Source organism: Arachis stenosperma, chromosome 10 (genome assembly GCF_014773155.1).
Source record: "Arachis stenosperma cultivar V10309 chromosome 10, arast.V10309.gnm1.PFL2, whole genome shotgun sequence".
NCBI lineage: Eukaryota > Viridiplantae > Streptophyta > Magnoliopsida > Fabales > Fabaceae > Arachis > Arachis stenosperma.
Window position 1 is genome coordinate 12,585,039 of NC_080386.1, and position 72,089 is coordinate 12,657,127.

The 72,089-nt window shown below is 28.9% G+C and overlaps 2 protein-coding genes across 3 annotated transcripts; both read left to right on the top strand.

The window, feature by feature from the left end:
• The first annotated feature begins 3,474 nt into the window (after positions 1-3,474).
• LOC130954228 (lanC-like protein GCL1) lies at positions 3,475-12,415 on the top strand. The gene is made up of 5 exons (XM_057880959.1): positions 3,475-3,742; positions 3,978-4,153; positions 8,760-8,871; positions 10,614-11,084; positions 11,908-12,415. The coding sequence occupies exons 1-5, from the start codon at positions 3,590-3,592 to the stop codon at positions 12,238-12,240; spliced, it is 1,245 nt and encodes a 414-aa protein (XP_057736942.1). The 5' UTR covers positions 3,475-3,589; the 3' UTR covers positions 12,241-12,415.
• Positions 12,416-15,724: 3,309 nt separating this feature from the next.
• Positions 15,725-38,733, top strand: LOC130955816 (serine/threonine-protein kinase SAPK2-like). Of its 2 annotated transcripts, XM_057882792.1 has the most exons (9): positions 15,725-15,915; positions 16,025-16,099; positions 22,732-22,833; positions 28,184-28,237; positions 28,335-28,427; positions 28,939-29,031; positions 29,537-29,641; positions 38,096-38,194; positions 38,324-38,733. In XM_057882792.1, exons 1-9 carry the CDS (start codon positions 15,793-15,795, stop codon positions 38,609-38,611), a joined length of 1,032 nt encoding a protein of 343 aa, XP_057738775.1. In that variant the 5' UTR covers positions 15,725-15,792; the 3' UTR covers positions 38,612-38,733. The 2 variants fall into 2 exon arrangements, with proteins under 2 accessions (XP_057738775.1, XP_057738776.1); XM_057882793.1 differs by lacking the exon at positions 28,184-28,237.
• The last annotated feature ends 33,356 nt before the right edge of the window (positions 38,734-72,089 follow it).

Here is a 72,089-nt window from a genome sequence, read left to right on the forward strand (position 1 = left end):
AAATTAGGATAAACTCAATATTTCCGACGAAAAATTTTAAATTATAGACAGATTTTTCGTCTGTAATAATTTAATAAAACGCAGCATTTTTGTCCATTTAATTATAAACGGATTTTCCATCTGTAACCATTTTCCACGAAAAAATTTTAATTTTTTTGACAGAATTATCAACGGATTCTCTTTTCCGTCTGTAATTTATGTTAATTCATTTTTTTGTTTTCCAACAAAAAATTCTTTTGAAATTCCGTCTATATTTTCGTGGGATAAAATCTATCGAAAATATCCGTCTGTAATAACTAGTTTTCTAGTAGTGGGTGTAATTTTCAGTAACATCTTTTGAAACAAAATTGGTCTTCTTTTCTTTGTCATATTTTTTCGAAAATGCTTGATAAAGATCACTTGTTGCCTTGGGGTACGACAGGAACGTGACCAATGGCCATTTTTACCACAACCGAAATATTTATCTTCTGTTGATTTATTTTGTCTATTATTTTTTTTTATCCCACTTCTGGTGAGATTTTTTTTGTGAAAATAATTTTTCTTTCTTTCATAATTTTTATTGTTACCAAAGCCTTCCTATTTACCTCTTCTGGGATTATAATTTGTCGCATTTATTTCAGGAAATGAGACGGCACTAGTTGGGCAATTCATAATTTTTTAAAAATAATTCATTGTTATGTTCAGTAACAAAAAGACAAAAAAATAATTTAAAATATTTTTTATTTTTTTATATTACTATTACAGAAACACACTCGAAGCATAAAAAATAAAAATTTTTTTCTAATATATTATTATCAGTTATTTTTTTATATAATTTTATTTGTGAAATAATTTAAATATTACTAAATTATATTTATTTATAAATTTATAAATTTAAAATTTGATATACACAAATATATCTATTCATATTGGACTTGAAAAATTATCACTGTTATATGATAGATGATTATATTAAAATTTTGAGATCGTTGTTCTTTGTTTGTTTAGAAGGGAATTATCAAATCATTTTGATGGAAAATTAAAATCTTTTACAAATCTATTACAAGTGAACACCTCTAAAGAATTACAAAAGCGAAAGAGCCCTTTCAATAGGAGAAGGATTTTGATTACTTCAAAATAAATAAAATCTTTTGCGAAGTGCCAAATTCCTTTCTCGCACAATGCAAGATACATTTTCGCAAATAAAAAGAAATTCCTTTCTCCTTCTCACGTGATGCGAGTTGACTTTTTCTTAAAAAAAAATAAACTATTTATTTATTTATTTAAAGAAAATCGAATTATTAAAATTATTGATAAGCTTGCGTCTCGCTTGTGCGAGAAGATCCTAGGCCCATAATATTGCATATTTACATTAAGCCCTGTTTTGGACATTATTCTAATAAATACTCCATTACTAAATGTTTTGCCACAAGATTAACTTAAATATATGCCAAACCTTTTTCAACTTTCTATCATAATGACACAAATTAAACACGATTACAGGCTTGGTAATGTCTAACTCAAGTTGAATGGACATTGGAATAACATATACCAGCGGCTACATAGGACAAACCGAACAAATCACTCTCTAGAATGTGGACAAGAATTAAAATATACATGCGGCTACGAAGCAAAAACAGACTGAACAAATCCATTACCCAGCATAGTGAGTATACTATAATCTCACGTTTTCCTCTTCCTAATTAAGATATAATTTTATATAAAAAAAATAAAAATAAAAATCTTGGCTATTAGCAACTAACATGGTATTGGTATCTATTCTATTCTTTGTGCCCCACAATGATAACACTTAGCAGGGGGAAAAAATCTTATCTTGAATAGCATGTGATTCGCATGATATTCTTGTTACCGTTCTATACTTCTATCCTAATACTGTGAACACGTGTCTCGTAGGCGTACGGTGTCCCCAAACACCGCCACTCCACAGAACAATAGCTCGACACGTTTTCACCTTTAATTTCCCCAAAGCTGAAGAATCAGAATCAGATATGAATATTATACATTAAGGCTATGTTTGATGGAAAGAAAAGAAATAAAAAGAAAAAAAATTGAGTGAATTTTTATTTTTTTTAGATGTAGTTGGATAAAAAGAAAATAAAAAAAAAAATGTTATAAAAAAATAATTTTATTTTTGTATTATAAAATACATTAAAAAAAGTGAAAGGATAATATTAAAAGTTGTATGAGAGAAAATAAATTTTTCTTTTTTTTTTCTTTTCAACATTGAAGAGAAAAAAAATTGATAAATTCCACTAGTTTTTTTTTCACCTATTTTTTTTCTTTTTCAATTTCTCTTCGTAATCAAACAATAAAAAATGATCATTTTCCTTCCTCTTTTCTTTCCTTCCTTTTATTTCTTTTCTTTTTTTTTCTTTTATTTTCTCTTCAAACAAACATAGTATAAAAGTCATTGAAAAAATTTTAAAAATAATTTTTTTAAGTTTTTGAATTATAAAAAGTAATAATATTAATATTTGATGTAATTTTAAAATTAAATTGTAATTTTTAAAAAATTATTTAAAAATTTATAAAAAATAATTTCTCTCATAATATTATTTTTTATTATATTTTTATAAAATAAATATTTTTATAATTAAAAACTTAAATATAAAATAATTTATTTATAAATTATTTTTAATATAGTTATTTATTATTTAAGTTATTTTTAAAAAAAATTTAATTAAACCGTTTATTCGATCCAAATTAAACCTAAGTTAGGTTGTCATATTCATATTTTAATTTTTATGTTGTAAAAATTTAGATATAGGTATCATAAAGTTGATAATTAAAAATTATTAAATAATTATTTAATTAAATTTATTAAATTATTTAATAATTTTTAAATATTAATTTTACATAAAAATAATTACATATAAATTTTTATTTTTTACATATCATATTTATTTGATAATTATTTAATATATATATTTTTTATGTTTAATTATATTTTAATAATAAATAAAAATAATTTTTTAATATGTTCATACATATTTAAATATTATCAACGGTCAATCTATTTAATTTTATTATTAATTTATATTTTTAAATAAATTCAAAAATAATTTATATTTTTAAATAAATTCAAAAATAATTTATATTATTAATTTATTACTATTAAAATAAAAACTAATTTTAAATGTTAATTAAAAATATTTAAAATATTAATTTATATTTTAATATTAATAAAATATTTTAATATATCTACTAATAAATTTTAATTCAAATGATATAATCTTTTTATACTTAATTAAAAAATAACATATTTGAGTTTTTTTTATCTTCCCTAAAAAAATATATTATAATATTTTATTTAAAAATATTTTTTATATATATTATGTGCTGCTCTCTGTATTTTATAAAAAAAATAAATAAATATTATGTCATGTTTTGTATTTGTGTCCTTGATAACTACCTATAGTTTTATTATTTATTTATTTGTTATTATATAAAGTTCGTGGTATTTCATATGTTCTCATGGTTGCAATTTTACTTTGAGTTGCCACGAACTACTACTACTTTACCCTCTTATATACACTCTGTCTCACTATTTTCACTCTTATTATTATTACTAGCCCCATTTGCAGAAGCAATGACATCTTGGGTGTTTGAGGATAATGGACACGACGAGGGAAAACAACAACCCTCCGATTTGATCATCACGGAAAACACGAATCTGACGGCCACAAATCTCTCACTTCCAACTGAAACCTTTCTCAGAGCCGCGGTTTCACTCAAGGACCAGGCATGTCATGATAATTTAATTATTTCTTAATTTTTCATTAATTTCTTGTTTTAGTAGTGTCTGAGAGTTCTTTTACAGATAGCATGGAGACATAATTTTTTTTCAAAATTTTTTTTAAAAAGAAAATTTAGATAAGTAGTTTCTTTTTTTAAATAAATCTTCTTCTCGAGATCTTAATTATGAATTTGATAAAGTAATAAAAGAAAAATGATTGTTGTGGGTAAAATACATATAGGTGGTGGAGGAGACGTGGAAGCGGAGGGAAATGGTTGATCCAACGGTGTATAAGGGTTTGCTGGGCACAGCTTTCACTTGCTTGAGGTCGTACGAGGTCACCGGTAACCACACCGACTTGCAATTATGTGCAGAGATTGTCGACACGTGCGCCACCGTTGCACGTGACTCCCTCAGGTACCGTACAACCTTGTGAAGGCTTTCATTAGATATTACTTACGTCGACTGTTTTATCAGCTATTAAAGTGAGGATAAAATACACCTTAAAATATAAATATACGTTAAAAATAAATTAAATTATATATATTTATATATAAATATATTTGTAATTAATTTTAATATATACATACTATTTTATATTTATATTTAAGTAAATTGAAAATTATTTTGCTTTGGAATAGTTATATATGTATTTGTTATTTATAGTGGCATGCGTTTTTTTGGTGATACATAAGTATAAAAATAATGTAGTTTTGGATATAAAATATTAATTATTTTTTAAATTTTTATATAACAGTTAATTCATCATAAATCTTATCAAAATACATAAAATTTCGCTCCAAATTAAAAACTGTTTTCTACATGAAAAATCTTTTATAAATAAATACATCAAAATAGTTAATAGTATATATAACCATCACTGTTATCACAAAAGCATATGACATGTCTACCATTTATTATCATAGAGGATCAAATTTTTTTTAGAACCAATTAATGTGAAATAAAAATTTTCAAGTATCTAATTGCCACTTTATTTTTTATATTTTATTATTAGATAATAATAATAATAATAATTGGTAAAATGAAAAATTAATTAAGGCAATAATTATTTTTTATTTGATGTTAAATTTTATTGTCAACTAGTATATTTAGTCACGTCGTGCACAAAATAATATACAAAAATATATAAAATACTTTTTTTTGAATTTTTTAAATAAAAATACGCATAGTAATTTTTGTTATAAAAATTTTCTAAAGTTAACTAAATTTAAACTTTATATTATTTTTAACATTAAAAATAGTTAAACTTTAAAGTATACGAATTTCGCCCATTCATAGTAATATATAGTTTGTGATTAAAGTAAAATATTTATATTAAAATTTTAATTTTTTCAAAGATTTCTCTTTAAATAATATTGATAATATTAGTGGTTGAATTTGTAGACTCTTTTTATAATTCATGAGAAAAGTTTTCAAATTCTCTTATTCTTATGTTAAAATCGATTTGAGTAAGCATAATTTAATATGAGATAAAATTTGTCTTTAAATTTACTTTCTTTATCATCATAACAAAAGAAACTATTATAGAAAATTATTTTTGTTAAAATCTACTTAAAACTAATTTATATTCTAGTAACATATTCATTTTTGTAATTAAAGTAATGTGATCAATATTATTATATGCTGGAACTTATTAATATATTTTGTCTATTTTTAAGTTGAAATAGTTGTATTTATATTTAAAAATAGTTTTATGTTTTTTTATTAATTCAAACACTTGTCAATGCTGCTAAAGATAAGATAAATGCATAATTTAATGTACAATATCTTGTATTAATTCTTATGAAAAGATAGGATTTGTGGGTAAAGTAATTTGTGTCAAAGGTATTAATTTGTCTATACGTAAAATAATCATTATTGATACAATTTTTTTTTAAAAAAATCTTTTATTACAATGAAAATAAATGTGATATTGATTATTCAAAGATCAAAGTTGATTTGGATACAATTATATTTTTTCGAAAGGTAAATCTTTGTTATGTGTAAAAAAAATTAAGATATCATACAAGCAGTTATCAAGTGCTTCGTAAGTGGACTTACTAACTAAGGAGGGTTTTTTCCCAAATCATGCGTTTGGTTCTCATTAATATTGCTCAAGGGCAATTGAGTTTGAACTTGAATATAGAATTTTCAATTATATTTTTGGTATTATTTTGAATCTTAAGAGTACTACGTTTTATTATTATAAAGCCAATATTGTATAAAGCCAATATTGTTAGAATCGAACTGATGATTGAACCAGTCAGACACTAAATTATTGGTTCAATCAATGACTTATTAGTTGAACTGGTTGATTTGGTCCTATATAAATAAAAAATAGTTAAAAATTTAAAATACATATTTTTATTAATATTTTAAAAAGATCAAACTATTTTAAAATAATATAAAACAGAAACAATAAATATCTTATTATTTTTATTCTATCATAAATATTTTTATTTTATTTTTATATTAAAATAACTATTGTTTTTAAATTTTAATAATTTATTAATTAGTTTATATTTATTATATTATTATATACTACAAATATTTATTAAAAATAATATTAATAAATATTATATAATTATAAAAAAATAAATAAGTTTATAATTAAAATTAAAATAAATTAAATAAAAATAATATATATATATAATTTGTATATATATTAATGAAGAGCACAGCAGCTTAGTGCCTATAAATGGCGCCTTCATATATGAAGGAACCCTGCCTCTAGCACCGGATAAATATATGTGTTTGAAGTTATTTGTTTTATAGCTCATCTCTTTCAAAGTTTAGTTCTTTTATATTTATTCTTTTAGCTAACAAAAAGCTATCTATCTCGGTTGCTAGAGGCATAAAAAGATAATCTTTTAAAATTTTGTCATAAAATTATAAAATTTCACCTAAGTCAAATAAGTATAATTGCTTAATCTCGTTATCTCACATGATTAATTTCACACGTAATATATAATAGTGTTAAAATTCAATCAACTTAAAGTGACCAACAATTAAAATATTTATATTGTTAATAAAATTAGATCATCAAATGAAAATATTTTATATTTATAAATTATTATATTTTTTTTTCATAGTATCTTCAAAACACATTAAGTTAGCTTTGTTTAAGAGTTTGTTATTGGTCAATAGGTTGATGTATGTATAAGTTGGGGTTTGAACTTTCCACATTAGTTTAAGTAAATTGTAAATTAATCACTAAATCAATCTAAATTGTTTAATTATTTAAAGATTTTATTTTATTTTAATTTTTTTTCAAATTTTTTTATTTGCATCAAATATACTTAACTTAGAACTAATTCAATAATAATTTTACAAGAACAATCATCAACACAAGTAAATAAAAAATAGTTGTCATGGTTATTGCTGGATTAGTCTTAAATTTATTAAAAATTTAGTTATCAAGATGTATATTTGATACAAATAAAAAATTTTAAGATAAAATTAAATAAAATAAAAGTTAGGAATATTTTTAAAATTTTGTCAGATTTTAAGGATAAAAATATATTTTATCCTTTATTATATTAACAAAAACGTTAATTATTTGAATATTTTATTAACTTTGCTTATATATTTTGTTCACTAAAAATTGACAATTCGTTTATAATTTTTTTTAGTAGTAAATGGACTTATGTTTTTATTGTCTGAAAAATAGGTGTAAATAATTAACCCAACATTAATGTAGAAATTGATTAACACAAGACATGGTATAGTATGGGATGCATTGTCGTTTTCAGGTTGTGCTACAGCTAAGTCATTTCGGGATTACCTAGTTTTTTTTTTTTTTTTTTTGTGGGTGCGTTTTATTTTTTATGGTGCGTATCTAGTATCTATTTTGGTGCTATCTTTCTAGGGGTTAATGGTCACTTTCATCTTTATAGAGACACGGATGATGTTGGAAGAATTATTTTAGATTTTTAGTTGTAATATATTTTGCTAGGAGAAAAATTAGAAATATAATTAGAGAAATGTTAGAGATCATCAGATTTTATTATTTTCAGTTATCAACTTAATTGTTTTAGTCTAATTTTTTTAGTCTAGTAATTCAACATCATATTTTATCCTATATTTTTGAACATTGATAGTTATCTGATTGTCAAAAATAATAAATTTTGATGATTTTTTAATATTTTTTATATAATTATTATGTACTTCTTTTTATTAGTTTAAAGTTTTTTTTAAAAAAAATTTATAATATGATAAAATTTTATAACCTAAAGAAGAAAAAAATTTTTGAAAAATTTTACGCAAATTCAAAAAAAAAAACTTATTTTGTACAAACAAGTCTATTAGAAATGAGAAAGTACATGAAACATTGTTAATATTAGTCAACCTTGATATTTAATTTTACAATTTAAGATTTAAAATTAAGAATTTATGATTTAGGATCTTATAAAGTTCACTCATTTTAGCTGAAAAAAAATTAGTTCTCTAATATTATTCTTTAAAAATATAATCATCCATGAATCTTCTGTCATTAACTTAAATTTTTTAGCAAAATGATTTCTATAACATACTCAGCAAATGAGAGCCAAATAAACTCCGTGTGTGGATATATATAAACCGACAAACTGGAGTAATACCATACAAAAAAGTATAGGTAGACAATGAAAATACTAAACAATGTGAACAATATATATATTAAATGTTTAATTTACTAGGTGTGCGAATGATTATCTTAATATTAAGATTTAGGTAGATAATTTAGAAGTGTAGTGTGTTTTTACTTTATTGTGTCAATTTTAGAACTTATTTGTTCACATTGTTCATAAAAATCATTGTTTACCTAGTAAAATTTCATACCATATATATAGTTCAATTTTTGTCCGCACTTAAAACATGCACAAGTTAATTAAACAGGAACTTATGCTAGCATAATTGATTACTAAATTAAGATAAGTAATTGTATGCAACGTTAGTTAAAATTAAGTGAAGTTGACACGTTTTTTTAAGGAAAAAAAAAAAACAACTGATTTCAGAGAGATATAATATAACATACTGGTAACAGGCACGTGACGTTTTTATGTGGAAGAGGAGGAGCTTATGCGCTTGGTGCGGTTGTCGCTAATTACATGGGGGACTCTCGGAAGCGTGACCTGTTTTTGGGTCTATTCATTGAGGTAACAATTCCGCCACGTTTTAAACTTTTTATGATATCATTTTTTTATATTTTCGCCTTTTGTTTTTTGAACGATGATAGTTAATTTATTTTTTTTCAGTCAATATTTATTAATTTTTTAAATTATTTTATTTATATTAAAATTTTAGATTTTAAATTAAATTTTTTAATTATAAATCTAATATTAAAGTTTGCTAATGTAAATTAATTAAAAGTTGGTTTCTTATATTTTCTGTTATGAAAAATGATATCGATGACTGATACTCTAATTAATTGATAATGTTTTTTTTTTTTCAATGTAGCATAATTTATTTATTTGTTTATTTTTTGTGTATGAATAATAGTCGATATCTTTATTCTTTCCACATTCATTATTAGCAAACTTTCCATTGTTGGTACACTTGTTGAGCCTTCTCTGTTTTCTGGATACTGGGGCCTACTCTTTAAGTGAGTGTTGTCCGTTGCTCGACTTAGAGAAGATATGTGGAGGACCATATAAGATTTCATAGTAGAGCAGGTAGGTCGAAAGCATGGTCCACAATCGTAATTTTCATTTTCTTGGCATCATGCATGCTCTAAGTAAATTGAATTAGACAATTTGTTCGCATAACATGTAATTTATTGAGTCTTTTTTAGTTAGTTGTTTATTTTGGATTTAATAATATCAAGAGTTATAGTTGCGCGTAATTTTAGAGATATGTTTGGTTCGGAAATTTTATGCATGAATTTGGTATATATATAGAATTCATCATGATAATTCTCTTCCCATCATATCGCGCTATCTTCCAAATACATCGTTATGAAATTATCTTTGAAGATCCAAACTAGTGTTTTCTAACTCTGCATTCACTTTACCACCTTTGAATTTTAACGTGGCTTTAATGTCAACACAGTTTCTTGTCTTTATACTTGGATCTTCTTCGGTTACATTAGACACACTTTGTATCCCGATTTGTGCACACAGCAATTCATTGACCAGTGACAAACTTTTAAATAAAGCTCCAATTCGTGACGAATTAGTTCTTGCCCTGTTGGGTTGGGGAATACCGTATAAAATAAAAAAAAATCAAAACAAAACATTAGACACACTTCTGAATATCCGGAAAATATTTTTGTTGACTAGCTTTGCAATCACATCATTAAAAGTCATATTATACATGAATTCTATGGGGACTATTATTATAGTGAATATGGTGACTATGAAATTTTAACAATACTTAATAAATGTGGTTAAAATTAATGTTACATTTTTTTTAACTATTTAGTAACACTTTTAATTTCATTACATTTTTTTACCTTTTTTTATTTCTTTTTATTTTTAAGTTAAGAAGGTTCTTTCAAATAAAAGAAAGTGTGATTTTAATTTTAGATATACTAGTTATCAAAATTTTATAATCACCATATATACTAGACATAATAGAATTGTTATATATATAGTACATATTAAGTATACAGATCATTCTAGTATGACTATATTACTATAACTATGGTGTTTTAAAAAGTGTGGCTAAACGTTTTCTAAAAAGTGTTACTAAAAAAAAATACCAAAATGTAAGAAATGTGTGACTTTAATTTTAACAATACTTGCATAGTTACTGTAGTCACTTAAACATAGACATATTAGAATCTACCTTACCTTACTGTATATGTAAATAAGTTAGTGAAATTTTATGCTATGCACAATAATTTGTTATTTACTTGTTCTATATTCATGTGCATGGTATACATACGTTCAATTCATAGGTTGCAAAAGAGAGAGCCCTGCCTGTTGGACCTGAGGAAGGTGGTTTTGGAATGTCATACGATCTTCTATACGGCCGTGCCGGATTCTTATGGGCCGCGCTATTCATAAACAAGTACCTAGGAGACGAGGCAGTTCCAAGCGATATTCTAATGCCAATTATCGATGCAATGTTGGCCGGAGGTAGGGCAGGAGCCTCCGACATTAAGGACTGTCCATTGATGTATCGATGGCATGGGACGAGGTACCTTGGCGCAGCGAACGGCCTAGCCGGAATCCTGCATGTGCTGCTCCATTTTCCGCTTCCCGGCGAGGATGCCGAAGATGTGAAGGGAGCTTTAAGGTACTTGATGAGTAAACGGTTCCCTCATAGTGGCAACTACCCGTCAAGCGAAGGGAATCCAAGGGATAAGTTGGTGCAATGGGGTCATGGCGCAACCGGCATGGCCATTACTCTGTCCAAAGCTGCAGAGGTAATAGGATTTCATTTCATTTGATTTAACCTTTTCTAAGAGAGTTACTCCTACTTGGTATAAAATTTGTGTGATATGAGTAGTTGTTGGAACTTGTAAAAGTAATTAAGCAAAGACAGGAATCATGCTTGAGTAATAATCTGTTACTCTAGAAAACTTTTACTATGCCCGAAAATGATTTCCTATATGAGATTTAGCTTCCTCAACTTAAAATTTGTGTTGATCCTGTGAATTTTTTATAGGTTCTTTCTAGTACAACATTCAATCAATTTTAAACAAGTGGTGTGGTACTCTTTTTTTTGGGTAAATGTTTCAAATTCTTGTGAATGAAAAATAATTGTGTTTTTTGAATTCAAAAATGTTTCGGGAGAATAAAAATCAGTCCAATTTTTTTTTCTTTTGTATTTTTTAATTATTGTCGAAATAAATAATTTATATGTAATAAGTATGTAACTACAAATGTTACATATATGAAATTACAGATGTTTAATTAAATAAATTAATTTTGGATTATGGTCCCCCTATCATTATTATTTTGAATTCAACCATTTTAGATAATATAATTCATTTTTGATTTCTTTATTGTTGCTATTGAATACACATAACTGCATCTGAAATTCAAAAGTGCTACGGGAGAAAAAAAAATCATAGACTATGTATTGGTATATAAATATATGTAATTTAACTTATTTTAATGTATATTTTTTATTTCAATAATATGTATATTGCTAATTTTGATTTACACTAGCACAGTTGTCTGAAATTAACCTTAGTAAAAGAAATGTCAAAATGGATAGTAAGTTATGTGCTCGAGTGTGTGCAGGTTTTTCCAAATGACAGAGAACTCCGAGACGCGGCAATCGAAGCGGGTGAGGTAGTGTGGAAGAGTGGCCTGGTGAAGAAGGTAGGACTTGCGGATGGCGTGGCCGGAAACGCCTACGGCTTCCTTTCGCTCTTCAGACTAACCAAAGAACAGATCTACGAAGAGAGAGCAAAAGTCTTCTCATGTTTCTTGTACCGCAATGGAAGTTCTCTTATTGCGGGTGCTGATGGTGGAAATGCTTATTCCCTCTTCCAAGGTATTGCTGGAACTGCATGCCTCTGGTTTGATCTTGTTGCACCTCATAACTCTAGATTTCCGTGTTATGAATTATAGAATGAAGCTAAGATTCGTTTTATGTTATTATTATTATTAATCTGTAATGTACATGGTGTGGGGTTAAACTATGCTATAAGTTTAGATCATGCTATATGTTAAAAAAGATTGGAGTCGCTTACAAATTCGGTTATTTTCATAGTTGATAATTCCGGTAGGAAGCATGTGAAATACGTATATGTAAATAATTATAATTTATTTAATAATTGAATTTTAGTTCTTATTTTTTTGGTAGAAAATTATAAGTATAATAATCAGGGTGTTCTGTTCTAATAAAAAAGTTAAAAAAATAAAATAATGAAAAGAAAAATTAGGATAATGTAGGGTGGAATTGTCTTTTTCAAGTTATCTTTATAGAACAGAACAAGAATATGTTAGTGTAATTAGATATTTTTTAAATATTATTTTTTATTTAATTTTTAAAAAAGAGAAAAAATAAAAAGTAAGTAATTTTTTTAGATTTTTTGAATAATTGGCACCTGAAAGTGAGTATTTAAATTAAGGTGAAAATTCAGGTGCGTTAAGTTGATAATTGAAAGCCATTAAATAAAATTATCAAATTATTTAAATTATTTAATAATTTTCAACTATTAATTTTATATAAAATTAATTGTACTTAAATTTTTATCTTAAATTAATTAAATAATAATAAAATTTTAAAAAGGGTGATTAATAAAGACTGAATTTTAAAGAATAAATAATATTTTTCGAATATTACATCAACGACAATTTTTAGTACACAATAAAAATATTAAATCGAATTTATTGGGAACAAAAAAGATTTTGAACCGAGTTAGAATGAAGAACGTATAACCAAAACAATATTTTTAGTAATTAAGTAGCAGTCATTTGACACAAAGTTAGTTAAGATGGTTATAGTTGTTAGGTTTAGTTTTTATATTTATATATGGTAGTTAATTTATTAACTAATTTTTAATATATATATATATAATATTTTTGATAGATTATTTTTTTTGGCATGATATTTTATAAAAGATAATTTTCAAATAAAATTTACTATGTATAAACTTAGACAATTTAAGAACGAATTCTGCTAGAGAGTCAAATAGAGTATTTTGTACAATGTGTACAATGAGTTATTTATTTGGTTCAATATGAGTTAAAAAATGAATATTCATGATAAAATGTTACTAATTTCTCAAACACAATACGCTCATACTATTTAGAATAACCATCTGGGTACTAGGGATAATAAACATATGATATTCTACTGAATCGAACATTCTAAACTCTATTGTACACATTGTACAAATACTCTATTCTCCTATACTTCCTCTTCAAAATATCATTGAAGTCTATCACAAGGACCTTTAGCCTTGTAGAGAATAATAGAGTAACCACCTAAAACATATTCTTTTAAAATATGTTAGTTGTTAACAGTAGCTTGTTACCCAAACTAACTGATTCTTGGTTCCTGTATCTAGTTTCCTGGCGTCTATGTGATCCATATAAGGCTTGTATCATCCATCTCTAATAACCAATAAGCATACTATTCAGTTTGCATGTACTCTCTAAATTTCTCATTCTCTTCTCTTCTTACATTCTGCAGCACTAGTGTGACTGGATAATCTCATCACATTCAAACTCTACAAGCCTCAAATTATGTTTTCAAGATGAAATAAGTCACTAATTTATTGGCTATTCTTGGTAGTCTCCTCTCTCTAGAAACAGGCTGAATCCTTGCTTGAAAGTCTTAATGAGGTTTATCAAATGTTACTATCCACTATCAAACTGTTTTACACTGTCTAGGTTGAGACATTTTGCAAACCTAAAAATGTCATTTTTTTGACTTATTTTTTACTCAATTTTATTTTTATTAAAATTTTAAAGTAAACTATATAGAGTAGTGATACACATACAAGTTATTTGGTTTACAAGTCATACAAGTTGGGAAAAACTTAACAAAAAGCACCCTGGCCTATATACGATTTTCATGGCGTGCTTCGCGTTCCTCCTTCTCTTTCTCCTCTTCCTTCTTCTTCTCCTTCTTCTCCTACTCTTCTTTTTCCTCCTGAAAACGAGTTTCTTGTCAAATTTGTTCGATCTCCTTGGTGTGTTCCCTCTTTGCCTTTTCATTCGTTGTTTTATCTGCGTTTATCATTGGTATTCTTGCTTCGTTTTTTTTTTTCGATTTTCATGGTTTTTGAAATCAAGCTTTGAAATCGTTTTGAAGATAATGGAACTTTAGAAATACACCCAAACGATTACAGAAATACACCCAAACGGTGACAGGAATTTACCCAAACGATTATAGAAATACACCCAAAGAATTATAAAAATACACCCAAATGATTTAAAAAATACACCCAAAATTCGTTGAAGTACACCTTATGCATAATTCAGAACTCTTCCTCTTTCTTCTCCTCATCTTCTGCTGCTTCTTCTTCTTATTCATTTTCTTATTTCATATTTTTATCATTTTTTTGGAAGAAAAAATTAAACAAAAAAAGAAAAACATACATAATGTTACAAAATCAAAAGAAGAACGAGAAAAAACACGACGATGAAGATAAAACACTTCAAAAACGAAGAAGAAGAGGCACGAAAAAAAAAAAGGAGACATGGAGGAAAAAAAAAGAAAAAATAAATAACTTGTATGACTTATATAGAAAAACACTTGTACGTGGAGAATTCCTCAATTATATAATACTTTTCATTCTCTTCATACAAAAACCTCTTCATTATAGAATTGTTCAAAACTTAATTAGTGTTTTCAAATTTATCGAAGATAGTAAATCTTTTTTTTTTATATTATAAACGTTTAATTTGGGCCATGCTTCTGTCTGTAAAACTGCAAAAGTTGTTCTATCACAATGTAATATTTCCTTTTTCTTAACAAAGAACAAGATTCTATTTCCAAGCAAATGATTTAAAATGGAAAAATATAAGAAAACAATGAATTTAGTGGATAATACAATTATTATACAATAATTTCTCTTTTTCACTTATAATTTCTGTGATTTTTACAGGGTGTAATATATTTTTATTTTATTGGATCAATTTTAAAATTTATTATTCACATTATTTATAAAAATCATTATCTACCTAGCAAAATTATCTTAAAATATATAACAAAGCAAAGGATCTTAATTAAGTTGAATTGTTAGACATATGAATTTGGACTTCAATAGCGATGTACACAAGTCCTTAACGCGTAGACGGTTATTCAGCTGCCACGTCAGACCAACGTGTTCTTGGCTTGTCCCATGTATAAACGGAGCCACGTCTTAGAATGACTATATTGCCCTTCTTTCAATATGCCTCATTATGGGGGCAAGGTTGACTCACCAGTTGTAATTTTTAATGTTATTTCCTTCAATTCCAAAGCAAAACCCATCACATCAAACTCCTTCAAGTTGCAACTGTTCTCATCGCTTTGCATTGTTACGTGGATGGCATAATAAAAGATGATATATGCTCCCACTTATATATATATATATAAGTGTTAGTTAGTTCACTCATCACGCGCAATACAATACAGTAGAATAATCTTTGTTGTTGTTAGATCAAAGCTTTGAAAAGTGTATTAGAATGGAAGAACGGTATGAGATTATCAAAGATATTGGGTCTGGCAACTATGGCGTTGCAAAGCTTGTTAAGGATAAACGCAGCGGTGCTCTCTATGCTGTTAAGTTCATTCACAGAGGCCATAAGGTACTTTTATTCTTTCTCTAATGTCACATACATTTTCAAAATTTATAATTGGAGAAATAATATACACTTATACGTATTCTTCAATTTATTTGTTGATGATGATTTGCAGATTGATGAGCATGTGCAAAGAGAGATTATAAATCATAGGTCCTTAAAACATCCCAATATCATTAGATTTAAGGAGGTAATATATATAATAACAGCCATCTCTTTTTTCTTTCTTTATTGGTCACAAAGGGTATCTTTTTTTTGGGTGGTATTATAGTATTATTTAGTTATTACTTTCTTAGAAGAAGCACATATTATAGGAAACATTTCAAGTACTCAGAAAAATATTAGTGTATGAGTTATTTTAATCGTTGATTTTAATTAATATATATTATATATATTTTTTATAATTCACACTGATATTTTTGATGCACTTGAAATGCTTCTCATTTTTTTATAGTATATAGAAAACACTCAACAAAGAATATATATCAATAAAAGGACTCTTCTTCACTTTCTTTGACTTCTCTTCCAATTAAAGAAGTGAATTATTTATTATATATTAATAATGTTTAAGAAACAATAAAAATTCAGTTCAATCTATTTAAATTTATCTTTTTTTTAATATTTATTAATCTGTTAATAAATATTAAATAAATTAAAATTAAACTTCTTTTTTACTGTCATCTTAGCATTACCGATAATATAATATTACTGATTTTTTATACTAATTTTTTATTATTTTTAAATATTTTTGTTGTTGAATTGGATTTCATTTGTTACTGATCGATTAGATATATCGTAAATTTGTTTTAAAATTGAATTTAAATCTCATTATTGTTAGATAAATGATAAATTAACTTACTATATATGTACGTATTAATAGAACTCTCATTTTGGTTTCAACTAATGATTAGTTTTATTAAAAAAAGTTAATCACTGGTGGCTATCTAGGGGTGTTACAAAATTAAATAATAATAATAAAACATATATAATTTAATATTCAACCAAATGATTTAGTAAATTAGATTTAATGTTTCAAAAAGTGATTAATATTTTAATAATTTAACATATTTTTGTATTAAATCATGAAATATAACATTAACTGTTCATTTTTGCAAACATTTAATTTCTACCTATTGTGATCTTTCTCTTTGGATTTATAGAATTTTAATAATTTTCACTTTAAGAATATTACTTGACTATATGAAAATGTCCATCATACCTGAAACAACGCAATGTAATTAATTTTGTTCTTTTTTCAGAAAATAAGTTATTCCAGAATATAATGAAGCATTTGACATGATTTTTTAAATAAATAAATTAAATTCCATATTTAAACTTATATATATTTCAAATTATTTACGATTTACAGTTTTACACCATATTGCTTAAAGTGTGGGAGATATATATATATATATATATATATATATATATATATATATATATATATATATATATATATATATATATCTCGTTTACCAGACAAGGAAATTAGAGCATTTGACAACTATAAAAATAGTATTTTGCAACATGGTTTATATTGATTCAGAGAATAAAATAAATATACAATTTTGATTCTATAGGTTTAGTTATCTTTTTTAATTTAGTTCAATTTGATTAAAACAATTGAGATGTCAATTTGAATTAATCTTTTAATCAAATATTTTTTTTTTGTGATTGAACATAACACAAAGAAAAAAGAACTAAGAGAAAGAGTAGCACTCCTCTCTAATAATAATGTCGAAATTATTAGGGGGCAGTAACCACTCTAGATACACCTGTTTGTTTAAAGCAGCAGTCTTAGCCATTAAATCAGCCGCTCTGTTTGCTGTGCGCTGGATGAGAACTAAAGTAGCTGTCCAATTGCGCTGGAGCATCTCTTTGATTTTGTCAAGCAGATCAGAGTCATTCCTAATCATGCTGGTTGTGCCTCGCGAAACAAGAAGAAACGCATCAAGATTATCAGTTTCACAGATGATCTCTTTGCACTCGCAATCCCAAGCCATAATAAGCCCTCTCCAAATAGCATGAAGCTCACAACAGAGAACACTAGAAAGAGGTATACTGGCAGAACAACCTTTTATCCAAATTCCCATGCTGTCTCTAATAATACATCCAAAACCAGCTAATTGCTCATTTTCAAAAACGCTTGCATCGCAGTTCACTTTACAAACATTCATTGGAGGTGGTTCCCAGTTATATTTCAAAGAAGAAGGAATAATATGTTTTTGGTTAGTAACAACATTAGAGAAATCTCGAACAGCATGTTTAACCAAGTGAACAATTTTTTCCTTACTCCATGGATCATCTTGATGAAAGATGTCATTGTTCCTATCCCTCCAAATCCACCAAAAGGCCGATGCAAAGAGAAACTCATTGTTGTTGAGGTTAGAACGAATCCAAGACACAAAATCCAAACTAGAGTCCTCAACGGTCATTCCCAAATTTAAGCTAATCCAAATCTGACGAACTTTTTGGCAAGTCCTAAAGCAGTGGTTAATATCCTCTTGCGCAAGATAACATCTCTGACAAAAATCAGAAGTAGTAAGACCTCTTTGAAATCGGTACCTAACTGTGGGAATTCCGTTGTTGAGGCAAAGCCAGAGCAGACACTTTATCTTCTCCGATATTCTCAAGCGCCAAAGCCAAAGCCAAAGCCAATTTTCATTATCATTCCAGCCAAATTTCTTCTTCAATAGCCATTCATACATGCTTTTAGTCGAGTAGGTGAGAGTATTTGAGTTTGTCCAAAACCAACCTATTTTATCTCCTGCTGCTTGATAGGATCAAAGAGCATCAACTCAAGTTTAACTTCTTCCGGAATAATTGTGCAAAGAATATCCCACCGCCAATACCCATGGTGCCAGACATCTTCTAACTTCAAGTGAGAATCAGAAATGTGCACAAAAGGAACCAAAGGAGCTAGTGTTCCACATGGTCACCAAGTATGATACCAAAAGGATTGAGACATCCTGCCTGTACACCAATCAAAACCATCACGAAGCTTTTCTATTGTCTTATAAATCGCCCGCCAAGTACTTGAAACATTATTAGAAAAATTGGGTGAAAAGCAAGAACTCTCAGATAAATATTTTGCCAACATAATTCTTACCCAAAGCTTATCTTTATTATGCAGTAATTGCCAAACAAGCTTTCCGAGTAAAGCAAAATTTACACATTGGGTATCTCTAATTTCCAAGCCTCCATATTTTCTTGGAGTGACAACTTTGCTCCATTTGACCAAATTTAAGCAACGCTCCCCCACCTTTTTCTTCCACAAGAATTGTCTAAGTACAGAATCAATCTTTTGACAAATCGAAGTAGGAAAAAGAGTCACTTGCATCTGATAAATAGGAAGAGAAGAAGCAACAGATTTAATTAAGCAAAGCCTGCCTGCTCTGTTAAGGAGCCGACCTTTCCAACTAGCTAGCCTATTCTTGATCTTCTCTAAAGAGTCTGAAAAAATAGATCTAGCAGCTCGAGGATGATTAAGGTTCACCCCCAAGTATTTGCGTAGGTCACTAGTAAAGGGAATATGAGAAACACCAGACAACATTTCCTTCCTTCTATTAGAGATATTTCTAGAACAAATAGCTTTAGATTTTTCAATGTTAACCTTCATACCTGAAGCTTTATAGAACAACTCCAAGGTGTGCATAATATTCTAAACTTGACTTTTCTTCGCTTTACAAAAAAGGAGGAGATCATCTGCAAACATCAAGTGAGAAACTCTAGGTCCCCCTCTAGAAACAGCCACACCATCCCAAATACCCTCGTCAACTTGTTTGGAAATGAAGCACGCCAATCTCTCCATGCACAAAACAAATAAATAAGGAGAAATTGGATCTCCTTGCCTGAGCCCTCTGCGAGGTTGGAAGCTGTCCAATCTATTCCCATTCCAAAGGATGGAGAGATTTGAGACCTGAACACAATTCATTACAAGCCGAATAATTTGAGAAAGAAAGCCAAAAGATTCAAGAGTGTGCTCAAGAAAATTCCAATCAACTCTATCATAAGCTTTTTCTAAATCAATCTTAAAAGCCATAGCTCCTTTTCTAGACTTTGTCCGCTTAAGAAAGTGAAGAACTTCTTGGGTGACAATAATATTATCAGGTGCTCCTCTACCATGAATAAACCCTCCCTGAGTTGGGCTAACAATCTCATCCAAAAATGGTCGTAATCTAGTAACGAGCACTTTAGTCACTAGCTTATAAATTACATTACAAAGGCTTATTGGCCGAAAATCTTTCAATCTAGTTGGAGGGTCGCACTTAGGGATAAGAACAATCAAAGTTTCCAACAAAGAATGGCTTAACGTCTCCCCTAAGAATGCTTTCTGAACAGTACGCCATACCTCATGACCCACCACATCCCAATATTCCTTGAAGAAAAAAACTTGAAAACCATCCGGCCCAGGAGCTTTGAACGAGCTCATATTATCCAGAGCTTCTTTAACCTCCAACATTGTTACTGGTTTAGACAAATTATCACAAGCATCATGGCTAAGAGCTGGCATAGGAATTTCTCCCATGCAATTAACCTCAATAGGCTCAGTAGAACAAAAAATATTTTTGAAGAAATGAACAACCTCCCGTTGTAAAACTTCCGGATCATTAGACCAAGTCCCATCACTGACCAGCAACCCATGAACCTTGTTAGATTTTCTTCTAAGGATAGTTTGCATATGAAAAAAGCTAGTATTTCTATCATCATACCGAATCCATTGATCTCTTGACTTCTGGTACCAAAGCATTTCTTCCTGTGCCAAAACTATATTATACTCAGCTCTCAATTCTTCCTCTTTGTGCTTCAGAATCGGATCATCGTCAGCTTCCATTTTCCATTGAATACGATTCAAATATAATCAAATATAATTCAAGCTATTGTGGTTTAAATTTAATCAGTGTATATCTCATTTAAATTTTAAATTTTATAATTTAAATTAACTATTAATTAATTTTTTTCATATCCAATCCAACTTTTAAATTTTAAAAATTTTGTCAGTTTTTTAATTAGAAAAATATTAGACAACCAAAATTTTTTTAATCCAATCAAGTCAGATTTACGTACGTGCATTTTTTTTCTTACGTTCTTTTTCTTTTTCTTTTTCTTTAACGAATGCTATTGCTATTGTGGTTGTTGTCTTCTTTTTTTTTTCTAAAAAAAAAATAAAAAAATCTATAACATTTTGTTTTGTGTGTATCTTCTTTTGCACAATTCTTCTTTAATGTTATGGTCTTCTTTTTTTTTCAAAAAAAAAAATAAAAAAACTGCAGTATTCTATTTTATGTCACGTTTCAAAATTTTATGTATCAAAATTAAAAAATTTCTATGTCATAGTTAAAAATTTTGGTATTATTTTTTTATTTTATATTTTTTCCAAACAACTCCTCCTCCTCTTTGTTTATAGAATTTTTCTTATTTCACACTCTCATAATTTTTATTACTTCACCTTCTACGAAGAATAAAAATAAAAATAAAAAAATTAAACAAAAAAAGAAAGAACAAAAAAAGAAATTATGCAACTTTTATTTCATTTATTTATTTGTTTATTTTGACAATAAATACAAAAAAAATTGAAAAAAATTCATAATTTTATAAATAGAACACAAAAATTCTATAAGAAGAAAGAAAAAAGAAGAAGAATAAGAAGAAGCAAAAAATATTGCAGCATTTTGTTTTATATGTCACGGTTAAAAAAAATTTCGATGCTAAATTTAAGAAATTTTTGTATCGCGATTAAAAAATTTCAGTGCTATTTTGCTATTTTATGTTTTTCCCAAATAACTCCTCCTTGTTTTCAGAGTTCATTTTGTGTAACTCTCACATAATATATTCTTATCATTTTATCCTTTAAAAAGAATAAAAAAAATCAAACAAAAAAAATTATGTAATTTTTTGTTTTTTTAAGTTTATTTTTTTGACAATAAATACAAGAAATTTTAAAAGAAATATATGTAATTTTATAAATAAAAACACAAATTCTGTACGAAAAAAAAGAAAGAAGAAGAATAAGAAGCAAACAAAGTTCTTTGCAACATCAAGTTCAGAATTTTAAAAATTTTTGGTGTCAAAATTTAAAAATTTTTGTATTAAAGTTAAGAAATTTGTGTTCGGTTAAAAAATTTTGATATTATTTTTTACGGAAAGAAAAAATGTGATTTCATGCACATATTTAAAAAATAATTTTTATTAAATTTTGGTCAACTTAAATGATAAAAATATTTAAATATGTAACAAGACTGTTTTGATTATGTAATTAAATTTTAAAAGGTTTTTGAAGTTAAGCTTGTTATACTAGATACAGAGTTTAATTCAAAATTTTTAAAAGAAACTAGAAACTTGAAATTTTTAATATATGAATATAAAAAAGTGATTGTTTTACAAAAGATGTTAACAAATATTTTTAGAATACGTAGTACGTACTTATATATGACAACACGAAAAATGAATTAATAAATGAGATGAAATAAGAATGTATACTTCTAAAAAAGCGTTTTACAACATAAAAAATGAATTAATAAAGGACAGATGATAAGGATGCGTAGTTACAAAACTTTTATATAACATGTAAATTCAATTAATATATACATATATACATACATACAAAGGGATATATCATATATACACATACCAAGAGACTTTTTATTAAAAAACATGGCAAAAGTAGATAGAAGATTAAATGATTATTAATTTAACTTTTTGTACTCTACTTGTTATCTTAATCGTCGCACTTTGCACTTGATATATATGATTATCGTTTTGTCTGACCTTATTGCATTTGCAATTTACAATTAAATGGGTGTAAATAATTATTAATGACAGGTATTGTGTACTCCAACTCATCTAGCCATAGTGATGGAATATGCTGCCGGGGGAGAACTATTTGAAAGAATATGCAATGCTGGAAGATTCAGTGAAGACGAGGTATACTATAAATATATTACAACATAAAGTGACTTGACTTTATCATGATAATGCTTTTGTCCAAGAGGCCATTCTATCAATTATCATTATCATTTATGCAATTGCTTTAATTAATTCCTTGCTGTTGTTATTGTAATAATAAAAGATTGCAACCATGCACACATATACCTTTTGTATCAAATGGTCATTATCCCCTTAATATACTCAAATCAAAATTTTATTAGTTTTTCAAAATTGAGGTATATCATGTTCTCATCATCTATTATTATTATTATTATTATTATTATTATTATTATTATTATTATTATTATTATTTGTTTTAACATTTTGATGACTTGAGAGTTATATAATTACTTGCTTAATTATATTGATTATACTAATAATCAATTCAATTATAATGAGTATTCAACTCGTATTATTCCTTTCCTTAAGATAATTTAAATATCTTTCATATTAATCCCATTAATGTTTTTCTATTATATATCTATATTTTTTGTACATAAAAGAAACATGTTTAATATAAAATGATCTAGTACTTATTATTTATTATTTATTATTTATCTGTCTATTATATCAATTATATATAATTAAAACTCAACTAATTCATTTGATAAATTTTTTAGAATAAAATATATTTTTTATATTTAAAATTTATTAAAAATTTTAAAAATATTTTAAAATTTTATTTTATTTTAATTTTGTTTCAGAAATTTTTTATCAAATATATTTTTTATGGTTAAATTTTTAAAAAGTTTGAGACCAATCCAACCATAATGCATAATAAATATGAGCTAGTGACATAATTTTGTGTTTGATTTGTTTGTATTAAAAATTGTCTTTATAAAATTACTAGTATCTTAAACCCGTGCGATGCACGGACTTATATTTTAATTTGACATGATAAATTAAAAATAGTGTTTTATAACTATAGTTTTTTTAATTTTAGTATAATATTATCATCATCTAATTATGTAATTTTATATTTATTTAAAATAAAATATAAATAGAACATTCTGAAATTTATAATATTCTTGAATCATAAGAAAAGAGACCTGAAAAAATAAGAATATATATAGCTGTTAAACTATATTGGTAGCATATCAATTTTGCACTAAACTTTATATCAAAAAACTAACAAAAGTTTATCGACAATATAATATTTTACTAACATCATTAGATAAACAATTGCCATATGATGTTGTGCTCTATGTTACACATTTCATTTCAAGTTTGAAAGTATAATTATAGATAAATTAGTTAAATTTATGACAAATATTCGTACAAAAGTGTAAATCATAATATGTTACTAAAATGAAAATACTATTTTTCTTACCTAAATATTATTAAAAACTTCTTTAAACATGACATTTGTTGTTGATGACTTTGGATTGCTATCTTAGCCTAGAATTAGAATGCTTAAACTATTGCGACTCTTAACTCTTGACAAAGTAACAAAGTTGTCCATAAGTGAATACTGATTTTGGTAAGTAAAGTCCTACATATGATAATAATTTATCACATAATGAAATATCTAAGTTTTTCAATATGTTTCTCCTCTTATATAGTATCCCGTCAGCTAATAATGTCCACGTTGCATTCTAAATACAATTTGATTTGCTAACACTATTAGATATCAATAACATCGCAAATAGTTTTCCCAATTGATCTCATAATAACCAAATAACATTAACATTAACAGACACATAGTATGAAACTAAAGAATTAAAAAAAATAACCACCTATTTTTAAATTGGATGACAGTTGCATCTTTAAGATTGAAGAACATCTTTATGCCATGCATGGAATTTTGTAGGACTTTACTTGAAATGAACAAATAAAAATAATCTATAAACAAATAAAATTATAGATAACTTTACTAAGATTAGGTACAGAAAAATTTATGATTATAAAATATTGCAATCTATTATAAAATAAACAAATAATTTTTGTAACTTGGTAGTGTCTATAAACGTATCACTCGTATATGTACACACAAATTGTCGATTGTAGGATTAATGTCAGCAATTTTGTGAATATCGGCCATTAGAATAAGTAGAGAGGTAAAGAAAGGGATTGATGTACTTTAAATTGTGATGCTTTACATCTCTCATAACTTATACTTTTATAGTTGCATCATAATTAAATTTTTTATAATTTGTTTGACTTTAATTTAAAATTTAAATAATAACAAACTAAGTAAAACAACCCAAACTTAAAATTTGAAAATAACAACTTAAACAAATAATAATTTAAAAACTCTAAACTAACGTAAATTTTTTTAAAACTCTAAATTTCTTTAAAAGAATTTATGTAGCTGCAATATAAAAAAAATCAACAAAATTTAAAAAAAAATGCTAAAAAGAATTAACAAATTTTTAAAAAATAGTGTTAAAATGTAAAAAATAACAATTTGAGTAAAATAATTTAAAATATAAAAAATAACAACATCTCTCATAACAATCTAAAATTTTAAAAATAACAACTTAAGTAAAACAATCCTAACAAATAAAATAATTTAAAATTTAAAATTTAAAAAATAACAATCTAAGTAAAACAACCCAAACTTAAAATTTGAAAATAACAACCTAAGCAAATAATAATTTATAATTTATAATTTATTTATAATTGATATTTATAAATATTAACAAATATAAATATAAAAATTTCTAATGACGACACCTAAGCAAATAAACTTTCAGACTCAATCTATTAAATATACTCTAAAAGGGATTCTAAAACATGTGCATCCAAATTCTCAAGTTTCATTCTCAATCTTGATCTTCTTGCAAGTTGATGTATCTCCTTGCATCTTCGAATATTCCGACTCCGAAGATAGTCGCTTGGTTGGTGTAATAGCATTTTCCAACACTTCGGATTCATCATTGTCCGCAACTTCATTGGAGAATTCAAGCAACAAATTCTGTACAAAATACTACGTTAAATTAAAGACTTCCTTCTCACCTTTGATTTTATCTCAATAATATTTTTAATAAAATAAAGATCTAACTTTGAGAAAACAAACAACCAAAAAATTCATTTTTTGAACAAATACCTTAGCACCTTCTACTTTCTCCCCTTCAATGATTGACCAAGTCTTTGAAGTTGGAAGTAAACCACCGGTGTAGTCAACATCCTAAAATTATAATTAGTTATTAATTATTATTTATGAATTAGATACTACTAATGATCAATGAGGAGAAAATATTGCCCTTTTTTCAAAAATGTTGCCCTTAATAAAAACGTTTGTTACCTATTAATAATATTAATAAAAATATTCATAACAAAATAAGTTAAATAATAATTTAAAAAGATAAAATTATCAAAAATTTTAGATTTATAAAAATAAATATATGATTACTCATGATCAATCTCTAATTCAATAAAAGTGTACTTGATAGATTTTCATTCTTTTTAAGAGTTCTCTCACTCCTAATTCCAACAAGATATCCAACAACATCTGAAATGATTTAAAATAAAAAAAATTGTTATCAATAAGTTTGTTAAAAACAAAACACAGCCGAAATTATCAATAAAATAAATAAATTTATAAATAAATTATACTTTTTCTAAAACAATAAACTTACCAACTAAGTAGCTGTAATCGTACCGAGGCGTGTATTTTTCTTCCCTAGAATTGATAAACAAAAATCAAAGAACAATTAGATGGGGATAAACAAACAAATTTAAAATATAAATAATATAAATTTAAAATAAAATAAAAAATATTAGTAGAAAACTCACGTCTTCATCGAACCAAACCATCTCAATTGAGTATGGCAATGAAAATTTTTCGTAACTTGGTAGTGTCTATAACCGTATCACTCGTATACATACACAGAAACTATCAATTGTAGGTTTGATTTATGCGATTTTGTGAATACCAGCCATTGGAATAAGTAGAGAAATTTTAGATTTTGGATGTATATAAAGAAAGAGTTTGATGTACTTTAAATTGTGGTGCTACACATATCTCATAACTTATACTTTTATAGTTGAGTTATAACTAAAATTGTTTAAATTTAATTGACTTTAATTTAAATTTGAATTAAATTTGCAGATAAAATAAAATAATTTAAAATTTAAAAAATAACAACCTCAGTAAAATAATTTAAAATTTAAAAAATAACAACCTAAGTGAAACAACCCAAACAAATAATTTTGAATTTGAAAATAACAACCTAAGCAAATAATCATTTATAATTTATAAATATAATTCTAAAAATTTCTAGTGACGACACCTAAGCAAATAAACTTTCAAACTCAACGTATGAGTGCCACGTCAACATATAAGCTTCCCATTTGTATACTATAAAGATAAAGATTGTTAAATTAATTCTAAACTTCTTGAAAAATTAACTGTCAAGATATAAATAAAAATTTTTATAAAAAAATTAAAATAAAATAAATTTTAAAAATAAAAATATAATTTATATATCCATTTGGTTATTGACATGAGAGGTTTCAAATGTTTTCTTTTTAATTTATTTGACTACTTAATGGGAATTAATATAATATAATATTATATTAAATATAAAGAAGTCTACATTATAATTATCATTTTTCTTAAGATCAAATTTTTCTTCACCAACTCAGTTATATGTATAAAATATATATTAAAATATTAAATATATATTAAAAATAAATAAAATAATATATATTTATATATAAATATATAATATCTAATTTAGTAATTAATTTTTTTGTGTATATAATATTTTTTATACAAATCAGGGTCAATACGTTGAGTGTAAAACAGATTATTGATTAATATTAGTTCAAATATAAAGTAAAAATAAAGTGTCAGCAAGTTATTAGCCTCTTGTATATCCAAAACAGTACCTAGGTTCTCTAATTGCCATATTTGAATGTTAAAACTTTCAAATTTTCTCGGGTTACTTGGTTAAATTAACGAATTATTATTTTGATTTTTATAAAATTGTTATCAGTCTTTTAATCCAAAAATTTTATACGTGACATTGGTCTTATTGGCTTACATCTCAGGCACAAATCAATTTAGAGATAGTTCCTTACATTTTAGTTGAACCATAAGTGTGAAGTTTGTTTAATTTGTAGATTTTGTGCATGAAATAATAATATGAACTTAATTCATTTCACTTTTATTAATTTGAATTTATTTTTAATGAAATAGAACCACAATGTTTTTTTATAAAACGTAAAATTGTAACTTACTAATTTCAAACAAATTAAATCATAAATTCGTTGAACTTTCTTTTTATTTTTATTAACACTGAAATTTCAATTTTATTAATTTTAACATCATGTATTGTGAAATACTCTAGATATTTTTAAGCATTAATCCTCATCAATTGTTGTTATTTTGCTTGCATAGGCAAGATATTTCTTCCAGCAATTGATTTCAGGAGTTAGCTATTGCCATTCAATGGTACTAAATATATATGATTAATTCCTTTTTCATCTATCTTTCAATTTTGTTTCTTATTAACGAATTGAGGGTGTATATAAACATTACTTTATTGCAGGAAATATGCCATAGGGATCTTAAGCTGGAAAACACACTTTTAGATGAAAGCTCAGCACCACAACTTAAAATATGCGACTTTGGTTACTCAAAGGCAAGACATTAATTACTCACACACATACACATATTCTACATATGCGACTTCTTGTTGTTGTTATACCAACAATCTTTTGATATCATATATAACCAATATATATATTTAAAAATGAAAGAACTTTTGTCACATGCAGTTATATTTGTGTGAAGTTATTAATTAAAAATTGTTAGATGATTTGATATTATTGTAACTAAGTATTTTTTAAAAATTATTCATCATTCAGTTTTTAGAAGAGAGAAACTAAAAAATAAGTAACTTCCAATAAAAATAGATATTTAAATTAATTAAATAATATTATTTAAATAAAAAAGTTGACTAAAAGCTGAAAATTTAAAAGACAAGTAGCATTTTTTATTTGATATATTATTTGACTAAATTATTATTTAATAGCTCTTAACTATTCTCTTGATTATCAATTTGATATAAAAATAATTGCATGCCAGTATTCACAAAAATGATAAGTCTATGTTATTTTTTTTACCTATAATTTTTTTCTTTTTTTTGTTAGTCATCGGTTTTACACTCGCAACCTAAATCTACAGTGGGAACGCCAGCTTATATTGCACCAGAAGTATTATCAAGAAGAGAATACGATGGAAAGGTAATCTTGCTACGAAATTTGAATTTCAAATTATAAATATACATACATACAAGCTATCATAAAGAGGCTATGGAAGTAGAATGAGTGTTATACCTTCGTATGGTAATTTTTAGTATTTTTTAAAATTATGGAAAGTACACAAATCGGAGATTTAAAAATTTTAAAAATTTGGGATATACAAATTGGATCCATTGATTTGTGTTTAAAAAATTAAAAAAAAATTGGAGCACACAAATCGAACGGTCTGATTTGTGTACTCCAAATCTTTTTAATTTTTTAAACACAAATTGGACTATCCTGTACCTCTTAAAAATCGGACAGTCCGATTTATATTCCGTAAATTAAATCATTCGAAAAATATCACAATAGATCAAAATTAAAAAAATACCATTATTAATCCAATATTAAAAATAAAAAAATGTCATAAAAAACTCTACCTAAGATTATCGATTTATAAATTTGGAACTAACTTTAGTCCTAATGACAAATAATGAACGATGAGTAGGTTGCTGATGTTTGCTCCTGCGGAGTAACCTTATATGTGATGCTAGTGGGAGGTTATCCTTTTGAAGATTCGGATGATCCACGAAACTTCAAAGAAACTCTTAAGGTAATTAACCTTCCAAAATATTAATATTATTAACATAATTAGATTGTGCTTCAAACTATAATCTTTTAAAATATTTCTAAAATTTTGACAAAATTATGATAACTTATATTTCATTAGGGAACTCTAATTTTTGGCACCTTTATAATATTTAAGGGTTCTCATAAGTTGTTTGTGGTAAAAATTCTGCCATGTATCTTAATAATTAATTCAGCCGTTAATCTACCAAATAACCTTATATATATAATAGTAAGGATTTGAAATATTTTGCAAATGTCATCGGTGTGGTGTGGGTGTGGGTTTGCATCACTCATTACAACCTTGAGTAGCAAGGATTTGAAATATTTTGCTTGAGATAGGTGTATTCTACTGGAGCTTTGTTAAACTTCTTCAATGCTAAGAATGAAGTTCATTTCTCCTAAGTCTTTTAAGGAAATATGTGGAGTTGATTTGTCTCATGAGCACTTTTTCCATTGGGGATCACAAGTATATCATTTACATTGACCAGGTATATGTGGTTGTTGTCTTAATGAATCTAGTTAAAGGAAAATGGTTAGATGTAGCGTTTTTGAATCCAAAGTGGTTAAGGGTGGAGCTGATCGAGTTGAGTGAACCATGCTCTTGGAGAATGGCGGACCTTAAAAAAAAATTATGAAGGGGGTACAAATTTAACATAATAATTACATAATAATATTTATATTAAAATAAAATTTATAAATACAATTATTCTTTAAATTTGTTATTAATAAGATAATAAATAAATAATTCTATAAATAAAAAATAAAAATAGTTTATAATAATATCCTTTAAGTCTTGAGTGACTTGAAATCTTCAATAATTAAATCAGAACTAAACTTTTTAACAATTTCTTTCTTAATGTAAATAATCAAACTATTCGTTAAAAAATTATCCTCCATCTTGTTTCTTAATCTTGTCTTCATTATTTTCATTGCTAAAAATGATCGCTCTGTAGTAGTTGTAGAAATCGAAAGAGTTAATATTAGAAGAATCAATCTATCAATCAAGTAATACATTTTTGACTTTTTTGTTTCGGCTAAACATCTACACAATTCATGAATAGTTGATAGATTCTTCATTTCTAGTTATTGACGAGCATAAAAAATAAAATGTTGAAATTGAAAAGGCAAACTGATCTTCTCTTGTTCAATAAAGTCTTTGGAATAGTATTTGTCAATAAGAGTAGAAATCTTAGCAATGTTAAATTTTTTGTAAGCATTTTTAGAAATGAGAATAGAGCCCAGACTTAGTAGATTCATTACTTGATCATGCAATCTGCTATTCAAGTCTTGCGATTGCTTATCAATTGTGACTAAAAATATCTCCACTCTAAAATAATATGATCTTTTTGGTGACGTGACCCTCCCTGATCTGCTACATAAAAAGTAGTTAAATAAGGGATTAGAATATCATGTTACTCACAAAATAATTTTACATTTTTCAATAATTTCTCCCATCTGTCATCTCTCATATTTTGGATAAGTGTTTTTGTAGAATAAACTAGTTGCACAACATTAACTATGTCTTGAAACTGCTTTTGTAAAGCTTGACAAAGAACATTAGTTATTCACATAATATCTTTCATCAAATGCAAGATCAATACAAACTCAAATGTGGTCAGGGTATTGTAAACACTATATCTGCATCACCACGCTGAGAATAAGTTAATCCATCAATAATAACCTTTTATAAAACAGTCAACGTTGCACCATATATATATATATATATATATATATATATATATATATATATATATATATATATATATATATATATATCAAACTGCAAATAGAAGAGAAGTGAGAACTCCATCGAGTATCACTTGCTTGTTTCAAAGTACCAATTTGATTTGCCTCTTTACTAATTTTAAGTTCATCAATATCTAATAAATGAGCAATTTTCTCTGTCTTGGCATCATGTAACTCATCATGTCGCTTCCTAGAAGAACAAATGATGTTGACCATGAAAGTCAATTTTGAAAAAAAAAAAACTTATGCACATGAGTAACTTCTCTAGATATAGCAACTAATGCATGTTGTAATTGATGAGCAAAACAGTGAATATAATAAGCATAAGGGCAATCTTTTAACAATAATGCTTGTAACTCATTCCATTCCCCTCTCATGTTGCTGGTACCATCATATCCTTGACCACGAATATTAGAGATATCAAGACCATATCGAGAAAGAATGCCACCGAATTCATGTTTCAGAGTTAATGATGTAGTATCTTTAACATGTACAAGATCAAGAAAATGCTCTTGAATAAAATCATGTATATCAACAAATCTCAAAATAAGTGTCATTTATTCTCCTTTGGATTCATCACGAGCTTCATTTATTATAATGTAAAATTTAGAATCCCCAATTTCTTCACAAATGTGCTTTCTCACTTTGTTTGAGAGAATATGTAAATTTTTTTTTGAATTTGATATGAAGTATACTTAGTATTATATAGAGCATTTTTTAACACAGTTTTTGAAACTTCATCATTGTAAGATTGACGAACAGATTTTTGCGTGGTCTAGAATTTCACAATTAAAAATAAAAAATTTGGTTAATCAAATATAATGTTATATATTTGATAATAAATATAATTATAATTAGTTTTTGGATTAAAAAATAATAAATACTTGTCAAATAAAAGATTTATCTCAGTTTTTATAATTTTTTCATAATTGTTTATGGTTTTACATCTAATAAAATATAAAATTATATAGTTTTAAATATTTTGTTAATTAATTTACTTTATTAAGTATTTATGTGACAGTAAGTTATATTTTTATGTTTTATATTATTAAAAATAGGTTTAATTACTATGTTGGTCCCTATAATTTTGTAAAATTTTTAATTAGGTCCCTGTACTTTTTATCCTTTTAATTGAGTCTTGGCACCAAAATTTTTTTTAATTGAGTTCCTACACTTTTTTTATTTGGGTCCTTGCACCAATTTGTAATTTTGATTAGGTCCCGATAAAATTAAGCTAATTACTGCCAAGAGGGACCTAATTGAAAAAAAAAAGTGGTGCAGGTTCCAATTAAAAGGGAAAAAGTAAAAAAGAAACAACTAAAATAATCTTAAAACAATAGTTTTATCATAAATAATATTAAAATATTTTTTATATAATTATAAATGTTAAAATTAATCTTAAAAAAAAAGAAATGTAAAAAAACTCTAAATTAAATAAAAAATACAAATAATAAAAATATATGTAGAGAAATTTACACCCTAATACATATAGAATAGTAACTCTTTTTACTATCACTACAATATTAAATTTTACTCTATATAATACATCTATTATAATAGTATATGAACTTTTAAAATTTGTTGGGGCCAAGGCCACTACTTGCCCCCCTTGAGTCCGTCCCTGCTCATGTTAAAGTTAAGAAGCTAAGCCAACTGAACTACATTTTTTCTTTGAGAGATATACTACTAATTTTTTTATAAAAAAATTTGGGGACATGGCCTCCCCATTGTCTAACATAAGTTCCGTCACTGCTCTTAGAGCTTGCTTTACGCCAGAGAGATCTTTAGAGTTTGCACACTTGATGGTGATTGACTAAGATGAGACTTTCAAGTAGAGTTGCCAAGTTTGTCAAAGAGTTTCCTAGATTGATTTCTTACTAGAGTCTCATATTCCTCCTCTATTTCTCTTTTTTTAGTGTACACAATGCAGTGCTTGCTCAACTAACTGAAATAATTTTCGGGACAGATCAATATTTTCTTTAGCCACCACTATTGCATAGATCTTTAGTTTAGCTGTGCCAAATTTTCTTCTAGTTTGTATTGGATGAAAGTTGATTAGTACAATTAGTGTTATACTTGGCAGCACAACTTGTAAGTCTACTGTGTTATATGAATCTGGACTGATTTGATTAGTATTAGAAGTGAAAATGGAAACCAAATTATTAGGAAAAAAATGATGTAGAAGATGATGGTGCAATTATGTTATTGACATTGCTGTAAGTGTCGTGTAATGTATGCACAATGTTATAAAATACAAATGGTGATGAGGATTTAAATGCAGCAGTTAAAACAGGTGCTTAATGAGGTTGGTGTTGTTGTGTGGCAATGTTTGGTATGGGGGGTTGTGTTTTGGGTTATGTTGTATTGTGTGGTTGAAAGTGAAAAATTTGGAATATTCGTGATATGATGTTCAATTTTGGTGGGAAGGTTTAATGTTGGTAAGTTTGTGAAGGTTGGTTGGGGAATAGATTGTGTTGTTGTAGAGAGTTTTGCTACTTGATAAAATAGATGATGATTTGGAAATTTAGACTCATTGAAGAAAACATTCCTTGAGGTAAAATCTTTGCTTCGGGGGTCAATCGAAATAAATTTATATCTTTTTCGTTTTTTTTTTTTGCAAAATCTATGAAGATGCATTTTTGTGATCTATGATCAAGTTTGAAGTTCTTGTATGCTCTAAGGAAGGGGTAATAGGTGCATCCCAATGGACTGAGAAAAGTATAATTAGGTTTGGTTCCTGTTAAGGCTTCTAATGGTAACTTATTATTGAATGTTTACCTTAGTAGTTTGTTGATAAGATAAGTAGCTAAGAGTGTGGCTTCATCCCAAAATCATAGTGGAAGGGCAAGCTAATAGTTAGTGTTGTTTCTATGATATGATTATGCTTTCTTTCAATTATGCTATCTTGTTGGTATTTGTAAGGACATGTGAGTCTATGTTAGATACTTTGGGTTTTAAGGTAATAATTGAAGGATAAAGTAATGTACTATTCTTCATTATCTGTCTACAATGCTTTGATCTTAAGTCATGTGTTTTGAATTTGTGTCTTGTATCGTAAGAAAGCTTTAATTTCCTGTGTCAGTGTTTTTAACAAATAAGTGTATGTGAATCTGGTACATCCACAAAATAAATACAGAATCTACAACTTAATCTACTATACACTTGTGAAAGAGCCCAAATATTAGAAAAAAATTAGTTCTGAAGGTGCATAGGTGGTGTAGGATTTAAGATGAAGTAGTTGATGCAATTTATTTATATAACAAATATTACACAAGGTTGGTACAAAATCATCTTTATTTATTGAATCATTAGTGACATTACATTGTGATGCGGGAGCAAATAGAGTTAGTAGGTTAATTATATTAGTTAATTGTAATAAGGGAATACAAGTTCCATCTTATTTAGAATAGTAAACTTTGTGTTATATATTAGTCCCACATTGTCCAAGTCATGAAGGCTTTTTCTTCCTCTAGTAGTATAAATAATTCATGTACCTTTTGTTTATGAAATGGAGTTGAGTTGGATATGATATAAGCTTCGTGCTTATTTTACTCTAGGCTCTCTTTAGAGTAAAAGGACTAGTTTGCATCCTTGGCTTGGCCAACTAAGGTGAGTTTATGGCTATTTTCACCATAGTGGGATTGCTAACTTTGTCAAGATTGGTGAATCTAAACTATGCCATCATAGTGGAGTTGTTAACTTCGCCAAGACTGGTGACCCAAGCGACGTCCCGGCGTCACATTGTTCCATTACAAGTTTTACTACCTTATCAGATAGATACCCTAATTTTATATGGCATAGCTGCATTGTGTGACTTATACTTTTACATGAGATATTAATACTGATATTTAAATTCAACATACTATTTTTATTTTTATGACATTTTTTCTCTATTACAACATTGAGAATTTTTTATACATTTTTCAGTATTTTCACTAACATATGCAACTTTACAAACTTTTTTCAATATTACCATTATTATCAACAATGGCAGAAGTATTAACAATAGCAGAATCATATGTATTGGTAGAAATAGCATTAACATTGGTAGGATCAACAAAATTGGTATAGCAATAATATTAATAACAACATTGTCAACACCAAAGTTATGATTGTTAAATGCAACATTCCTTAGTAGCGTGCATATTCCCTCAAAATTTACAAAATCCATCTCTAATAAGACCTTGGAGGATTATCTTCTTGCTGGTCTAACATTTCGCATTGCATAAATGAAGCCAAAATTCAGAGAATAGGAAGTTGTCTAAAGCAAATTTGGCTACACTCATCGAATTCTTAGAGATACTAGACATATGCAGTAGATTTTATAGTTTAAAAGGATGATTAGACAATGATGCATGCATTAATGAACTTCCGACATGTACAATACCCATATGTTGGCCATTACCTCCGTATACCTATTATAAGCCTTCATAATATGCTCCAATGATGAGATTCCTCTAATCAAAGGAGATATGATGAGATGCTCTAGTATCTGGATACCATGTTGTGTCTGACATTGTAGTGGGACAATGCAAAAATGACTTGGAATTAGAAATTGATGGTTGAGAGGTCACTTGTGTGTTGCTATGAAATGACATTGATAGTGATGGTGTAGCTTTTAAAGGTTGCTATAAGGATTAGCAAATTTTTATTTGAATAAATAAAAACATTGTTAATCTTCAAAAGTTCTGCCTTTTAGAAGCTCCTATTATGCCAAAACCTCTACCACATTTATATCATCTTCTATTGTAGCGAACACAACCTCTATCATAGTCTTTTCCTTGTGTTGAACTATCTTGATTCTCATTTTTTTGAGTGGCATGTGCTTGTATTGGCCCTAATTCCACTCCTTCGATCGTATTTATAAATTCCTCTTGCATTATTAGTGATTCTAATTCAAGCTTACTTTTTAGTATTTGTTCCATTCTGCCTAAGACTTTCAAGATTTGCAATATAAATTCATACTTAACAACTCTATTGACAAAGCTTCATCATTAAAACATGAGCTTGCTATAAGACAGTGATGTTGAACTTTCCAATCCATAAAAGCTTGAGGCTATTTCTTTGCACCAACCTTATTTTAAGTTGAACTTTTGAGGAATCTTTCTTAAATTAAGGTGATTTTGGAGTTTATTGATCTTGATGCACATTAATGCTTGGTTCTTCAATAATTTAAAATTACTTTGTTGAGTTTGACGGAGGCAAATATCGAAAATAAATTTTGACGAAAAAAGCTTGTAGGAACTTTTGGTGCAACCAAATTGTCTTTAGGCATTATGGATTTGCAGTTTTGATATTATGTGAGGTATCAGATTTTGTAGAAGATGAATGGAGAGACTAGAGAAAGAGAAGAAATTAAAGTTTTTAAAAGATAAGAGAATTTCTGTTATATTGAATGAAATGAATTTGAGTTACTTTTTTACAAAGTAATTGAGCTAATCTAACAACTTCTCACAACTTTGCTGACATAGTATAACCAACTTATTAAATAAGTTGACTCTCAACCAACATGGATTGGTTTACTAGTTAGTTAACTAGTCCGCTTAAGCAAGGGTTTGTAGTTCGAATTCCACTTTGTGCGTGTAACAATTCGTTAGCCAGCGACAAACCTTTAAATGAAACTCAGATCTATAACAAATTAGTCCTTGCTTTGTTGAGTTGAGAAATACCGTAGTAAAAAAAACTAACTTGATTCTCACGGGCACTCTTTTAGCATCTCTCAATAACACTAATAATGATTGCGGATATAAGAAAAGAAATGATTTTTTTTGCTGTGAATAAAATAAATAATATATTTTATAGGCATTATTCATATATAAAGACAACAAAAACAACTTTTTTCAAAGTTGTTTATTTGGCCGCAATTAAAAAACGTGGATTAATAATAAAAACGTAAATTATGAATACAATTGAATCAACAAGTAAATTAAAAGATTTAATAAAAAAATAATTAAATTATCTAAATTAATAAACCAAAAATTAATAATTCTAACTAATATTAAATCAAATGACACCAAAATTTTTAAATTAATATAAAATAATTTTTTTTCAAAATCTCAAATTTACCATAAGTTTTATTCAAGAAATTCAAAAATATATAAGAATTGTTAGACTAAAAATGAAATAATTAAAAATAAGAATTGGTATATTAAAATATAAATCTTCAAATATTAAAAAAAAGAATTATTAAAAGAATTGTAAAAACTGTAAATAAAAATTTAACTGGTAAAAAAATTATTAAATTCATAAAAAATGAGAGAAATATCAAAATAATAATGAAATGGAAGTAGAAAAATACTATTATAAAATTTATAAAAAAATAAAAAAATAAAACAATCCTTTAATAAAATTTTTGTTAAAAATTTAAATTTTAAACAAATTAAAAAAGTTAGTATCAAAACTAGAGTAACGATTTTAAAAATATAGCAACATTTTTAATAATGACAATACTTTTAAATAAAAAATTTAATACATAATAATTTAATTAATGAACGAGATGAAACATCCTTATTTAAAGACGTTTTAAACGTTTTTGCCTAAACCACTATTATATTGTATAATTATAGACAAAACACAAATTTTCTTTTAGTTGCCTTTTGCTTGCATTTGCCCAACGAACAAGTGGAGATAGTATAATAATTTATGAAAACAATTTTATAATTTTAATTATCATTTTTTAATATTTTGACAGAGAATTCTCAATGCCCACTATTCTATTCCAAACTATGTTCGTGTCTCAAAGGATTGTGGGCACCTTCTATCTCAAATATTTGTAGCAAACCCAGAGAAGGTACTATATAATTATCAAAATACATTGTAATTATTGATATAATTAATATTTAGCTTTATATCACTAGCGTAATTTAGTTATTAAATTGTCACCTAATTTTTCTGACAAATTGTTCTAATTTTATTGAAGAGAATAACCATACCTGAAGTTAAAATGCACCCGTGGTACCTAAATAACTTGCCAGAGGAATTGATGGACCAAAGTGGATGCAAGTTGCAAAATATTGGTGTGGATGATGATGATTCATCATGTCAAAGCATTGAGTCAATACTTTCAATAATTCAAGAGGCTAGGAATTTAGGAGTGGGAAAAAAACTCAGTGGACAATTTGTTGCGGGTGACATTGATCTTGATGACATGGATGCTGAAATTGATGATATCGAAAATGGTGGCGATGATTTTGTATGTGCATTGTGAGGTCTTATGGTTATAACCTTTGAAAAAACTATTTTTAATATTTTATTTGTAGTTTTTTTCAAGAATTTTGTATAAAAAGTCAAAACTAATTATAATTTTATTTGCATCTATACATAATTAAACTAAGTGTGCAATTTAAATTTGAAACTCAAAATATATCTACAAAATCAGAATTAAGAATTAAATGTTCAAAAAAAAAAAAAAATAAGTGAAAGATATTATTATATCCATTAAAACTTGAATTAACTATCTAAGTTGAAGAGAAGAATAATGAGAATCTTAGTAAGAATATGCAGTTAAACTCTCTCGACTTAGCTCAATATGACTTAAATTTTGGGAAATGAAAGGATGTGCTAGAAAAGGGAAAAAATTAAAAAAAGATTAACAAAAGAAAAGCTGGCAAAGGCGAAGTTAGTTAGAAGAGAGGAATATATCATATAGGTCTCTCATTTTATAAACTCCTCACTCTTTGTTGCTTTCTTTGATATGAGACTAATTTCATACACTCCTCACACTTACAACATTAATATCTTTTTCGTTCTTCCGTACGTTATCTTTATTCTTACAAACTCTCTTACCCATTTCCATACTGCAATTGTTATAGTTGTACATGTTAACCATTCTCTTATCAATATATACACATGGTACTTGCTTCGTGGTTAGATCCTTGTATATGTCACCATCAATACTAACTATAACTTCATCTTCGTAGTTAAATCCTTGTATATGTCACCATGAACATTAACTATAACTACATCTTTGATTTAAAAGCTTGTAGTAGAAAAAAACACAGCTTATATAAGTCTACCAATGCATCACATAACAAATATCAAAGGATAAATATGCACATAATCAATGACATAACCAGTTGGATTAATGATCATGCCTTCAAGTTCCTCGAAGTCATCATCCTTGACACTGCAAACGAATATGATGTTGAATCACAAATGTAGGGCAACAACAGATTGTAAATGAAGTATTGTAACTTAGGTTCTTATCCTTGACATGAGGACCTCGGTCATTACTTGGATAATAATGATCATCAATCCTGTAACTAAATACCTCAACTCCTAAGTCAATAAAAAGATGCAAATCAACGCAGACAACACAAGGAGATGTATCAAATAGCTAATGTTGTGCTAAAAATTTGGCACAAATGGTCGATATCGAAAAAAATTTGATAGTTAAAGTTGAAGATTATATACATAAAGCACATTATGATTGAAGAAAATAAAAATGGGTTAGGTTTGATGGTCAAGTTGCTTTATGTTTAATGTCTAAATTTATTTGAGGTTTAAGACTATTTGGAGTCCAAATTTGCTTGAGATCCAAGACTACTTGAGATTTAAGACTACTTGAAGTCTAAGTTTACTTGAAGTGTAAGACTACTTCTTGAAGTGAAAATTTACTTGAAATCCAAGATTATATCAATTAGTTTAGGATTTTTTTTCTATAAATAGAATTAGTTTCAATAAGGTAGAAAGGCTTCCATTCATTCACACACTCACTCACTTTAAAAATTTTTAGTCACACTAATGCAAAGAAATATGAGTTACGAGTTCATGTAAGTATTGGGAGATTCCATTTTCTCTTTCAGTAATTTCAATTATGTTATTTCCTTTCTTTTATTTAAACTAGTATTTTTATTCGTAATAATATTACAGGAATATAAATTTTTTAAAACTACGGTCCCCTTTATTCTGACAGTATAGATTATGCATGACACAAAAGATTTATAAAATCAAACTACTTTTACAAAAAAAAATTATACGTTGACAAAAGTTTCTAGCTAAGAAGACCAAGGTCTTTCTGGATAAAAAAAATCAAATAACAAAATTTTTAGTTATTATTTTTATATAAAAGACTAATTTTTTATTTGCATTATATTATTTTGTTACTTTTCTCTGTAGAACAAAAAGTTAAAAAAACAGAGAATGAGAGAAAAGAGAGAGAAAGATAAAGATGAAGAATGAGAGTGAGAGTGAGAGTTTGTTAATTTTGGAAGAAAAAATTTTTATTTTAATTGTAATAAAAAAATATCAGATGACATATTTTGATTTGTCAAATTACTAATATAAAATATGAATTATATATAGAGTGAAAATGGTAGAGAGAAATAGAAAAATGGAGAGAGATAGCTGAGAGAATTTAGGAAAGGAGTTTATTAATTTTGGAGAAAAATATTTTCTCTCAATTTTTAATAAGAGAGTGTAATGTGACACATTTGATTTTTAAATTAGATAGTAATATATGATACATAATATAGGTATATTTTAATTTCAATTTCAATTTCAATTTTAATATTCTAATTTTAATTTTAATATAATTAAAGAATATTATGTTGCACATTTTGATTGTCAAATTAGTAATTAGTAATTGATATTGATAATGATATATAAAATAGATAGAGTGGTTGAAGGAATGAGAGAGATAGAGAAAGGAAAAAGGAGAGGAGAACTTTTTAATTTTGGAGGGAAATATTTGATTTCAATTACAATGAGGGAGTGACATGTGGCACATTTTGGTTGTAAAATTAGTATGGAGGAGAGAAGAATTCTCCTTAATTTTGGAGGGAAAGATTTGATTCCAATTACAATAAGAAAGTGACATGTGGCACATTTTTGTTGTAAAATTAGAAATACTAGTGGATGTTTCCGTGTCCTGCACGGGATGATATATAAAATTATATAAAATTTTTTATTAAAAAATAAAAAAATATATATATAATAATTATTATAAATATTTTATAATTTAAAAATATTAAAAATAATTAATATTTGTTTCAATCAATTTGAATTGGTTGAATAGTCATCTCATTTGTCTATTTAAATAAATATTTGAAGTTCGAATCTTACTTTATGTGTATAACAATCCATTAGTTAAAAGCATACATTTAATAAATAGAGCATCAATATGTGCTGAATTAATCCTCGACTTGCCAAGTTAGGAAATTCGTAGAAAACAAATTGTATTTGTCTTTAAAATAGATTAATTTCTCATTAATAAAAAAATTTATAGACTTTTGTCTTTATTAAAATTTACTTGGGATAATTTTATTTGTCAGTATCATATTCATTTTGAAGTCAAAACAATATGATCAACATTATTAGTTGTTGAAACTTCACTTTTTATGAAATGATTTTTAAATTTTTAAATTTATAAACTTATATCATTACAAAAGTTATTAGATGGATTAATATTTCTTGGTAAGATGATGTACCGAGACACCATCGTTAAGTATTAATAAGTGTGAAGAGAAACCAATAACAATTTTTGTTATTCAATATATAATTAATTCTATTGAAAAATAAATTAATATTTCTTGAACTGGTAAATACATTTCTTTCTAATTTCTTATACTATTTTATTTTACAATATTCACCGTTAAAAAATAACAAATGACCATACTATCCTACAATATATATGATGTACAAAATAACTTTTTATCTTAAAATTAATTATAATTAGTGAGATAAAATTTAAAATATTTTTATTTTCTTACTCAAATCTAAATTTAAATTTAGAATTGATTAAAAACTCATCCTTTTTTAATTTCAATAACAAAAATAAAATTGGTTAGACAAAATATTCAGCATTTAATAATTTCAATCATTTAAATTTTAGTTACCAAAAATTAGGTTAAAATTAATTATAAACTTAATAATCGATAATATATATTATATTAGTACGAAAATAATAATATTTAATGTATTAATTATTTTTTTACAAGACTAATGCATAATCTATTGAAAACTGATTTATTATCCAAAAATTTTTTTCATAAACTTTATAATATATAAAAATAATGATCTCATTTTTTAATTATTTAAAAAATTATAATATTTATAATTTTTTAATTATATAACCTTTATTATTGTTTTTATACAAAAAAGTATTAATTTATACTATTAACATATTTAAATTAGGATAAATTAATAATTTTATATTCGCGTGTATTTAATAGGCTTCATGGGCAGGTATTTATGTCTGTGTTCTCATTAGGGGTAGCAAACGGGAAAGCCTGCCCTACCCCGCCAAAAGCGTGCCATCTGACGGATTAGACCGCCCCACCTTACCTAGTGAAACGGTACTAAATTCCTCCTCCGTCCTTCCTAACGGTAGGCTGGCGGGTTGACAGACCAAGCCCGCCAAATCTCCCTTTTTTTACAAATAATTAAATATTAAACAATATATATAATTTCACAACCATTTCAATAAATTTATAATTTCTAAAGATATAAAAAATTATAATTTCTAAACTTACAAACATTAAAGTCTTTATAATTATAAATATATAATAAACATAATTATAAATCAATTTTTTAAAACAAAATAATAAAACTAACATTGTCCAAAGCAAAACAAATATTGTTCAAAACATATAATTAAACATCTTCAAATTTATAATCAATCAAACATAAAACATAATCCAAAATATAATTTAGAATATCTTCAATTATCATTTTTATCCTCTTATAGATCAATAACATTATTGAAATTTGTAAAAAAATAGCCCTAACAAAAAAATGTTTGGCCCAGAAGGGAAGCTTGCCCCGCCTCGCCCCATCGAAATTCGCCAAAATCCATTTTTAAATTTGGCAGTCTCAAATTTTCAGTCCACCCCGCCCTTTTTGGTGGATTACGTGGAGCTATTTCAGTCACTCAGTAAATTCTCAAATAATCAAAATCTATGATATATCCCTTTTTATAAAGTCACATGTATCCTTCTTATAACAATATTAATAGGAGATAAATGGATAAACACTAAGCTATTGTTTGGATATAAGATGAAAAATAAGAGAAAAGAAAATGGAAAGAAAGAAATGAGAGGGAAGAAAAATGAAAAGAAAAATATATTTTTTGTGTTGTTTAGATGAAGAAAAAATGAATGGAAAGAAAATAGAAGAAAATTTTTCTTTTACTTGGATGAAAGAAAAAGTAAGAAGAGAGAAAATTATAATAGAGTAAAATTACATTAATATTTATATATATTATATATAAATTATAATTTAAAGGATAACTCGGTACTTTTACCCATGTTTGCACTTCTCTGTCAGTTTTTTGCAACTTTAAAGAGAAAAAATTTATATGAGTTCCACATACACCTTTTTTGTTTTTCATTCAATTTCTTTGCTGATCCAAACAATGAAAAATTATTTTTTTTCATCCATTTTCTTCTCTAACATTTTATTTTCCTACAAATTCTTCTAATTCAAATAATATGTAAATAAGTCACATTTTTCATATATATAACAATCACTAATATCATATATTATAACTTGTGAAATCATAATATTTTGAGGAGTGATGTATAGATAACTTAAATATTGATAGTCTGAAAAATTTATAAAAAAAAAATAAAAATATTAAAAAATTGCATGTTGATCCATAAGATTTTTTTTAAATTTGTCCATAGTTTACGATTAAAAATACAAAAATTATATATGTGTTATTTATCTTATATATTTTTTATTTTATAAGACTTATAATTTTTTTTTATCAATGATGTTAGTGGTTATAGACAAATTTTTACTTTTAAATAAACTTATAAAAATATTAAAAACAAAATTAGTTGCAATTTTTTTATAATTTATTTAGTTTTTATTTTAAATTAAAATTAAATTATATATTTGCTTGTTTATCCTAATGATTATATTAATAGATAATATATTTAAGTATGTTTTGAAAGAAACTATTGAATTTTATATAATTAAATTTTCATATAATTTTATAGATAATATATTTAAATTTATTTTTTCATAAATTAATTTATTTTTGTTAAAGTGAATTATGTAATAACAAATTCATAAAAAATTCATATATTAAAGTAGAAAATAATCTATTTATAAATAAAAAAATTATTCTTAAAAGTTGAATATGTAGATAAAAAAATAAATTATAACTTAAAAAAATTATCTCTAGAATTTATTACAATAAATTGTAAAACTTTAAAACTCATGTATCTATATAAATTAAATTATATTAAATTATAAGATATCTATATATTTAATCAACCTAATTAACTAGTTGTAATGGATTTGATTTAATAATTTAAAAAAATTTGAATAACCCTTTTTTAAAATATGTCAATCCAAATAATATAAATTGATGAAAAAATATAACTAAATTATATACTATAATATAATATTCCTAGAAGTTTGTTTTATAGAAAATCTAATGCTAAGATATTTATCATTATCTATAATATAATCTGATTTCACAATTATTCAAACGTTGTTTCTATGAAAAAATCTCATTATTTACTTTGAAAAAAAATTTATTCACTGTTATAATTTAAATAAAATACATAATAGATATTAAACCATTTTATTTTAATAATTACTCAGTCACAAATATTCATCAAAGATATGGAATTTAAGAGCATACAAAAAAATATAACACCTACAACTTTTACACTACTACGATAAAATGATTATCACAAGTCTTTTTAGTATAAATTAAACAGAACAACATATAATAATAAAGAAATAATCAAATCTAAAAAAGTTATAAAACACCTATCATACACTACGACTGTTAACATTGAAGAAGTTTTAACAATTTATTATTTTGTTAGTTATCTTTTTATCTACTCTATACTTTATCTACGAATATGTTAAAAACTAAACCTATGCTTCAACCTTTTAAAATCTCATATATTCTTGCCAAGCATAATATTATTATGCGTCGTCCATATTTATCAAAGAACTGAAAATAACAAAAGCATCCATCTGTTCTTTATAGAAACCATTGAATAGAAGAATCGTTGGTAAAAAGATGATGTTCTCTTATAATATGTATGATTTTTTATGATAATAAAATAAAAATAAAAGACATGGAATAATATTGCGTATATTTAAGTTAATTTTAATCTTTTTTAATAACCAGGTTTGTTATTACGTAATTGATAAACAATGACAGTTAATATGGAATATATATTTTAAGTATAATATATATTTTATGATTTTGTACGAAACAATATTAGTTTTAATTTATATATTTATTATTGGGTATCAAAAATAAAAAGTATTTGTATTGTTAACACTTTTCAAACCTTTCTCAACTCCGACCGTGATTAGGCCTAAAAGATTACCCACCTCATTAGAAATAAATGTAATTTAATCAATTTTCATCTTATAGTACTATACATTGGCATAATCATATGAGAATTAACTTTAGTGAGATAACAATATGGTATTTAGTTACCACAGGAGTATTTTTATATATAGAATTATCAATCAATTATGTATGGCTTCTGATGAAAATAATATATTCAACATGAATATTGTTTATTAGGTAAAAGATAACAGATTGAAAAAAAAATTAATTACAATGGATATATTCATTATAAGAAATATTTTTTACGTAATACTATAAAAAATATCATGGTCACCTTGGATTACTATAGGTTCAACTTCTATCAACAGCGGTAAAATGCTTAAATTGAGATATTTTTGGACTATAATATTTGTCAAACAAACAATTAATGAAACACTCATCCATACCTTCTCATTTTAATTAAGTACATTTATACATAAAAAAAAAAAAGAAAAGAAGAGTTAAAATCACAAAAGCGATAAAAATTATGATTCTTATTGTGTGGCTATTTATATATAAAAGACCAGAAGACCATGATTATCTAATAAAATTAATTTGTATTTATTACATTCAATTTGAATAGGTAAAAAATCATCTTATTTTAGTTTAATCCTTAATTCACATGATTTGAATTTAGTTCAATATGTATGATTTGACTTTTTTTGATTTAATTTAATTATTAGTAAAAAATACCTGGAAAGCCTCTTTTATTCATACATTTGTTATTTTAATAATTAATAAATTAATCTAATTAATTAGTTAATACAGATAATTAGTATAATTAATTTAGTTTAATAAATTAAAAAATACTAAGAATATTAAAAAAATAAATTAAAAAATACTACTAAATCAAATTGATATAAATTATAATAAATTGTGTGACACTTAAATATATAATAAAACTAATTAGTTGATATAGTTAATTTATCGTAATAAATTATATTTAATGAATTAAAAAAATAAATTGCTAAACACTCTCAAAAGCATGTCACGTCAACTCCAGCATTAAGTGTAAAAACTTGATTTTTATGTAATAGAATAGACAATAAATAAAAGAGATGAGAATATGATATGTGACATATTTTAATTATAAAATTGATAATATGTAATAGATTTTTTTATGAATCTTTATTACTTGTTCATTCTAGTTTTAACGTAATTACTTAATAAATTCTGTCTATGAAACTATCAATTACCTAATATTATGATTTAGTTAATAAGAACGTTGACATGAATATTTTTTCATAAGTCTTGTTATTATTTATAATTAGGAAAGAGCCCTATATAAATTTATTTCCTAAATGAATGTTAAATTTATTTCGTTGCAAAATTCTATATTACCTTTAAAATTTTAGCGTAATTGAGTCTAATTTTTACATTTTGAAATGAATTTACTCAAAAAAATTAATATGTAAATCACATTAGTATGATAAAATTACTTTATTAACATAATTAGTGGTGCTTACTTGAATTATTAAATTTAGCTTCTAATAATATTAAAGTCAACTTATTTTATTATCTTGTACCTTCAAAGAATTTAACATAAAAATCTAATAATTGAAAAAAAAATTCATTACAATGAGTATATTCATTTTAACAAATATTCTTTTATCTAATACTATAAAAAAAATATACTGATCACCTTGAATTACTATGGGTCAACTTCCATCCATAGTGGTAGAATGCCGAAATTGAGATATATTAATCAAACAAGCAATCAATAAAATATCATCTATACTTTCTCATTTTGGGTATATTTATACATAAAAAAATATACATAAAGGAAAAAATAGAAGAAAAGAAGAGTTGAAATGGCATTTGCGATAAAAATCATGAGTCTTATAATTTTGTGTGACCATCTATATATAGTAGATCAAACGACTATGATTATCTAACAAAATTAATTTGTATTTATTGCATTCAATTTGAATAAGTAAGAAATCATCTTATTTTAACTTAGTCCTTAATTCACATAATTTGAGCTTGACTCAATATATATGATTTGGTTTGATTTAATTTAATTATTAGTTAAAAATATCTCAATTGCCTATTTTATTCAAAAATTTATTATTTAATGACTAATTAATTAATTAGTACACACAATAAATTTGGTTTAATTAATTAAAAATACTAACAGAACATTAAAAGAAATAAATTAAAAAATATTATCAAATCAAACTAATATAAATTATCATAATTTGTATTTAATGAGTTAAAACAAATAAATCGGAAAACACTCTCAAAAGCATGCCACGTCAGCTCCATCATTAAGTGTAGAAATCCAATTTTTATATAATAGAATAGATATAATAGATTCTATTATTTTCATTCAAACTCTTGTCAATTTCTACATATTTTAATACAAGTCTTGAAATTTTCAATTCTTTATTTTTTGCACTTGTTCTTTCTTACTTCTTACTTTCTATAATTATTGTTCTTTTTTACATTTCTATTGGGCACGATTTCTAAATCCTAAGAGCAACCCACAAAAGGAGTCGTATATGATCTTCGAATTGAGATCTTGATACAAGCTTAGTTGACACCTCCCGTTGAGGTTGAAAAAAGAAAAATCCAGGCGAAATAAATTGGTACGCCTAGTGGGACCTTGGATAAGATTGGTTGCCTAAAGTGGTTGTTGTGTATGCGCTTGTGAAGTGATAAATTTATATCCTATAACGGTCCAAACATATCTATTTCTATGTCATCTTAGTTGTCCTCTTCAACAGAAGGGTCAGACCACGACTCTGAAGGAATAGTACTATATCCATAACCACAAGTCACTGAATCGACAAAAGTGCCTATGGCTTTTGCTAGAAGTTCGACTAAGCATATGAACAATACAAATGTGATTTTAGTGGCTTCTCCTAGCGTAGTCGAAGTAAATCTGACTACTTGGCTTATATATGAGTTACTTTAATATTCTCCATTTTTTGCTAATCTACTTATTATTGGGGTATATACAGATGTTCAGTCGAACTCAATTGTTAGAATAAATTCACAAGGTTTTGTATAAGGATACAATCCATACTTATATCAATATATAATGGTCAATCCTTCCTATTTGGGACCAATGATATTGGGACTCATGATATCACAACTAACTCAACAAGGTCGACACAACCATATGTAGATGCAATATCAACTCAGACTGATTTGTCGATTCAAATCGTCGATACAAATAGAGATGCTTTGTTCGACCCCGTTATACTTTTGACATCTATTGAAATGCATAAAGGCCCATTTTTCTCAGGAAGGTCGAGGGAATTACTAATGTTAGGTGGAGTTCTGCCTAACACTATTGATTTTTTAGCAGATTTTAGACAATAAATAGTAGAAAGTCATCATAGTTTGGTTAACACTTGACTTAGCAAATGACAACTATCTTAAACCCTTTGATAGAAAATAATATAAGTTTGAACAAATAACGAGGCAGATGAATGAATTGACTAGAGCAGTCCAGGATAATTATAAAACACTAAATCCACTAGGATGTCATCAACCTCACTTGAAAGGTTGTCAGTCGCCCGTAATAATTAATAAGGGGCAAAACCCTAATGATATAGTGAATGGTATTCGACAAAATCAGTTTGTCCAATGTGACATTGCACAAACTGATGAGCAGAATATTTCACAAGCTATCGAGTATATGCTAAATAGGGTAGGTTTCAATGTAAAGTTGACTCACCAATCATATTATATATCTCTATTTTCTGATTATGTATTGCAAGCAGAACTTCCTAGAGGAGTCAAATCCCCAAAATTACTCACTAAATTTTCAGGAGAAAGTGGTAAGTCGACTGTCGAGGATGTGGCTCGTTACACAGTCGAAATCGGACTTCTAGCTAGCAATGAGCAAGTAAAAATGAGATACTTTCTTTCTTCTTTGACTACGAATACTTTCACTTAGTTTTCAAATTTACAGCCTAAGTCGATCCATTCATGGGAATAGTTAGATAAGAGTTTTTATGATCAATTTTTTAGAGGAGAACTAAAAGTTACACTTTTTAATTTGTTCTCAATAAAAAATCCAAGACGGAGACGATGGAAGATTATCTTATTTGATTAAAAAATAGAGAAATAAGTGCTATAATTTGATCCTAGAGCCTGAAATTGTCAAGATATTGATTAACGGACTTGACTTCAAAATTAAAAAAAAAAAGCTAGTTAACCAACAATTTATTGACCTTGCTCAATTGATAGACAATGTCCGACAAATCAAAAGGTTACAAAAAAAAGAGCAAGAGGATGGGAATTTTTCTGAAGAAGAAATACTAGCTTTTGATTGTTGTGTGATGTATTATGAGGTGAAGGTTGAAAATGATGTGTTTGCAATCGAAACAAAAAACAAGTCTCATTTTATGTGTTAATCTCTTAATTTTGTTGAAGAAAAGGTATTTCCAAAGAAGGAAATTATTAAAAGCAAACTAAGATTTTCTAACAAGATACTAGATACAAAGGTTGGAAAAAATCCTTGCTAGTTAACCTCGAACTTTGCTGGATTTGAGGAGTTTGTTGTGAATGCGATGGTGAATCAAGAAATTCGGTTTGACACCAACATGCTCAAAGTAAGACCTATATACCCTAAGGTTGGTGAAAATTTTTTAGACTTTCTGACCTGACAAAGAAGGTCAAAAATGAATATAACTATGAGCTTTAGGCGTATTGCAAAAGGGAAAAAGAGAAGTAGTCAACAAACAGTCAAGATAAAAGATGTACTTGTGAAGATTGATATAGAAGACGGGAATCAATTTTACTACTTTGATTAAGTTTAGAGGTAGTTTCAAAGTTTTTAATGCTTTTTCATCAAAATCGAAGCCATCCAAAACTTCGAGGGACATTTTGTTGTGCTAAAAATTTGGCACAAATGGTCGACGTCGAAAAGAATTCGACAGTTAAAGTCGAAGATCATATATACATAAAGCACACCATTATTGAAGGAAATAAGAATGAGTTAGGCTCGATGGTCAAGTTATCTTATGCTTGGGGTCCAAATTTGCTTGAGGTCTAAGACTATTTGAGGTTCAAGACTACTTGAAGTCCAAATTTTCTTGAAGTGCAAGACTACTTGAAGTGTAAGTTTACTTTAAGTCCAAGATTATATTAATTAACTTAGAATTTTTCTTTGTAAATAGGATTAGTTTCAATAAGTTAGAGGAGCTTCCATTCATTCACACACTCACTCACTCTAAAAATTTCTAGTCACACTGACGCATGGAAACATGAGTCACGAGTCCATATGTAAGTATTGGAGACTCTATTTTCTCTTTCAGTCATTTCAATTATGTTATTTTCTTTCTGTTATTTAAATTATGTTATTTTCATTTAAGCTCTTATCAATTTCTGCATATTTTAATATAAGTCTTGCAATTTTTAATTCTTTATTTTTATATTTGTTCTTTTTTACTTCTTGTTTTCTATAATTATTGATCTTTTTTACATTTTTATTGGGCACGATTTCTAAATCCTAAGAGCAATCCACAAAAGAAGTTGTATCTACTCCTCAAATTAAGATTTTGATACAAGTTTGGTTGACACCTCCTGTAAAGATCGAAAAAAACAAAATCCAGGTGAAACTACTATAATTTTTCCCAATCACAAAAATAAGCTCTCCATTTTTAAAGCTCCCCTCGGGGTTAAACTTGAAAACTAAATTTGAATATAATATATTAAAATCAAATTGGTGAAAATGATAAGTAAAAATATTGCAAAAACATAATTAAGGAAAACATAATAAAAAATAGGTCCTTATGCTAGAGTTAGGGTTTAATTTTACTAAGCTAATCATATAACATAGCTAAATAGATGTAACCAAATAGGGAAGGAAATTAGAGTCGAACAAACTTCAACCAAAGATGAATAGAACGCAAGCAGTGGCAAAAATACAAAGTTGAAGCCGTCAAGCACAAATGTACCATCGTTCACTGTGCATTGGAAGTGAGGTCACCATCACCCCTTTGCAAAAACTAGAAAACCGTAAAATCAGAAAACAAAGAAACTCAAAATTAGAAAAATCCTCAAATTAGAAACAAAGAATCTTGAAAATTAGAAAACCCTAAAATTAGAAAACTAAGATAACCTAATTCACAGCCAAATAGATGTTATTGGATGGGGAAGGGAATTGGAGATAAACAAAATTCAACCAAAAGATGAGTAGAACGCAACCAGTGATAAAAATGTGAAGCTAAAACTGTCGAGCACAAATATACCATCTTTTACTATGCACTAGGTCTTTGTGAGTGTCCACTCTCCCTTCGCGACTGGAGTCGTCCTCGCCACTACTGCCTCGGTGCAGAACTGCAGCCCCACCAACGCCGCTAGCTGTTGCCAGGCCAATCACCGCATCTATAAACGAGTAAGGTGGCTTTAATGGTGGTTGATTCACCCCTCCTGTGTTGGGCCACTGCTGTGGCTAGCATCTTCTTCCTCGGGCGGATCTATTGCTTCTTCTTCTGTGTGTTCTGTATTCATTTCGAATTCTAAAATTTTTGTTGTTGCATTTTTAATTCTGCATCTTCATAATTCGGAATCTAAATGTTGGAATTGTATATCTGCGGTTAATGAATTTCACTCTAAGAAAAACGTTGAATACATTTAGATTTACCGTCGAACATCAGCAGTGGATTTAATAAATTTGTCAGGTAAAAGAATTACGGTTGGATTTGTTTTTTTTTATGGTAAATTCACCAGTAATAATTTGAGAAAAAAAAGAAAAATGACGTAATCATTACCGTTAGATTTATCGGTAGATACAGTAATCCAAATTAGTGCAACGCTGTATTTTGGTCATTCACAAAGCATTACCGTCGAACTTATCCACCGGTAATTTTGCTCTAAATTCGAATCGCAAACCCTCTCCTCCCTCATTTTTGAACCAATCTCTCTTTAACCTGCTCCTTTCTCTCTCTCTCCCCCTCCCCTTACAAACCACCTCTGGCAGCCCCTCCACCAGCGATGACCACCACCAAACAGTATTCGAAGACTGTGTGGATTTTTTGCATCATTTTTGTCGCTATATTGCCACTGTTTTTGTCGCTTCCGCCACTATTGTAGCCGCCACAGCTGCCATCGCTGCTCCCTGTGTCGCTGGAGATGCCTCCTTCCTTCCTCTAGGTATGTTGTCCTCCTCTTTCTTCCTATTATTTTTTTCAATTTATTTAAAAAAACATCCTAATGCAGCCCTGCCGGTTGGTCACTGCCGCCGCCACTTTGCCGTCCGTGCTGCCATCACTCCAGTAAAATTCTCTGCGCCGCCACTGTCTCCAGGTAACTCACTAATTAGTTTTTGATAGTTAAATCTTAAATCTTAATTTATCTAATTTTAATTTGTTATATATTAGAAAATTTGCATTTAGGATTTTTGTATTAGAGATTTAACTAATTTTTTCAGATTTATTTCATGTATTAGTTTAGATTTAGAATTTTTTAATTCTGTTTTGATTTAAGATTTTTTAATTTGGTTTTGATAATTCTGTGTTTAAAATCTGTATTGTTCTGATTAGTTGATTGTTGTTTGAATCTGCACGTGTGAGATCCTCAACTGTATTATTTTGATTTCTGTTCTGGGGTTGTTCACTACTAGAAAACTAGTTATTATAGACCGATATTTTCGACGGATTTTATCTCACGGAAATACAGACAGAATTTGCGAGAGATTTTTTGTCGGAAACAAAAAAAATGAATTAGCATAAATTACAGACAGAAAAGAGAATCCGTCGATAATTCTGTCAGAATTAATTTTTTTCGTGGGAAATGGTTACCGACGAAAAATCCGTTTGTAATTAAATGGACAAAAACGCTGCATTTTATTAGATTATTACAGACAAAAAATCTATCTGTAATTTAAATTTTTTCGTCAGAAATGTTGATATTCTGCGTTTATGATTGTTTGTGCCCGAGCTCCATTCATTCACAGTACCAAATCAAACGAGCTAAACCTAGCATTCTTCTCTCCGTCGACGAGCTTTTTCTTCTCCTTTCCTCACCCACAATGCCACCGCCGGCCACCCTAACCGTCGTAGCTGCCTTCTCCTTCTTATCCTCTTTTTTAAACACTGAACCAATAGAACACAACCCATGTCTCTCTCGTTCTTTCTCGTTCCCAGAACAAAGCAAGCTCAAGCTCCACCACCACCGCCCCTCAAGCTCGCATATCTTCTTAGCGCTACAGCCATCATCTCCTCCAGTCAATGTCGTGGCAACCTTCGCTCAAGCCCTAGCTCCGTGGCGACCAACATCGGTTCTTCTGTCAGCTGCGGTTCCACCTCTCTCTTTCCCCCTGTTCGAACCGTTGAGACCAGGTTTTGGTTTCAAAGTTCTTTTAATTTCTGTTGAGTTCAATTAATTTTGTTTAGTTAGTTTGATTTTAATAATTAGTTTAGTTAGATTTTTTTCTGATTAGTGTATTTTTAGGTTGTTAAAATAGGATTAGATTAGGTTTTGATTCTGAATAGCTGAGAAATGTTTAAAATAGGATTTTTAGGTTGTTTTCTGATTAGTTAGATTTGAGACATTATTAAATGAAATTGGTACATGAATGCAAATTTTTTGAACTCAAAATAGTTGAAAAGGTATTGCTTTTACAACCATGTTAAAATTGATGCTTGATTGGTGAGTAAAAGGCATCTTTTAAAAATCGGAAGGAGCCTAATTGTGTTTCATGTCTCAATTACAGCATGCATATAGAGATGGTCATTTTGAGGAGGTAGTTTTGCGACATCTTGGAGCTACAGATAGCGATACAGTGATTGCCAAAGATATCATATTGCTTTTGTGCTCCTTTATTGTTCTATAGTTTATGGCCTGCTTTCTGATTTTAGATTCCTTTCTGTTATATTTTTGTTCATTTATTAGCTAAATACATGATGATATCTGCTATCAATTTTTTCTGACTTCTGTAACTAATTGGTAGACGTCATTAGAAATCATAAACTAGCTACAGAAGTCATAAGGTTTCTACTTTCTACTTATTTGTTTTTTCATTTCATCTTGCTTTGGTTTGGTGCATTATCTGCTACACGATGGGTTCAAATGCTGAAAATGGTAATGCTTGATTCACGACTTAACTATTGCCAATGGGTTCAAATTACTATTAACAATAGAGATCTTTTGATTGTTTTACTGATTGGTTTATATTTGATAAAAATACTGCTACGGTTTGTTAAAAAATTCTAAGGCAATAGTTATTAATTCTTTTATATAGACAATGTTACCCATTTATCGCTATGTTTAATGCCTTATGCAGTTTATATGCTTGTGTTGTTTCTTAGGTTATCCACTTGATAATATTAAACATTTCTTTGTCAAAGAATTGAGAATGACTAGTGATACTATTAAATTTGTCTATAAATTTGTTTGTATTAAGCAATTTTTTAGTTGTAATTTAAATTTATTATTTTCTGAATTAATTAATTGATTGTTATTAATTGTCCGAGTTAATCTTAACTTGTTTATTTTTTGAGTTAATTATTAACTTATTGGTTATTATTATTAATTTTTTAAGTTTATTATTATCTGAGTTAATTATTTTATAAGTTAACTAGTTTATTGTTGTTAATTGTCCGAGTTAATCTTAACTTATTTATTTTCTGAGTTAATTATTGACTTATTGGTTATTGTTATTAATTTTCTAAGTTTATTATTATCTGAGTTAATTATTTTATGAGTTAATTAGTGTTGTATTTTCTTATTTATTAGTTTATAAATTATTGAATTTAAATATTTAAAATTATATTAATTTTTAAACAAATTAAAAAATAATTAAATTGAAGTTTATCGTCGAATTTATCGTCGAATTAATAATATATTACTGTCGGATTTACAAGAAAAAAATTCGACAGTAATTAACGACGGACGAAAAATCCGCTGATAAACAATTATCGGCGAAGTTTATATTGCAACGATATTCGATAAATTTTTTGTAGTGTTTTTTACTTCTAGATTTATTGAATTGTTGTTGATTACACTACAAGAAAAAGGCGCATTTGTAACAAAAAATATTGTTACAAAACGTCGAAATTTTGAAACAAAAGTTTTTTGTAACAAAAAAAGGGTCCATTGCAGTAAGTCCCGTTACAAAAAGTTTTTGTAACGAAAAATGAAACTGTTACAATTCAATACCATATTTTGTAACAATTTTTTCTGATACAAAAAACCAGAAGCCGTTACAAAAGTGGTAATAAATTTTGATCTTGAAGGTATTTTTCGTGACAGTCAATTTTTTTCCTATCAAAAAATTTTGTTACAAAATGTAATATGATTTTGTAACATTTTTTTCTTTAGTTACGAAAGCAAATTAATTATTTTATAACAACTTTTTTTATTACAAATTACATGCATAATTTACTAAATCATTTTTTAAATTAACTAATATATTAACGATTTTAATAAGCAAGTTTACATGTATATAATATGCAAAAACATACATAAGTCAAACAAGATCCTTTTAGCTAAAATTGTCTTGAAACAAAATAACATTAGCTAGTGAGTACATTGATTAGTTCAACCAAAACATAAAAGTTTTAATATAGATTAGTGTCTCTATGCATCAAAATATTCTTGAGCCCTCAAGGTAGCATATGGTCACCATTTCATCACTCCTGTAAATAAGAAAAACTGAAACAAAAAAGTTAGAAACAAGATATAACACTAATTATAATTTTTCCACTAAGTTTTATCCAAAATGTTTAGAAAAATTTCGGCAGAACCTCCCCTAAAACTTGGATATTTTCACCGTCTATGGTTTCAACAAACACAACTAATTCACAACTTATGTCTCAGCCATACCCAATCAAATTTATCAAACCAAATAATAGGACATTTATCATTTTTCAACCATGACGCAAGTAAAATATGATAAATAGATCCATATACAAATTAAAGTATACTAATATAAAATGGGAATCATCTACGAGTTCAAAACTTAGAAGTTAAAATTAACTAATTCCTTAAGAATATATTCTCAAAGTTCAAAACTAGCCAATCAAAAATGCAAATTATCAAGAATTAATAATTCAATATATAAACTTGGGCTAACTAATCACAATTCAATAACAACTTAGTGAACAAATTTATTAAATTTACATAAATATCAATTGTCAAACAATCAAATTTAGGACTCATATAACAGAGGACGGCATAGTTGATGATCCATCAATGTCAGCAAACTAAGATAAAGAAATCAGATAATGTGCAATAATGTTCAATTATTGAAGGAATACAATTAAAACACAACAAAGGCTCAGATAAGGCTTTTTTAAACCTGCTGAAGAAACTCTAAAAGATAAACATCATTTAAGTTAACACCTAAAATATAAGGTAACTACAAGCAATTACATAACACCACGCACGTATCAGTAATATACTAATATGTAAAACATGGAAGGCATTTAGCACTTCTTGCAAATTGAATTTAAATGAAGTTTATAATAATAAATGCATGGCTTGATGCACTTCATTCTAAATAATTATTCAGTATTTTACCTAAACCAATGATATTGTTAAACCTTATATTCTAAATAATTTTTTAAAATAAAGTATGAGAATCACAAGTTCCCATCTACAAGCCATAATAAGCAATTAAGCATGACTTGAAATATAAGCAGGAAACGAAAAATTCAGCAGCTAAGAAACAGAGGCGAAGTATATCATGAAGCTCTCTAATCAGAAAAGTAAGCAATGTTTGCCGAAATCAATATCCTACTTAGTCCATCAGTCGGAAGGGCAAAAGAAAATGTAAAATGTGAAATAGTAATGTGATACACTCATACACTCAAACTTCCATTATTGAAATGAAGGTACCTTTGAAAGCCTTTGTATACGCGACGCTGCAACTTTGCGAACCACAACAGCATCAGATACTACTTCCAGTACATCCTCGACTAGCAAAGAGTAAGTACTCACCTAAAAGTATGGCAATCAAGAATTATAATTTGTAGACTAAATCCCTTAGGAGTCACAAATGATCAAAATGAAGGAATTATGACTTGGATTTGTTAACAAAGGATGTAGACTTTCATTTCCAATTGGATTGGCAAAAATTGCATGCTATTTTGAGTTCTGAACTTGGTTTTATTAATCTTACAACGAGGCACTAACTTACCAAACTTGAAGGCATAATTGATAGTCCAAATGAATCAAGCTCAAGTTCTTCAACAGCACATGAATTAAGACTGAACGTGTATCTACGCACCTAAGAGTTTAGACTTCCCTTATCAAAGTTTAGACTTCAACAGCACCTGAATTTAGGTTTTATCCATTGAAGATGAAAGCAGAATCTGCATCAAGAGATATTATAGATCAGACTAACATTCATACAGAACACATAAGAGAGACAAATATAGGATGTCTAGTAGTGTCATATCTAAAAAAGAAAATATTGTACAGGAGCTATCCTAAATGCATTTGCAGTTTATAAGATTATAATTATTCTTAATCACATTAGAGGTGAACAAGTGCATTAGTACCTTAGAATAATACTCAATTGCATTTTTGAAGTCCTTGTCTCCAAATGCAATATCCCCAAACTTTTTTGTGTTCAATATATCTTGCACTTGTTGTGTCCATTCTTGAAAGAAAGCTGCAACAACATTCTCTGTTAATTGACAAGAGAAACCACAAAAGAAGTTGGCAGAACAAGATATACAATTATAGTCTTGTGAGAAATTACCAAGGGTTTGTGCTAATCAACATCTCAGTACAAATAGAAGAAGAAAAAACAACAACCAACATAGAAAGTAGATCCAGCCTTGTACACAAATTTATGGTCATTGAGAAAAGCAAACAAAACATATAACAAATTAATGCCACTTAAGAAGCTGAAGCATGGTTAGGGCTTACCAATAGATACAGGCTTGAAAGGCGGTTTCCGGCGCTAGCAGCGGCGGCGAGGAGCTCCGGCAACGCAGCAGCCGCGCGGGCAGAACGACGACAAGCCCATCACCGCGGCGGTGACGGCAGCTTCGCAACGGTTTCCTTTGCGCGCGTTCCCTGTTTGCGACTCCAACGGCGGCGGATCTAAAGATGATAACACGCGGTGGTTGCAGCGGCGTTCAAGCTTCAGCGACGGCGTGGATGGACCCTCGACGGCCATGGTTTCCCCTGTGCGAAGCTGACTGCGAACGGCGGCGACCCTCCACGGACCCTCTCTCTCTGTCACATCTTTCTTCCACGACGGCGCAACTGACAGCGCTAAGGACGGACGGCGTAGGTGGCGGGTGTGGCGGCGACCAACTGGCAGCGGCTCCCTCACTCTTCTCTGCTCCCTCCGATCTCTCTCTCTCTTCTCTTATTAGATCCCTATCTCTTTCTCTTTTTGTTTGTTCACAGCTAGTGCTGTGTTGTATTTGGGGCTTGGGGGGGGGGGGGGGAAATTGAGTGATGAGTGGCGGTAAGGTGGGGTTAGGTTAGGTTAAGGTTAGGTTAAGGTTAATAACTATTCTCGTATGTCTATTTGGTATTTACTAATATATACTTTCTTTCTTCGTATTTTCCACCTAACCTTCGTTCACAATTCTCTATAAAACCTAAATTCAAAGGTTCATTGCACATTCACCCTCTTATTACTTAACTTCTATCATTCCTCATCCTCACACACTCTCTCAACTTTAATTATTTGTCTTTCCTATCTAGATTGTTGGTAATTCAATTATGTATTTTCCAATATTAAAGTTCACAATCAACTTCAATTGTCGTTGCTGTAGAGATAATCAGAAAGATAGTCATGAGGTGATTATTGTGAGAAGAGTCAGAGAAAGAGAAGAGCAACGAAAAAGAAAAAGAAGAAAGGAAAAAAAAGCAAAGGAAATAGAAGCTGCAACAGCAAAGAAGAAACAAGCTATTGAGAAAGAAAAAGAAGAAAAGAAGAAAAAAGAAAGAAAAATAGAAGAAAGAAAGAAAAAAGCGAAGGAAATAGAAGTCGCAGCTAAGAAGAAACAACTATATAAGAATAAAAGGGATTAATAATAGAAAAAAAAACAGAGAAAATGATAAATAAATTTTTTAATTTTTATTATAAAGATAAATAATTTTTTATCAAATAAAATACAAGTTTTTAACTTTTCTAAAGGAAAAATACATGAGTTTTCTCGTACTGGATTTAAAAAAATTTATTTATCTTTAAAATAAAAAAAATTAGGAACTATTTATTTGTCATTTTTTTCAGAAGGAATAAGTTAAATAGAGGAAAATAGAAGCATGAGTTAAATAAAGTTTGCTGTATATTCCGGTTTAAATTTTGTTGTTTTTTAATTGTTAGTTCAAATGCTCAAACAATTTTTAGAAGAAATTTCAAATAAGACTATATATATTTCACATGTTTACATCAGAAAGATTATATGCATGTGTTGACATTAATATTTAATTTGTTCTTATTTTGACATGAATTATTGTTCTTGTACATTTCTTTTATTATTGTTATACCATGAAGAAATTGAAATAATAATTTGTCGCAGTTGTTGTTTGATTTGTAAAAATAGTAATGAACAGAGAATTATTATCATGATTATTAAAGTTTTCATCATTCAACCGGAAATAAAATAATAGTCTAATGAAGATTTTATTTATGTATTTATTTATTTTATTATTATTTTCACACATACATATATACATAGGATTCATTGCCCTTCATCATTTAATTAGATTTCATGTCATTTCTCACTCAAGTCATAATATATATATTATAGTATAATACTAGCTACTATCTGTTACACGTTTTCTTACTCGAGTCATACTATTATTTGTTACATTTTCTTAATTTTTTTTAATCTATGTAATAATAACACCTATTTATTGGTTGCCATTCATCGTTTATTTATTAGGTTTCATGCCATTTTCTCACTGATGAAGTCATGTATGCAATAATAGTACTAGTTCTTACGTTTTCTTACTCGAGTCATACTATTATTTATTACACCTTTATTTTTTGGAAAAAATTCTATATCCATGTAAAAATTACATGGATGGTATTCAAGTAATTTTCATTTTACGTCTCACACACTCGTTTGTTTTACACACACCTCTTATAACGTATATAACGAATTTTTATTTTGCGTTATCAACGTTTCTCAATGTAAATCTTTTCATACAACGTAAACCTCTTTCGCATTCTTCTTCATGTTCTTCTTCTTCTTCTTCTTCAGCCTAATTAAATTCGTTGTTCTCCTCTTTCGCGTTTTTCTTCTCTGCATTATGGATCTAGATTGATTCAACGCAATTAGCTTCGTCGTTCATCTTCTTCTTCGTTTTCTTCTTCGGTCTGTACTTTTGAATTAAAACAATGAATGAATCAACTTCAAATCAGTTGAATGAGTGCGATTTTGATGATTCTTCTGAAACGCATCAATTTGATGAGATTTGGATTATTGAATTTTGAATCGAATTTAATGGAATGAAATAGCTAATTTTATTTGAAGTGAATTGAATGGACTGAGTTGATCTACATTTGAATTGAATTGAATTGAATTGATAATATGTAACTGTGAGTAACTGTGAGTGTCAGTAACTGTGAGTAACTCTGAGTAAATGTGAGTAACTTTTCGATTTGGTAAGTACTAAAGAGGTTGTTCATCACGTGGATATTTTTGGTTCGGTCCCCAGAAAGGAGTCTAAAAAAATTAGACGAATATGTTCTGTTTTCTTTCCTAAGCACTATATAATTGTTTCACCGTAATTAAGATTTTGGTTCATCATAATTAAGATTTCGGTTCACCGTGTAGACCAGCTGTGTTGTGGATGAAAAATTTGTCCCAAATGTGGGAATGATTTCAAGACACTAGAAGAAGTTGGAAAGTTCTAAAAATATTATTCCAAACTTGCCGGTTTTTCTACGAAAATAAGGAACATGACTCGGGACGGAGACAAGATTAAGAATCAACTAATTGTATGCACCAGAGAGGGGAGGTGGAAATCCAAGATATCTCCAACTTTGAAGACAAACCCTTCAGCTGGGTTAAATTGTCGGGATCATTGATTTAGTCAAGCTCCACTCTTTACAATACACCAGATATGAATTATCCAAGAGAAGATTGTACAAGTTTTAGTTTTTATTAATGTAAATTTTTGTTCACCCATGAACAAATTTTGGTTCACCATGGTTATAGCATGTTTAATTTCTGAATGTTGATAGTCTTTAATGAATAGTCACTTTTTTGTGAAATTCTATATTGATATATGCAGTTTTTTTATTTGTCTAGTGTATTAATTTCTAAGTTGAATAATTAGAATTTGTTTTTTGGTTCATGGTTCAGAGTTCAGAGTTCAAGGTTTAGGGTTTAGGGTTTAGGGTTTCAGGGTTTAGGATTTTAGGGTTTAGGGTTTATGGGTTCAGGGTTCATTTTACAGGGGTTTAGTGTGTTTCAAACTTTTGGTTTGCCCCGTATATTAATTTCGGTTCACCGTATTCATGGTTGAGGATTTAGGGTTCAGGATTCAGGGTTTTAGGGGTTTAGGGTTTACGATAGGGTTTAGGATTTAAGGTTTAGGGTTTAGCATTCAGGGTTCAGAGTTTAGTGAGGGTTCAGAGTTCAGAGTTCAGGGTTCGGATTCAGGGTTTAGGGTTTAGGATTGAATCAAATTGAATATAATGCAATTGCTAATTTGAATTGAATTAAATGGACGGAGGTGTACTGAATTGAATTGATAATATGTAAATTGTAGGCAGAGTTATTTGAATTTGATTTTATATAATGGATTATGTTTCATTCACTCAGTACTATACAATTTTTACCATGAGTACTGTGTTCGGTTCACCATGAATACTGTGTTCCGTTCATTCTGCAGAAAGCTATTTGAATTTGATTTTATAGAATGGATTATGTTTCGTTCACTCAGTACTATACAATTATATTGTGTTCGGTTCACCATGAGTACTATGTTCGGTTCACCATGAGTACTGTGTTCGGTTCACCATGAGTACTGTGTTCGGTTTATTCTGTAGAAAGCTATTTGAATTTGATTTTATATAATGGATTATGTTTCGTTCATTCAGTACTATACAATTGTATTGTGTTCGGTTCACCATGAGTACTATGTTCGGTTCACCATGAGTACTGTGTTCGGTTCATTCTGCACTATTCAAAACTCTTCTTCCTCACCTTCTACTGCTTCTTCACCAGAGAGAGAAGGAGGAAAAGATAAAAAAATATAGCAGCAACAACAACAAAAGAATGACGATAAGGAGAAAACACGTAAAGAAGAAGGAACACAAAAAAGGAGGAGAAGAAGGAAAAGGAGGAATGCGAAGAAGAAGAAGAAGACGCTCCGGATCCGTGCGTAAACGAGCGTGAGAAGAAGAAGAAGAAGAAGAAGAAGAAGAAGAAGAAGAAGAAGGGGAGAAGAATAAGAAGCGTGGAGGAGAAGAAGCGTTGAGCAAGAGCGATTTTCGTGTGTGTTGGACACGTGTATTTCACGTTTCATTTAATAGCATTGGATTTTTTTAGTGTTGGGTCAACTTGGTTACATAGTTACATGGATGTGTAGCATCCCCCTTATTTTTTACCTATGTAATAATACTTGCTAATTGAATATTATTTAAATTAACAAGTCAAACGCTTTAGTTTTTATAATTTATTGCACTACAACATTATTTCTTTAAGACATGATTATGAGAAGTGCGGGCCAGTACTTTTGTTAAATTTTGGCCAACACTTAATCCGAGATCAGAAAATCGAACCAATGTTAATTTTTTTAAAGATATTATTGAAATTTTTTTATTTATCAATCCATGATCGTCGAATTGGTCGACATAAAAAGAACAATCGAGATAGCAATTAGGGATTACTTTTTCTGGGATGATGACTTCCCTCCCAAAATTGAAAAAAAAAAGTTTTTATTCGTGTGAGATTCATCCAATTACCACGGGAGTAGTGCAATGCCTAGGTATTCAAAGATGAGGTCAACATTGAACCAATTCTCCAAGAATGGCCCAATCACAGTTTAAATTTGGAAGACCAAGGTGTTTGAGGCCTATTTAAAAGTCAGGTTCAATAAGACGACGTACGATTATGAATTGAAGGGTGTATCCATCATGGCTAATGTTAACTACATATACTAATAATAAAGATAATGATATTATATTGCCGATAGAGATGGTAAAGTGGATCGTTGGGGAGAGATGAAAGTGTGATGAAGATTGCAGTGGAAATGAAAAGGATAGTATATAATGGAATTTTGAGTTATTTTTTAATGAAGTCGGCTACAATTTAGAATTTAGGTATTTTTGGCAAACGAAATTCATTTTTTTATAAGTATAATATTAGTTTTTTTAGTAGTTTTGTCAAGCATTTATAAATAGATAAAAATTTACATGCAGTTATTTTCATATGGAGATGATAGTTGAGAACTATTACATAATAATTTAGTCAAACATATCAAATCATTTAGCAATTTTCCATTATAACTTCACATGAAGACAATTATAGGTAAATTTTCATCTTATAACCATTCATGGAAAAAAAATGATTATTTTTTCTAAAAAAACAAACAAAAGTCACCATTATCAACTATGACAATATAGAGAATAGCCTAATGTCACAGTTAAAAGCCATGACTACAGAATAAGGCTAACGTCACTTAAAAATAGTGACAATAAAGTAATAAGCTATGTTTACCATTAAAAAACTATGGGTCACAATTAAAAAGCCGTCACCACATAATGAGCCAAAATCCCGATTAAAAAGAGGGACAATAGAAAAGATAAAATCACGATTATGAATCATGAGTATAAAAAAGATCAGATTAGGTTATAACCCGTGACTATAGAAGGTCTAACCATGATTTAGAAGGGCTAAGGTCACAGTTATAAAATGTGACTATAGAATACCTAAAGTCACAATTATAAACCGTGACTGTTGATCTATCATCACATTTTTCACAAAGAAAAAAGGATCGTAACCTTTGCTTAAAAAATCATGACATTTGTTCTATGGTCACGGTAGTATTAGGCACAGTTGAAAACTGTAACATTTGCTAAAAAACAACTACCATAGAGAAAAGGTTATAGTTTTTTAAGGTTAAGTACGATTTTAATTCTAAGGTTTATGCCAAAAGTTTTATTTGTCTCTAACCTTTTTTGCATTCAAATTCGTTCCTAAGGTTAAATTTGGTTTTAAAATCGTCTTTCGAACGGTTATATCCTCAGTATAATCATCTCCATCACAACTCCATTATGTTCTTCTCATCACTCACACCTTTCAGAAGAAAGAGAAGCAGAGACTCAGAGGGAGAAGCAAAAAATCAGAGAGAGAGAGAGAGACAGAAAGAGAGAGAGAGAAGAGAGAGAGAGAGAGAGAGAGAGAGAGAGAGAGAGAGAGAGAAGGAAGCCTCGCTCTCGCCATTCTTCGCCTTTGTCGTCGTTCTCGCTCTCGCTCTCGCCTCACCAGGCCTCACCCTTGCCTTCGCAGCACCGCGACTCGCCTTTGCCTCACCTCAGCATGCCTGGCCCTCACCCTCGCCTCGTGTTCCTCGTCGTCATCGGGGAGGTGGTGGTGGTGGTTGTCGTCGTGTTTCTCGCGTTTCCAACATCACTGTCGTGCCTCCCTTCCCCTTCCTTCCCTGCCTTCCGTCGTCCAGACTCACTGCCACCACCACCATGCAGCTCAACCGTCACTACAATCACAAATAAGTTAAGATTCAAGTTCCTAATTCTTGTTCTTGTTCATCACAATCCCTAATTCCCGAATTCATCACAAACCTTGCGGCTGAGCTAACAGAGAATCCTCTGGATTGTTGTTGCTTTTCTTGGTTCTTTGATTTTGGTGAGAAATTGGAGGAAGTTCGTTTTTCTTGTTAATGTCTGGTTTTCTTGTTAATGTTTATTTTGATGATGATGATGATGATGATGATTTTCTTTATTTGTTAGAGTGGTATTGTTGAATTGCTGTTTTTATATTGATTTATTTATTTGAGATTTTTTATGAAGGTTGGGTTTTCTTATTAGATTCATGAACAAATGGTGAGAGGTGGTAGTGGGTGGTGGTGGTGGTGAGAAGAGAGAAATGGGTGTTTAACGGTGGTGGTAATGGTAACGGTGTGAAGAGTCATGATGATGGCGGTGAGAAGAGAGAGGGAAATATTTTTGTCATTTAAAAAATTAATTTGTCCAGAAGAACGATTTTAAAACTATGTTGAACCCTAGGGATGATTTTGTATACAAAAAAAGATTAAAGATGAAAAAATTTTTTAGCCTAAACTATATAGAACAAAATCGTATTTAACCTTTTTTTTTCTTATATGACCACCGTTTTTAAATGTGACTTAGAGCCTAAGTGGTGTTATTATTCAATCATATGATAATATTGTCTATATTTGGATGACATTAAGTTATCAGAATTAAAAAAAATTATATTTGTCAAATTTTTTAAGTAAAATTAAAAGTATTAATAAAATAAAAATATATTTTAGAGTTACACTTTTTTATTTTTTTAATCTTTTTTACTTAGAAAATATTTTAACATTAATAAAAGATTATATTATTATTATAACCAAAGATAATTAATAAATAAAAATTTTTATATATGATATCAAAATATCAAATGATTTTATATTTTTAAGAGATTAGTTTTTTTATAAAGAAAATGACTTTTTTTTAAAGTTTACTTAATTTTTGTGTTGCAACAGTTTGTATTCGTATTCTTCGACGACATCCTTGTGTATAGCTTGGATTGGTCCTCCCACATACAGCATCTAATGCACGTCTTCAAAGTGTTGCACTCCTATGCCTTATATGCCAATCTATCCAAATACTCCTTTGGAAGGCAACAAATTGATAACTTGGGACATGTGGTTTTCCGAGTGGGTGTTCGCGTTGATGGCTCCAAGATTTTGGCAATCAAACAATAGCCATCTCCCACCTCGTTCAAATAACTTCGAGCATTCTTCGGCCTTGCCAGTTATTATTGTAAGTTTATAAAAAATTTTGCTTTACTTGCTGCCCCACTGACGGATTTATTAAAGAGGGATAATTTTCACTAGTCCCCTCACATGGAAGACACCTTTCAACAGTTGAAGACAACCCTTACTATTGCCCCAGTGTTAGCACTACCTGATTTTTTCAAGCAATTTGTGCTTGAAACTGATGCATCTGAAGTTGGTATTGGGGCCATTCTAAGTCAGGAAGGTATCCCCATCGCTTACTTTTCTAAGAAGCTTTCTAGTGTGAATCAAAAGTAGTCCACATAGGTTTGGGAAATGCAAGTGATCCTTACGGAAGTGGCTAAGTTTCACCACTATCTATTGGGCCACAAATTTGTGATTCGTACCGATCACAAGAGCCTCAAGGAGACGCAAGCTCAAACCATACAAACACCGGAACAATAACTATGGCTTTCAAAGTTGTTGGGCGATGATTTTACTATAGAATATAAGAAAGGGAGCAAGAACAAGAGCGCAGATGCTTTGCCAAGATCCTTCCTCAGCCTCACCATGATAAGTGGCGCTTTGCTGCCCAAATTACGACAAGAACTCGAGGCCTACACGCCAGCCGAGGAGTTCACTGAAGCTAGAATTCGATCAGAAAAACTCCAGCTACGACAAGGCCTATGGTACTGGGGTAATAGGTTAGTGATTCTGACTACCTCTTCACTGATCAACACTATTTTGCGAGAGTATCACGACTCTTTGCTTGGTAGACATGCTGGGTTCCACAGAACTTTAACAAGGATCTCTGCACAATTTTATTGGAAACATATGACAAAAGCGATTAAGGAATATGTTGCCACTTGTTCAATTTATCAGCGAGTCAAATAAATATAGTACTCAACCACCGGCCGGGTTATTGGAATCTCATATTTGGCAGGACATCTCTATAGACTTCATTACTGGGCTGCCACTATCCCATGGATTCTCAGTTATATTGGTGGTGGTGGATTGCTTGTAGAAGTTTGCTCATTTTATCCCCTTGCTGGCAAAATTTACAGCCACTAAGGTTGCAGATACATTCCTTCGAAATGTGGTAAGCATTCATGGCATTCCTCATTCTATTGTCTCGGACCGAGATAAAGTATTTACTAGTAAATTTTGGAAACAATATTGTGGCAAGTAAGGCATTCTTTTAGCTTGGAGTTCTGCGTATCATCCAGAAACTACTGATGGACAAACCAAGGTCCTCAATCATTGTTTGGAAATGTACTTGCACTACTATCTCAGGAGAATCTTCGTGATTGGTACCATCTCTTTCCTTGGGCAGCTTATAGTTACAATACGTCCCACTACTTGGCAATAGGAATGACCCCATTTAAGGTTGTGTTCGACAAGGACCCTCTCCCTCTCATTCGTTATGAGCCTACTGTGTCCAATATACCAGCCGTGCAAGAGCAATTACAACAACATGATGAGGTTCTAGCCACCCTCAAGTTGAACCTCCAGCGAGCCTAGCTACGTATGAAGCACAACACAGATAGTAAGCGAAGAGAAGTTGAATTCAATGTTGGCGACTATGTTTTAGTTAAACTGCAATCTTATCGCCAACATTTGGTGGCAAACAACAACAACAACAACAAAGCCTTGTCCCACTAAGTGGGGTCGGCTACATGAATCAAACGACGCCATTGTGCTCTGTCATGTATCATGTCTACAGAGAGACCGTTTACATGTAGATCTCGTTTGACCACCTCACGGATGGTCTTCTTAGGTCTTCCTCTGCCTTTCGCTCTTTGTCCATCTTCCATCTCATCCACCCTCCTGACTGGATGTTCTATCGGTCTTCTTCCCACATGTCCAAACCACCTGAGACGCGATTCAACCATCTTTTCCACAATGGGTGCTACTCCAACTCTCTCCCTTATATCTTCATTCCTTATTTTATCCAATCGCGTATGACCACTCATCCATCTCAACATCTTCATCTCTGCCACACTCAGCTTATGTTCGTGCTCCCCTTTAGCCACCCAACACTCCGTACCATACAACATAGCCGGTCTTATAGCGGTGCGATAGAATTTACCTTTAAGTTTTAAAGGCACTTTTTTGTCGCATATAAAACCAGATGCACTCTGCCATTTTGACCAACCTGCTTGGATCCTATGATTTACATCCTGTTCAATCTCTCCATTATCCTGTATGATGCACCCAAGATACTTAAAACTTTTAACTTTTCGTAGGATGTTTTCTCCAATCTTCACCTCTATATTGGAGTTTTCCCTTCTCAGACTGAATTTACATTCCATATATTCCGTCTTGTTACGGCTTATGCGCAGACCATACACTTCTAGAGCTTCTCTCCATAACTCCAACTTCTTATTTAGGTCTTCCCTTGACTCTCCCATAAGGACGATATCATCGGCAAAAAGCATGCACCATGGCACAGGCTCTTGGATGTGCTCTGTGAGTACTTCCAAGGCTAATGTGAAAAGGTATTGACTTAAGGATGATCCCTGGTGTAATCCTATACCAATAGGGAATTCCTCTGTCACACCACCTTGAGTCTTCACACTAGTTGTGGCCCCATCATACATGTCTTTGATTGCCCGAATATATGCGATCCTTACTCTCCTCTTTTCTAAAACCTTCCATAAGACCTCCCTTGGTACCCTATCATACGCTTTTTCCAAATCAATAAACACCATGTGCAGATCCCTTTTATTACTACGATACCTCTCCATCATCCTTCTTAATAGGTATATCGCTTCAGTGGTAGATCTGCCTGACATAAATCCAAATTGGTTCTCTGTTACTTGTGTCTCTTTTCTCAACCTCCGTTCTATCACCCTTTCCCATAACTTCATAGTATGACTCATAAGCTTAATCCCTCTATAGTTTCCGCAACTTTGTATATCCCCCTTATTCTTGTAGATAGGTACCAAGGTGCTCTTTCTCCACTCATCAGGCATCTTCTTTGACCTTAAAATCTCATTAAAAAGCTTGGTTAACCAGTTGATGCCTTTTCCTCCAAGACCCTTCCAAACCTCAATCAGGATATTATCAGGTCCTATTGCCCTGCCATTTTTCATCTGCTTTAGAGCCTCTTTTACCTCGACACCAACATTTGGTGGCATTGCGAAAAAATCATAAGTTGAGCATGAGATACTTTGATCATTTTCCTATTACGGCACAGATTGGCAAAGTTGCTTATCGACTACAATTATTACTTGAGGTGCGGATACACCCCGTTTTTCATGTCTCAGCACTAAAAAAGTGTAGGGGAGACCCAGGGGCTACTAATATTCCTACACCATTGCTGCTGGATCAACAAGGCTTGGGGGTCCAACCACAATGGGTTTTGGGACACTAAATGGTGAAGAAAAATGACCATTGGCAAGAACAAGTTCTTATCCAATGGCATGGGGTACCAGCAGAGGCAGCAACATGGAAACCATATGAAGAAATACAACAACAATTTTCTACTTTCGAACTTGAAGGAAAGGTCCTTTTTAAAGGAGGGAGTAATGATACAAAGAAAGGCAAAACGGTTGCACCTGAGGGCCCATCTCATGTGCCAATGAAGAGGATGAAAAGAGTATGTCGTACATAACTGAATTGGTTAGAGGAAATGATCAAAAACCATGAGAAGGTGGGAGACAAAGGCATAGTACATTGTGATCTCTCAAGTCCACTTGATCGACACCCTTTTTTTTCCTTCGGTCCTTATTGGTGTTGGATTATACTATATACTTTTTCTCACCTATACAGATATTGCTTGAGTATATAATTTTTCATTCTCCTTACCTCTGTTCGTAACAAATTGGTGCTTTCATTGACTCCATGGCGGATAATAATCGAATGCAAACTATGCAAGTGGCCATCAACAAGATCACTGAACAAGCCGATATCCACAATGAATAGCTCACCATGATTACCCAGTCGTTGGCAGCGATACAAGTGTAGCTCATATCCCTAACAGCAAACTCGCCTACACAACCCCATTCTTCGTCTGGGTTCACACCGTTGCTACAATTGAAGGTGGATCTTCCTAAATTTAATGGAGGAAATAATGTACTCCATTGGCTTTACCAGGCAGAGAGATTTTTTAAGATTTATGATATGCCAAAGGATCAAATGCTCGACGTCGTCATCGTCAACTTCGAAGGGTGGGCTTTAGCGTGGTTTCAGCTTTGGGAAAAATTAAATCAGGTATGAAATTGGATGAATTTGTCAATTGCTATTCAGATACAATTTGGCCCTTCTCAATTTGATAACCCTAGAGAAGAGTTACTAAAATGAGTTACTAAAATTAAAACAAAATTCCTTTGCTGGCAAGTATTTTGAATCCTTCAATGATTTAGCTTCAAGAACTTATGGCATGGACGACACCTTGTTATTGGATTGCTGGTGTGTGAAATTACACTTCGCACAACTGAACTAACAAGTGCACTGGGTCATCCAAGTAATACCTGAGTGAGGCAGGATCGATCCCACGAGGATTGTGATTTGAATCAAGCTATGGTTATCTTGCAGATCTTAGTCAGGCGGATAGAAAAGTTGTTTGTTTGTCTAAAGCGCATAAAAGGAAAATAAAGAAAACGTTACTCAATTGATGGTGAATGCAATGATAAGAAGATGGTTAAGGCTTCGGAGATGCTTTATTCTTCTGGATCAATTCGGTTTTACTGTCTCCTCCAACTATGAATGATTTCTTCTATGGCAGGCTGTATGTGATCAACGCCTTTCTTGAGAGGTCGCTAATTCTCCTCCAAAGCTGAACCCCAGGGTTAGTGCGGATCCAGTCTAATTGAGGGTGAAGCTCCTGCAGTCCATTCCCCTTAGTGATCCTACTCAAAACGCCACAGACAAGGTCGAATAATCTTTCGGATCAGAGAATGATGTGCCTTTGGTTCTAGCCTCTACCACAAAGACTCTAATCTCCCCATACCTCGGCTAAACTGGTGTCTCGAGAAGTCCCCAACGAAGTCGTGGATTAGTCGTCTAAGAGATGCATAATCAAGCTAGTGGTTCATCATTGTCCGATGAAAGACTCACTCTGAACCCATGTAGAATGAGATAACCTTGTGCCGGTTCAATGCATTCATAAGAATGAAGAATGAAGATACAACTTAGAATAGAGAATCAAACACGGATTGAAGATAGAACAGTAATACTTTTATTAATCCATAAAACTCAGCAGAGCTCCTCCCCTCCAACTAGGAGCTTTAGAGACTCATACTGATAGAAAATACAATGTAAATATGTAAAGTGTCAAAGGTCTCTTAAAATTATCAAAGTTCTCAAATAAATACTAGACTAATAACTAAGGATTACATAAGAAGGGTAAAACAGTCTTTTAGTATGAAAATCCACTTCCAGGGCCCACTTAGTGAGTGTTTGGGCTGAGCATTGAGTGTCTCCACGAGATAGGGTGGCTCCTTGGCGTTGAACGCTGGCTACTCCCTTGTGGGCGTTGGACGCCAGAATAGGGTAGATGGCTGGCGTTAAACGCCCATTTTGGGCCTTCAAT

What these genes read in the sequence shown, in the direction of transcription:
- LOC130954228 (XM_057880959.1), top strand. Translation starts at nt 3,590, where the DNA reads ATGACATCTTGGGTGTTTGAGGATAATGGACACGACGAGGGAAAACAA. An exon ending in GTTGCACGTGACTCCCTCAG is followed by an intron (nt 4,154 to 8,759) that starts GTACCGTACAAC and finishes TACTGGTAACAG; the next exon opens with GCACGTGACGTTTTTATGTG. An exon ending in CTCTGTCCAAAGCTGCAGAG is followed by an intron (nt 11,085 to 11,907) that starts GTAATAGGATTT and finishes GAGTGTGTGCAG; the next exon opens with GTTTTTCCAAATGACAGAGA.
- LOC130955816 (XM_057882792.1), top strand. Translation starts at nt 15,793, where the DNA reads ATGGAAGAACGGTATGAGATTATCAAAGATATTGGGTCTGGCAACTAT. An exon ending in GAAGATTCAGTGAAGACGAG is followed by an intron (nt 22,834 to 28,183) that starts GTATACTATAAA and finishes TTGCTTGCATAG; the next exon opens with GCAAGATATTTCTTCCAGCA. An exon ending in TTGTAGCAAACCCAGAGAAG is followed by an intron (nt 38,195 to 38,323) that starts GTACTATATAAT and finishes ATTTTATTGAAG; the next exon opens with AGAATAACCATACCTGAAGT.